Genomic DNA, 72,089 nt, shown 5'->3' with positions numbered 1-72,089 from the left:
ATCGTTTTGTTACATACTAAACATAAATGTCCATAACTCGTATTTATTTCCAAACAAATGTCGTTGTAATTAATACTAATGCCATCTTAGACAATAAAGGAAAACTTTAAACACACGCACTTTCCGTTCTGAATTTTATTCACCTGTGGCCGTATTCAATAACAAATTTAGATTTATCTTAGTTTGAAACTAAAGTATTAGTGTTTTAATTGGACTGTTCATCAATTCAAATTTAGACTAAATGAAATCATAGTGGTGTGTCTAAGGATAAGGATATACAAAAATTATGCTAAATTTGGAACTTGATCTTTCTTTCATCAAACGACGTTTAATAAAAGCTCAATGTATCTATTTTGATTAAACGTTTCTTCCAGCAATACAACTCGAGTTGAGGCAAGCAGCCTCCTCCAGAATGACACTTGGACACTACAAAGACAAAACATTTTAAGGCAAATAAAAAGGCACATTGATCAAGGCGAAACAAACATTAAAGTAGAGACATACAAAACCACAAGAAAACAAACCATTTCACAACTGTCAACCTATCATTAGAAAAGTAAATGATGGATTTAGTCAACACGTTTTCTTTTTCTGTGTAATTATCTATACTTATGTATTCCCTCGGTTCCCGACCAAGATGTATTTAAGATTCTTTGACTTGCTTTTAATTTCTTACTTACGTATTTACATAAAGTGGTACTTTAATTTGCCTTACTTTAAGCGACATAACATGCGTCCAATTTTCCAACTCCAACGCATTAGTTTTTTAACATGTCATAAAAAGGTAGATCTGGCGATATCGATATCGTATTTCGATATGCTTTACTAAAGTCTGTAGCCTAAAAACTCAAATAACTACTGCCTATTTCTCGTTATATTCAATAGATATGCACCGTAATGTTAGACATATGCAGTGAAAATTGAGCAATAGAACTATCACTATGTAATGATAACGGGGATTTTCAATAAAATTAAGATGTAAAACATAATGTTTCATCTCATCATAATTATAATCACAAGCACCTTTGTTGTAGTCGTCGATACCGCACTCATCATCGCAACAATGTATAAGTTACCTTTCTGCTGTACAATTAACGGGGAATTTATCATGAAAATTGAAGAATATTTGAAAGATAAAATAGTATGTGTTCGTCCCATCATCATCATCATCATCAATATCACCATCATATTCGTTATTATCGTCGTTATCACCATTTTAAAGGAGGTTGATAATGATGAAACTTTTACAATAACAATTATGCTAACAGTCAGTCCTAAAAGTGACTTCGATAATAATTCTCTGAAATTCTCACGTTATAGTACAGCCATTATTTGCGCACAGTTCTGCATAATTATTCAATTATTTCCCTCTGTTGTATCTAGACTTTCATCAATGTAATCTTACTCAATAACCGACACTTTAAGACAGGTTTGTTATCCAATTTCCTGTATTGGAATATTTATTTCTCGTGGTTGTATTTCACTGTTAGATCTAGGTAAAATTGTGCTTTGCCACAATCATAGGCAGTGAAAAAAGAGATCCGATGCTATTCTTAAAACCAAATCTATGCAATCGAGTAAATTAACATTACCTACATTAATAAAATACAAACTTCTGTGGCGATCGAAATTGATTTTAAATTGCAATTTAAAAGCTGATGTACAGGCGATGGAACTGTTTCCTAATTATAGCAAAGCAAAACCTTGATGTACCACTCAAAACTGATACCAAACATAGTTTCTGGAATTAGTGAAATGTGTCAAGTTTAATAGGTTATTTTGTTCCATTAGTTCAAATGATAACTGTGATTATCAAAGGTTTTTGTTTTTTTAAACAAAACGATTTAAAAAATACAAGACTGTGATTTAGAAAAGAAATTTCTCCCACCTCAGATAGGTAGATCCAATAATTTAACCATGCTAGATATTCTTATCTTGCCCACGGGCGAAGATAAAATGCCCGTATGGAACTCCTTTTACCACATTGTAATTACCTCCCTAATTGAAGACTGTCGTCAGTAACATCAAGAAATCTTGTCTTATGGTAATATTTAGAACGCTAATTAATTATTTCTCGCTTCAAATGTCACCATAAAACAGTCTTCAGGCACCATTCAAGAAATAATGCTACATTCTCCTTAGAACTATTTAAAAAGACCGATTTGACTAGTAACATTAACTTGATCACTGCGCGTATATCCATGACAACCACGTGCTATCGCATATCCATACGCAATTATTTTCACTAAGCAAAAAAGAGTTCCAGCAAAAAATACATTTTTACTTAATTTTGTTTAACTGAGGTGGGAGAAAAAGCATCTACCATAGCCGCTCGGTAAACCGCGTTTCCGCAAAACACCCTACGCTCGGGTCGGAAAGAACCTATCTTACACTCTCGACCATGGAAGATACTTATAATCTTTTAACAGTATTTCATTGTTATTGTTAAAACTGGAAATGACGTATTGCAAGTGTCAATAGCTGTACACATCTAGACTGTCATAGTATTTATTATCACCATAAAATCAGAGTCGAGTGGAAGTGCAGGAAGATGCAGAGTATATAAAAAAAATACCGATGTACATTGATAAAGGTTATTGCCTAGATGTAATAAAATTCAACTATTCTGTTGATTGTACTAACATTTGTGTGCAATAATAGGCATATTGGTCACTTTTGCATCGTAAAGACATTAAATCAAACTAAGCCTGATCAAGCAAAGCATAGATAAATTTACATATTTATTTTAGCAACCAATAACCGGCTAAGTGTTCGGAAGTATATTTTGTCTCCTGGCTTAGTCTCATTGTTTTATTTATCCGATAAATCTGGTTTAAATTAATAACGGCTCACAGGTGATCAACCAAAATAAATGTACGGCATTACTGGAAAAAATAATACTAGCCAAATTAGAGAATGGGATACATCCTGACATGTTTAAAGACGCACAATAATGGTCAATGCAAAACAATATTTTATTTTATTTTAATGCAGTATCGTGATTAAGTTACTTGACTAAATTGAGCAAAACAAAATGCATATAATTTAGGTACGGATAAAAAGCGATGTTTTTGCATTTTTTTACTAAGGAATATTTAGCCACGTTACTATTATTTAAAAAGAAAAACGCAAATAAAGGCGTATATTTGTTATCCAAACCTAAATCGTATGCATTTGTTTTTATCACTGAAGTCATATAATTTAAAAGTAATAATGCATTCCAATCGAAAACATGTATCAACCGAAACTTTATTTAATTTTGTTTATAACAAAATTATTTTTCAGCAATGAAATTCATCGGCAAATCTAGTAATTTAAACATCTGTCAAAGATGTCCTGTCTTTAAGATACAAAACAACTGCAATAAACATAAACAATGAAAACATTTTCAGTACATAAATTAAAAGAACATACGAATATGCAAACACATAGAGTATTAATACCAACCAAGTACTTGACACTTAAAAGATAAGTCAACCCAGGCATCAATATCTACAGATATTTCATGAATAACAACTAAACACAAACAATAACAAAACAGATATAATGAGCTTAGCTTTCTCATGTTATGAGGAATAAATGATATTTCGAGACATTTGAGCGTGTACGAAAATCCCCTTTCTATCTGTAGTTTATAGATAGTGTGCACACACTTTCGATCCAAGAAATTATCCTTCGGGCTTTAGATTTAACCATATGTCTCCTGGATTAGAAAATTGTAATCATTTACGTCATTTTGTTGATAAGAAAAAAAACACATTTAATGAAGTAAATTGGACGTTCTGTGCAAAATATTCGATCTGTCATTTACAACACTTCACGCGTGCTAATATTTTCAAACATCTGACGTAGAGAATGAGATATTTACATATTTATTTGTTTTGTATTTTGTATGTTACAGTTTCCTAAACACTGTCCATATATATTTATATACATGTATTTATTTAATCAGAAATTGCATTGTGTTGTCTATACTTACTATATATTCTTTGTTAACTGTTACTAACGGATCGAGCTAGAACTGTTGTTGCCTTGACACTCTTTTTCTCATTTCTGGTTACCAATATGTATGTAGCCAAAACACTTTCACTTCATATATCAGCCTCAAACTCAATAACAACCTTACTATTTCGAGTTGAAATACTAATCATTTTTGTACCGTTATTCAGAAGAATTGTTAAGAAAACAATTGTAATTGTGGTTAATGGCGATAGATTTTTCCTCTTGGAGGCGTTATACAATGTCTGAAGGACAAAACTCGAACGTTGACAATATTCTCTGCAGATTCGGAAACCGTGGGAAGATGAAGTCGTTATATCCCGGCTTTTTCGATAATTATCCATAGCTATCACTTTCTCCCCTTATGCCGGCTTTTAAAGATTTTACCATTTTTCAACAAATTTTTATTTTTTCAGAAAGATTGTGTCCCTAATGCCGGCTATTTGTTAGTTTTCATTTTTCAACAAAAACTATTTTCTGGAAAGATTGTTTCCGAGTATCATGATCATTTTTTGTTTTGTCTAATCTATTTATAGCGCTCCTGTTGTTGTTTACGTGTTTTGTTGCAACAAAGTGCACACTGGATGCAAAACATGAGCACAGACATTCCCTATATGTTTTTTTATTAATGCGTTAAAGCCAATCCCAACTAGCGTACAGTTGAGAATGATTGATATCTTGATATTGTAAAATTAATATTTTTTGAAAACATTCACGTTATAATTTCTTTCAAATGTCAAACCGATTTAACACATAAGAAAGAAACAAATGACAAATAATAGAAAAAACAGACATGCACACTTTGGTACTTTGGTAGTTGAAGAACTTTTGATAATGGCCGCTTATTGACTTACTGTTGCGTCGTCGTCGGTGTCGTATTAGCCAAAACACAACAACATTCACAATCGCGGAAAAACCGTTCAAGATAAACAAATTAAACTTGCTACACATGTTGCCAGAGACAATACTTACATAAACAGCAAAGAACGTAGCTATGGCTGTAATAGATATTAAAGTACGCCCCTTGCTGGACTGAAAATAAAAAAAAATGGAAAAGCGCTTGTGTTCGCTCTGCGGCACCTGTGGCGCTCTTGTTTTGTAGTGTCTACATCAAGTTACCATGGTATACCAATTTCTTAGCTTATTTATTGTCTCAATTTTTACTTGATCTAATTAAATGGACCGCAGACGTTATATATGTTTTGTCTCTTTCAGTTCAAAGTTCCTTCATATTTTTTCACGAACAGAATTGAAGTTGTTTTTGCATGTTTATTAAGAATAAAAATGCTAAATTGATTAAGTGGTAGTCACATCTTGCTATTTGCGAACAAACATCAACTATTCACACCACTATCTAAGCACATTCTTATTTCAATTGTATGTTGTTGTATACTCTTTGATATATTGTTCATAAATACTTACTAAAGTTACTAAAGTCTTATAAAAAAAAGTATTTGATTACGTTTAAATACGAACTAAATACAATTATTCTAAAAAAAGACTTTCAGATGGTAGAATTCACTTTCCGATGTCTCTGCGTTGAGCCAATACAACTTGATTTTAACAATTTGCGTAATAAGGCGTAAGCAAAGTTTCATTGTTGTATCAATTCGAAATGACTATTATTGCAAAACTAACAGCGTCATATATACAATTAAGTCTGAAAAAAACAGACTCAGTGCCATGCTTTTGTACAAAGTCAAAACAAAAATGGGAAACTGGTGACATTTCATGATACTAACTAAAAAGTATATTTCACTTCTAATAATATGCAATACAAGTTAAAAAAAAGCAAAATTGGAACTGAAATGTTGTTATTTAATAGAAATAAAGCCCAAACGATTATATTTCCGAATTACATTTTTTTATCATTTTAATAAAAAAATGAATCAATACAGTGGCTGTGTTGTCTTTTTTTAATAAGATAACATTCCCTGTTTCGCTCTCCCCTCCGGTGGTAAATGCGGATGCACCCGTCTGACCCACGAAGCTTTAATCTGGTTTCATCCACAAAAATGATTTTAGCCCAGTCAGCTCTAGTAAACCGTAAATTCCGTGCTGCCCCGTGCCCTGCAGAAGGCCGGTTGCGGACGGTCTGTGGATTAATTGGCGGTTGTGCGTGCCAACGGTCCGCCTTGCCGTTGACGTTGCCGGAGTGAAACGGTGGGGTAGGTAAGAAAGAACCATATATGTATCTGGTTGCGAGCTGAAACACTGTGCTTGGGCCTTTGGTGTATGTCAGCAACACTCACGGTTTTCCCGCAGCTGACGGATACTCGAGTGTCGCCTATTGAACAGCCGCGCAACCTAAAACATTAATATTTTAATGCGTCATAAGTTAAGTAGAACGCTTTTAATAATATTTTCTACGTTATATCGTAAAGTATTTATTAATTTACAAAATTGGTCATACCTGCCGATTCAAGGTACCTGTTTCAATCATGCCGGCGACGTGGCTCGCTCTTTAATGGTCATTCTATACATTTGTTCTACTTTTCGAGTTGAAATTCAACATGTATTGCGTTCAGATGAAATTTAGCGATAAATTCAGATTCCTCGTTATTCTCGTGCCAAAAATCGGAAATCGCACTTATCGTCTCCCATGGCTAACCTCGACCCTTAGGTGTTAATTCTTAATAAAAATCGATAGAGTACTATGCATAACCTTGTAGTTTAAAATTTCAGATCGATACATTAAGTTGTCCTCATAAAAATGAATTTCATAAAGTTGACGTTTAGAAATTGTGTTCAGTGTACTTGAATGATTCGATCATAAGAAAATCAGTATAGTTTTATATGTTATGGTTGTTCATTGACCGAAATACCTGCATTTAGAACTTTGAAACAATGATGTTCTTTTTCTTCAGTTCATTTTATGCAAAACATAAAACATTCATTATCTTAAGCTTAAGTAAAATACATAAAAGAACACAATAAAGGTGTGCCAATAAGCGGGTTATTTTATTTTGTTTATACTGAACATTCAATAACATTCACACAGGCACTGCTTCACTGAATAACATGGTGAATGGCTCAATGTTCCTATACGCAGTGATGAATGCTTATGCATTGTAGTAATGACCGGAACCAATGCCACTCACTGCCCTCTACACGATTAAGCTCCCATTCATACGTCGGAAACACAAACAAAAATGAAAAATAAATATGCGTTAATAACACAGAAACAATCATTTTTGTATATTCTTTTTTTGTAATAATAATTTCAAAAAACAAAAACGTTATTAGTTTACAGTGAGACGATCTTCAATGTTCCCCCACTTCATAGCCGAATGAATTTCCAATTCGATACATAACCCAATAATTTGAATTTCCACGAGGAAAATGTTAAACTTATAAAAACTACAATGCCCTATAAAATCTGCCTATCGACCATATTTTACATATCAATTCTGATAATAAATACATTTACTGCGTAAAAGCATAATGAAATGAAATTAGAATCTTATAGTAAAAAACTGCCTTGAACAAAGTCGTGATTAATAGATAGATAAATAAAATAAACCTATAATATGCAACCTTATATCACAAACTTTGATAGTTTATGAAGCCGTGGGGAAATACCGAAATACCAGACATGAAAGCCTCACATATGATTTGCCTTTAAAATGTGTAAATGGTCAGCTGTAAATGAAATTGTGAATTAATTTGTCTTTGATATTTATCCCTTTTCACTTTGCCGTGCAACTAAAAACTAAATGTCGATGAATGTATTTTATTGATTGCTTTTAACTGAAGTACTTGCAAATGACATCATGCTGTTCAGTTTTAAGTTCCCTTCACCGTGAGGCATATTTCTTTTGCATTTATGTATAAACAGTCGAATACGCTGTACGTGTAATTTGGTTATCCATCCTAACCTGAACTATGTTGATAAGTGCTTAGAAACCTTAAATGTTACATAATGATAAAAATAACTACCTATTGTTATGCCGGTCTTCGTATTCTTCTTCGTATATTTCGTTATCTTCTTCTTCTTTGACTTCTTCTTCTTCTTTGACTTCTTCTTATTTTTATCTTTTATATACCTAATAAAATATATGAAAACAGATGCGCAGATGCAACAACAAATATCACATTTCTTCTCTGGACATAACTATAAAAAAGTTTCATCGAAGTAAATGTCAAATCTCCGATGGTTTTTTTTTAAATTTATGTACTACTTTTTAAAGTATAATATCTATGTAGACTATTAAAAATGCGCTGATACAACAATAAATATCGCGTTTTTTTCTACAGACAGACTTATCATAATCGATTCACGAAGTAAATGTCAGATGTCTTTCTATCGAATTTCAATTGAAAACACAATACCTTTCCTGTGCAAATGACTACAAACTTTATGAAAGATGATGCGAGAATTTAACAAACAAATGTCGTGTTTTTTTCTTTGGGAAATTGAAAGACGAGGTGTCGGAACGCGATGGACATTATAGGACACTGAATGTTTCTCTTATGGTCAATATAATAAGCGCAATGTTCTTTTATTGTGTAAGGATTTTGATTTTTTTCTTTATTGTTGTTGTATATGGAAAGATTTCGAGCATTGACTTGATAAGTCAGCAAAGAGTATGACGTTACACTTTCTTACAACAATATAAACTTACCTTTTCTCAGTAAGCCATCTTCAGTAATCTACAATAATTCAATAATTCATTATCAACACCACGATGGTCTGAAACTATAATTTCGTCTGTGTCTGAACATACAGGAGAATGAGGAAAGAGGATCTGTCAGTAGTGAGCATATAAATCAATTGTATTTAACAAGAACATGTGCCTTTGTAAATACAATTGGAATGCTTTTGATTATAGCTTTCTTTCAGAATGAATGTTTGAATGGAACGCATTTGGAATTCGTAACCCATCAGTATGCCGTAGCCTGTAAAACGAAACAATATATAACGTTAGGAAAACTTACATGTCTTTGTAAAGAAACAATTATTTATTACAATGTACTTAAAAGTAATGAAATGAATATTCACTTTGTAAGACGGCTGATAGGTGATTGTATCATTACTGGTTGCAAGCCTTAAGATGCATCGGACTTTACACAAGTTATACAACCCTAAAGATCACTTGTTTAAGATAATATTCTGAATATATCATTTTTAACATGCGTAACTATACAGTTAAAATTTAAAGAAAACAAAAAAATAACATATGAAATCATGACTTATTATAACGTTTACTTTCAATAGACAATTCGTACAGCAAATTCTTCAGATCAACAGGCATAGCGAATCGAACAAAATAACTAAACCAACACTTAAAAATATGGTTTCTTTGTCTAGGGCTTGACGCTGTAATAAATTAATTCTATATCATTTTCCCCACGATTTAACTGCTACATATTAAGTTAGTAATGTTCTGTACCCATATGGTATCAATGCTACGGGGCACATGTTTTAAATTGGCAAACCATTTGTGATTATTTAAACGATGATTATTTTTTTATTTATCCTTCAAGGAGCTAGAAATGTTTCATATTCAGTAAGCATGTCTCACATTGCGTTATTATATTTTCAAAAACAGGATCAGTACCAGGACATAAAATAGAATAGCAGCGCTAGTGACGACAATCTTGACATTTTAAGGGGGAAAAGACAATGACTACTTTACTAATATTTATATCGATATGAATAAAATGGCAATGTGGTGAAACACAAGGACTTTGTAGAAAAGTTAAAATATAAAAAAAAATCAGTTCTGTTCACTGTAATGACTGTGTTGATTTGAAATGCATTTTTTGTCGAGGAATAAATTGAATTAAATGTAGGCTAATATCCGAAAAAACTAAATGTGATAACATGTGCATGACTTAACCGATAAACAAAGCCCTCGGCCTTTCATATATCGACAACAAACTCAAACAATAACACCAAACTGATTTTGTAACGCGTGACCACTTGGCCGTAAAGGAAAGAGAGAGTGTATAATCTACGTTAAGAATTAAACAACACTAGTACTTGCACAGGTACTGTTACGTTTAGCCATAGTCTGATTTTGACACGAGAGCTGTGACCATTTGGACTAATCTATCGTAACATAAGTATCTATGTAGAGTACGTTATATTGCATTATTGCATAAAATGTGTCTTTTCGGTCCGATATCGTGGTGTATTAAAACGCAAAAACCCGGGCGTTATCGGAAGAAAACGTGCATTATTCAGTAAATTCAAGTGGCGTTAATGCCCGGTTTTTTGTTTTTCATATGCGCTATCAGGGCCCGCATCATAACAATGGAGGCTGAGCGACCTGGTTTCTGACCGAAAGTGGGTCAACGTTGCAAACTTTTGCACAACACATATTTCAGCATATATAGCTGCTTACAAACATCAAAGCATGATATAAACCACATGTAACTTACATATTTTCTGCTGAGTTGTCTTTTCCTGGCAAGCTGATGTGTTTACTAGTTCTTTCTGCAGTTGTTTTGACTATCTGTTTCCCTTAAAAGCACTAAATTATGTCTAAAACGACTAACTCCTCCGAACTTTAGTTATTTTTGTCGATTTTATTCAGAACATACGACTTATATGGACATGATTCCATTACGTCGTATGCAATGAACAAAGAAATTTCAAATATTTTTTTCTCTGATGCTGAAGATGCTGTACATTTTATCAAGAACATGTTTACAAAATTTTCAGGCCTAAATAAGTTATCAAAACAAATAATGGTTAAAGTAGGACTGTATCGGTAATTGATTACCCAATTAATTGTGTGTAAATAATCCCAGTAATCCAGTTAATTTTCGAAAAAACAACACTTTCCAAACGAACGAACAGTGAAAAAATGGCGTCGAAACAAAATGCAGCTGCCGAGTTATGTTGCCGTCCGAATCGAGCTTAATGTAAAAAATATTCAATGACATCACTCATGACGTCATACAGGCAACCGTTATAGAAGTTATTTTGAACTAACTGTTTTTGCATTTTCGTGAGTGCTACGCACTCGGGCTGTAAACCATTTTGTGGGCCTTTGCAGATTGTAACGACCTCAAAAAGGTGTATTAACCCTATATTATCTTGTTCAAGACTCACATGCCCTTTCGAACACAGTTATAATATAAACTAAGTGTATTACTTGTTTTGGTAGAAACTTACATGGCACAAGGGCCGAGCTATGAAGCTCAAGAAAGTGGCTTCAATCCCGTGTAGTATTTTGACCATATATGTTATTATGTGTTGATAGTTTCAAATATGATATACATATAAATATATATTTGTTTAATTTTCTACTTTTAAATCACTGTTTTTAAACCCGTTACGTTTTCAATTTATTGCAGAACATGTTTTAGTTTATATAATACAATTCCCCTTTGGACTTCATCCTATCAGACTGTGTCTGGCCTCGACTTATATCTTGTGTTCGAATAGGACCTGAGGTTACCATAAACGGGGTATTTCAACTTTGTCTATGTACCAGACCAGACTTAATATACAACCTCATTGACTCATTGTCGACGCAACATCCGACACAAAGTGCGTGTATCGGAAAAGTTTCAATAGGCGGACCTATAAACACCTTCGAAAGCTGAAATTATTAAATGATGATGATGTCTAGTACTAACTTATTGCCTATCTGCAATTTCATTGGCTGAAAACATAGGTTGCATTTTAAAATTATTTAAAAATAGTCGTTAACCAGATTACAATTTGATTCCTACGCCATAATGGTTTGATGGCATTACTGTAAGTTCGTAACCGATATTCACGCAGCACGCTGATATTTGCTATGTAATATAATTTAATCATACCTTTAGTAAAATACGGTATTAATTTACACAATAATCTATCGTATATATAATATACATAAAAATATTTCATTTTTTGATTTACCTTTATCCAATCATCTAGGAACACTAAAATACATTCATAGCAGAATGCATACAATCGACCAATACCAGTCATAATGTTGTTGTTGTTTTATTTGTGTTTGTGTCTAACTTTCAGTCAAAGTTTAGCCATCGGATGATAATGTATACTGTGTTATTGATTTACGAACGTCAGACGCTATACTTAACATTCGAAGGTGAATTAAATCTTTAATTTGAAGACTTACAGATTACTTTTTTGAATAACATTAAATTTTATGTAGATAGAAAATGTAGAATTATTACGTAATATAATAATGCACTAAAATGACATATAACATTTTAAGATGAGACAGTCAAAGCTTGCCCTGTTCGTGTGTGTGTATTTTTCTCATTATAGATTTCTCATTATATGCTTGTTTCAGACTTAGTCGTTTGATTGTACGATACCGTTAATGTAATGTTCTTTCCTGGAGAAGGACTATTTGTTTTATCACACTTGTTAGAACTAGGCTTTTAGCCATGATTGTGTGATTATGTCTTTATCACAAACTATTACCACTGTATCTGTTGTATTAAGTTATTCATCACCGGATGTACGTATAATGAAGTTACAAACACTGCAATTACTTTCAGGAGACGATTTTCGCTACAGATTGATACTAATGAGCAGTAACAGATGTACTCAACAGCGTCTTTTTTCTTCTAATTTCGAATAGTATAGTTGTTAAATGCATGGTTTAGAAAATGATTTAACTGAACATACATTCATTTATTAACTACATTAGAGAAATGTAAAATTTTCAAATACTTAATATATAGAAATGATTAAATTTCAAAGATAAAATATTGCTTAATAAAAACCATCATCTACTAAAAATAAACATATTAAACTGCGTAAATAACATCATCAACATTTCTTATACTAGTAATCGTATTGGGAATCAACAAATATTTTGATTTCTCATACTAACGCGATTCCCTAAATCATGGCAAAACATGATGATTTTTTTTCTCATCACGTACGGCAAATGCCGTGACGTATCAGTAAGTATCACATATATGGGGTGAAATCCATGATACATGATAAATAGCTGAACAAACATGTATTCGTTTAAAGCGAAGTTATTATATAGTTTGTAATCAAGTAAGAAAATGATTTATATTTATAACTAACCCCTGTATGACTTTGGAATGAGGGTTGTTAAAAGCTACGACCGCGATACCGCGACATAAACGTCGACATTAATTTTGACATCCGGGAGTGATTTTAATGCACTTATCCCATGTTAATTGTGAAGTACAGCTAATTTACGAGTAAACCTCTAAGTGATTGCATAATTATAACATACTTTTAGCTGAAATAAAATGTAAATTTCACAACCGTTATTTCATGATCTGGACTAAAAACTATTCTTTATTAGAGTTTGCAAATTTCCGTAAACGTCAACACTGCCAAACTAAAATATCAAATCCTATATCGCTTCGTTTACCGTGATTATGCTGTCTTTTCCGAAACACAAATGGATAACTCATTTTAATTTCAATTAAATAAATGCTAAACATTATTGGCATTTTTCTGAGTAATGTTATTTTGTAACATTTTGCATACATAAGCCATTCATGATTTGACAGAAATCAAATGTCGTACACAAAATAAATCGCCATATTGACATATCTATAAATATATATTAAAATATCCAAGACTCGGAAGTCAATATTTCAATATTCCTCGAACTATAAACGGAAAGCTAAATAAAACAAATTCCAGGGAACTCAATTTTAGACTGCATTTATCCGTATAAATATTTCTGACGCTTTTATTCACTTCATTTTCGGGCTTCCCCATCTACTTTGTTAAAAATAAAAATGAAATGAATGTTGTTGTTTTTTTTAATTTCAAATCGTTTTGTGTATAAGACATAATTATTCAAAAATAGTATCGTCCATTATTCATGTTCCTTAATTCATGTTGGCGCACCATGCAATGGCCGTCAAAACTTTCTAATATTAATTTCCCTTGATGCATACAAAATCACTTTCATTGATTTGAAGAGTTTCAATACGTCCAATGTCAAAGAGTGTCCCTTTCGTCCTACATTATTGTCTTTTTAAAGTATTGGAAATATTCTATCTATTTGAGAGCTGAAACTCAAAAGCTTGAGAAGAACATGTTTTTCGATTAAATAAATGCTGTGTTTTCAAGATAACATGCACTATGCAAAAGAAATTGTCTGGAAAACCTGCTCAAACCAGTCCGAACGGTAAACATACTTTCTTTCCAAAACAAATGCCAAAAGAAATTATATCATGTGAATTAAATATATCACTAATTACCTGAGTGGCTGTGAACTATGCTGCTCGGTTTGAACCTCGGCCAATATGTTCTCTTTTATCCATATAACATCATATGTCAAAGATTATATGTAAATATTTGTAAAATAATAATTCGTTAAAAAAATAAACGACAATATATGTATATATACTACGTTTTATAATATCGCCAGACTAGATTGCTATTTATCTGTTTTATCTGATGTACACTATTCTATACCTTTGTATAACAACTGGCTAGCAAAATCTCAAACATTTAACACAGGTTTGGTGCTTTTCTTTAAAGAAATTTTGGGGTAGGTAAATGTCAAAATGTTTTGAATCAATATGCCGTCTTGCCTGCTGATATAGGAAACATACGCTTCAAAGGAAGGCTTTGGACACACTGTTAGATTATTACCTTGGACATGTACTTTGCAGAGGTTAACATACTGAGGAATCTAAAATCTCTGATCCATAGTTTTTGCTGCTTCTCTTCAGGTAATGTTTAGACAGAAATCATTGAAGTTCGTCATTATCTGATTTCATACTTGATGGGACAGAACGATTGTAATGGTGTTAGCCAAGGTTTAAAACAACTGTTACTTTTACTAGCACAAAATGCAACTGCACTTATGCAAAGATATAATTTTAGTAAATTATTCGTCAGTTATCAACACTAAGCTACAGCTGAAGCGAATCATACTCTTCAGGAGTCTTATGCTTTATCATTTTTACATTTTGAATTACACTATTAGTCATTCCTAAAAGCGCCAATAATTTGTGTTTCTGTATTGGTTACGAGTTCCAAAGAATTTATTTAACTTCACCATTATTTTCGCCTATTGCGTCGAGGCTATCACCAATGCAATGTTAAAACAGAGCCGACGCTTTAAGACACGTTTCCAATCAAATTTTCCGTCTTGAGAAATAAATATGTCGTGGTCAAGGTCAGGGTTTTGTAAAATGGTGTTTAGTAGCAATCGCATTCAGCGGAAAAAGATATCCGATTTAATTTCCAAAAAACAACCCGAAAGCCGAGTGAAATTACATTGCTAAGCATTAATAATAAAGAACATACAGAGACGATCGATGCTTCTTGTTTTCTAAAGAAACGGATGGTTACCGAGTTTGGATCTAAATCAGGTTTAACACATAAGCAATTATACGGCCCGTTCTATTTATTTATTCTATGGATTTCATAGCATAGTTCTACAAGAAAGTTTTTTTTTCTCCAACAGTCATACATGCTATTTATGCATAGGAACTTAATAGGACTGTAATTCGGAAAGAAGTTATCTTAAATTTGTACTATACTATATATATTACCTTGAAACTGGAAGTCAGTAACTGGACATATCGATAGGCGATTAGCTTTTTTCATAATGACCTTATGACTAGTTTCGGTCTTTGTCCTTTATGTAAAAAATAGTATCATAATTGTGATGTCTTATTAAAAGTCATATTAAAGTACTAAGAAATGGAAAGCGTTGTAGTAAATCAACGTAGAAATAAGCTATCGCTAAAAAGTCACATTTGTATCATATATTCCTATATATCTTTCTGCGCTTACGCTCGATATTTTTCTGTATAATTTGTTTTTGTGTTTATAGCTAAGGTAAAAATGATTAGATTGTGCTGCCTACATCATATACATTTGAAACGCTGAATGTACAGGAACGGGTGAGTATTAAATACTTTGTGTACGCTGCGTCATCCAGATTTGCGTATATAATACATGTTCGAAATTGCATTAAAAAGAGTAGGAGGGAAAACGTTTATTGCAAGTTACAACATTCCGAAAATGACGTTTAAACACAAGTGCGTCGTTAACATCTACACGTTTGTAAACAATGTGTTCAGCAACCTTTCCAAGAATAAAAAAAAACAGTTTTTACTTGAACGGTTGTTGACTTTGTGACTTGACACTCATTGCTTTTGATATCTAGTAAATAATACGAAACATTGCCTTCAAACATAAATATGTATATATGCAATAAACAATCACTTCATATATCAAACTCAAACAAGATATCTAACTAATTACTGTGAGTAGTACTGTTGGACGTTTTTTATCATTAATCAGAAAAGCTGTCAGGAAAACAATTATTATTCTGATAAATGACAGATGTTTCCTCTTCAAAGGCGTTCCAAAATGTTAACTGAATAAAAAATTAGACGATGACATGATTTTTGTGCAGATTCGGAACCCGTTGGAAGATTGAGTGTTAATCACCGAGTTCTTTCGATAATATTTCGGAGTGCATACCGGAAGTAGATCATACGCGCAGGCATTTCCGTGCAGGCAGCTCCTGCATTTCCAGCGGTATGTGTAAAAATATGTTAAAAACAACTCCGAACTGAAGAAAATACATTTTAGAAGAATACGAAGTAGAATGATTCGTCATTTGTTTTAATCACGGAATGCTAATAAATAGTCGATTGTGGTGTTGGTGAAAGTAGTTTGAATAACAGAATTAGAATAGATTGGTCTGCGTTGCAATGATAACTAAGTCTGATATAAATCACAATGTTTCCCGTCAAAGTTTCGTGAAAAACATCAATCAATTCCACAATATACTACAAATTTTTTGATGACTGATCTAAGATAATTTACCTATTAAATATATCGTTTACATATTATCTCAATATATCATATATTAGCCAGATTCCAAACATTCATACAAATATACTGAGACAAACACATAGCGCATCAAAAAAAATATTGTTGGTATTGGTGATAAGAAACATTTGCTCAATGAGTACATACTGTTCATTATATGCCGTGTGCATTATGGTATAAAGTACAGTCTCGAGTATGACAACATCTAACTAGAGTTACAAGATTGTTCTGTTACTGTGCATTTTATCATTAACGTTTGGAATCTGAGTTTATAAAATGCATTTGATGAAAAATAATGGTAACAATTGCTGAATGTTGTTAATTTCAATAATTGATACTCGTTTTGGCAAAGATATGACTTTGAATTTAAGTTGATTTGCCTCTCTGAGTTTGACTTTATAACCTCAGACACAAGACGTATGCACATGATCCCTGTTATTCAATTATGTAAGTATTTACCGTTCTAGTTATTGATTTAGCAGTTGTTGGTCTTAAATTGATAAAATAATAATAAAGAAAGATAAAAAATAGAAATGAGAGATCGTACCATTACAATTAAACTCTTGAATAACAAATAAGTTAATATGCAAACAAAAAACAGAGCATATGTTTGCATTAATACCTCAGTGTACAATAATGAAAAATATACCATTAGTTGTTAATGAGTATTCAGTAAACGTAGAATGTTTACAACGCTTTTTATATACGTGCTTGCATTTGAACATATGCGTATGTGACAATCCATATTTCAAAACGAAGTGACAGTTGGATAATTAACAGTTAACCAAACATACATCCTCTTGTTTATTTATATTACCTATTAAGTCGACTCCGAAATCCATAACATTAAAGAAAACTAAAGAAGTTGTTGTCTAGTCATTATAAATAACTTCAGAATGACTCTGAAAACGACAGCAGGGAATATATAGACACATTCATCACTGGTCAAGATACTCTGAAATAATAGCGTTAAGAGCCGATATCAAAGTACATAGGTTGGGCAATAAGTTTATTTATCGTATCTTTAGTTTATAACATTCATATTTCAAGAAAGCATTTACGACATCAGCTCTCTTAAATTGTAGATCACATAGATCATGAAAATAGTTTTGTGTTATAGATGAAAATAATCACTTTCAGTGACACCCTTTGTGTGTTTATCGAATAACTTTATGTTACTGCCTATATTAAGCAAGTCTTTTTTACGAAAAAACGGTCGTGACACTTTCAAAGTGTTGGTGTCGTTATCGTCGTCGTCTTTGTGCAAGCACTCTTATCCTGACAATTACTTAAAAACCGTAATAAATTCAAATAGACCTTGCTACACGGTGTTGTCACAGAAACAAACACACATGTTTTACAAAGAGAATAACTTTGGCTTTTATGAATATTGAACTATTCCCTTTGTTGGACAGAACAAACCCACAATAAAGGACAACAAGAAAAACTGTGATACAAAGTATCACAGCGGGTCCACAAACAGATCTACCATGTATATATTTTGAAATTGGTGATAGCTGAAGTCAAGGCTATGAAGGAATTAAAATAGACCTATTTTGGTAAAACATTAGTCTTTGCACAACTACAGTTTATATTAAACACTTCTTCCAGGTTTCAGTACAACTATAAGTTTCAAAGGGGACAAAGTTTTGTGACAGACAGACAGCACTACATCAATATGTATCTTGCTTATCCGGGAAAAGACATAAATAAGGCAAACCAAAGTTACAGTTCTTGCACAAGCACAGCTGTATCAATACTTTTTTTCATTTTGGTACCCATTTTTATATTCAGTAACAATTCTCGGGACATTTAGTTACTTATATTGAAAATAAGTTTCAATTACATATTAGTTAAATCACTGTAAACTGACTGTAACTTTACAATGCATCAGAGTCAAGTTTTCATATATGTTACATTGGTCAGCTAAGGAATTGGTCAGTAACTTATCAATACGGCAGTATCGAGTTTCCCTAAAGCATACATTGGTCAGCTAAAAAATTGGTCATTAAATTCTGAATGAGACAGTAATTGGTCATCCATATGCACGGGACCATGAAATGTAATGACCATTCAACAATTCAACACCCCGAGGGGCTTTGTGCGAAATGTGACTACACGCCTTTGAGGTTTAATGGACTATACAAATTAATGGACAAATAATAAATAAAAATGAAAAGATTACACTTCTTTCGCCATTAATGATTCATGTTTTATTTTTTTACATCATATGAACATTTCATTAGCAACAGTTTGCCTTGTTTTCCACAAAACAATTTCGAAAATACAACAGATTAAAGAGAAATCTATTTCATTTAAAATGATCAATAATGGATTGGCAAACAACATTCTTTTGATCGTTCTTTGATGTAGTGCATATAATTTTCCACAAGTTGTGAGGCTAACATTTAAAGCTACATTTACAATTAAACAATTGGTCCAAACAATTGGAAATGAAACACCTAAAAATGTATTTATTCCGTGATATCGTCTCATCTTTTCACCAAACAAGCAAAAAAAATATCATTCTCAATTCATTTCAATGAACTGCCATTTTCAATAAAAATACACAAACACCCGTCTTTACGTACTCTTTAATGAGTATATAAAATAAATTAAACAAAATAAGTCTTAAAAAACTTTTAATTTCAAAACAAATTGTTCCTTCGTTGTCTATATGGTCAGCAATTGGTCAGCAACTCTTTTCTATTTCTTTATCGTCAGCTAACTCGTCAGCACTTTAGTACGTGCCCAGAAACGTTCCGAAAACAAAGGTACGAAAGACAACTCTGTAAAAAATAGACTGTGTCTACATTATTAATGTCAAAGTAACACCGTTTATTTAATGACGAGATAATCATTATTGTAAGAACGACAACTCATGTATTTAAGGGAAAAATTGACTGTGTCTACATTTTCAGCTCAAAAGTACTTGAATTTTTTAGGAAAAAGAGACGCATATTTTCAACCAAGTTCTTAAGTCTCCATAAACCTTTTACTCACCACGTATTAAATATAGCGGGCCGCTTTGCCGCCCTTAAGGCGCTCTTGTTTCGTGCAGTCAATGTATTTACAATGATATATAGATTTGGTTATGCTCATTTAAAGTCTCATATTTTACCTCTTGTTAATGGCAATGTCTAAAATGCATCACTGTGTAAATACCGTTTTGTCTCAGAAAGAATATTCATTATGCAATATTATCAATACTGCACGAATATAATATAAACTGTATGTTCCTTGCTCTTAAACATTACAGGATCGTGGCATATCTTGACACTTCCATATTTTATGATATTTGCGCGCCAAAATAATCCATTTTCCTGGATTCGGTTAGATATTATGTTTATTGAAAGTGACTTCTGCTTTAATGGGTTTTATAACGTTAGAGAGGCTAACACAGCTGTACCGCAGGTCTTAAAATTAGGGAATATTATTGCTGCATTCGATTATTAAAGACTGGCGACAGGGTGTAAATGCAAAAGGACCTCAGTTCCCGGAAACCGTGTTATATTTTTGGTCCTGAGAATGAGTGGGGGTTGGCATTGTTGGACCAAAGGTTTGCAGATAAGTAGGATAATATTGCTCTGTGTATTATATGTACTTTCTGAACATGTGCCGTTTATCCATCGGTGTAGTTGAAAGGCGTTTAACATAACCAAATACTTCACGGAATCACTTGACTTTAGTTGTTTAGTATTTCAATTAGACTTCAACTAGATCTAATTGAGAAAATGTAAATGTTCTAAAAGCGTTAACCAAATGATGTTATTATTTAACGTTGTTTTTTAAGCATGAGGCAACTTTGGACTATGAGATTCTTTTCGGGATTAACCTTTGCAGCACGCAATTTGAATCAAGATGACATGCATAGCAGCTGTTCAGCCTTCACGAGACAAACCCTGCATTTTTCTTCGTTGTTGTGTTGGGTGTCTTTAATATGAGAAATTTACCCATGGATAAACGCTTACAAACATCAAATATGAACACTAATGTGATCCTTTTTAAACCTTATGTTATCATTGTATGAGGATGTATGATCTAAGATATATGTTTAAAGAAAGGATTACTCAAAGTTTATTGAATAAATCTATTCGACAACGTAAACAAATGGGAGTTAATATTATTCTTGATAAGCGCTTGAAATCTTCTGATATACGTATATATTCACAAACAGTGGCAAATTCACATTCCCGTGTACCTGTTCGGCACAAATTCGCGTATCCGTTCAAAAATACAGCTTTGTTAATAACAGAAAACCTGTAACGATACAATATGTGGGGCTCGAACCAACGACCTTTAACTAGGTTCGCTACATAACAAATACATTTAATAAGCCATACCTTGCCAATAAATGGGAATAAACGTCATAATTATATTTCGCCATGATTTGTTAAACCATACACATAACCGCGAGTTATACAATAACGAAAGCTACTTGCAAATACTGATCCACACCTTGTATTGAAACTTATCGTTTATAAAACACTGCATTTCGTTAGGAAATGCTGAATAGATATCCTGATAATTAAACCAATAAATATTTATCATAACAATTCAATTGATTTGACATTATCTTTTAGAAAATTTTAATACCATATTTATGTTTTATTCATTACTATGAATTTTCTATAAAACCTGTTGCAGAAGAATATGAACACAAAATGAAATATGATTCTTGCAGTCTTGAAATATCAACTGAGTATGGCTTTAATAATAAATATACAACGTCATATATTAAAATACGCTTGAACCCCGCCCCCCCCCCCAGACCCGGTGGCATGTTTTTCCTTACACAGCCAAAGCATAAATAGGGAAACTGATGACAATTCATGATCTGGACTAAAAGCTATATTTTACTTGAGTAACTATGCAAATGTGCGTATACGTAAACATTTTCAAACTGAAATGTCAATTCCTTTATCGCTTCGTTTACTGTTATTATGCTGCCTTTTCCCAAACACAAATGGATTGATTTTTATTTTAGTTAAATTAATACTTCACATTATGACATTGTTTAAGTAAGTTATTTTATGCCATCAAAAATGTCAAAGAATGATTAAACAAACTATTTTAAAAAGTGTTTTCCAGGTTTAACATTAGAGAATAGAATAACAAAATAACAGTTTTGTTATGATGAACAGATGTGAACCAATTATCAGAAGAGTTATGACAGCATTACATCAAAGTACAGCTTTACACCTATGATCAGATTGTTTTGCCAGTGCTGGCAAAACAACAATGTACAAAACAACCAATAATGCCAGTGCCAGCATTTTTATAATGAATTTCAAGTACAAAAATGGATACCATCCAATACATAGGTCAAACGTTGTTTTTTCCAAAAAATGTGCAATAGCGAATCCAACAAAGAAAGTATGATATTGTTAAAATAGCAAAACCAGATGTCCGAAATTTCCTTGATAATTAAGACAGCGTGAGTTTAAAAGCAAAGTTCTTGATGAATCCAAGTTTAAGAAGGACAGCATTGTCAAAATGAAGAGAGGTATTGAATAAATAAGGATAATGTATGTATTTAAAACAACGCACATACAAACTGGAACAAACAAAAAATCTTCACATAAAATTTAGCGACATATCCTCTGCAAAATCCGGCGTTCTTGAACCCGAAGTAATATTTGAGGTTTCATGAAACCAATCTAAGAATTATAATAAAGGAGAAATTTGCCAAAATGTTGGGTTATCTTGGAATAAAATAATCGTAGAGATATATACTTGACACTGTTTGTAACTGAGAATGTATGGGAAACAACCCTCAGTGTCTCCATTCTCCAACCAATTTGGTAAAACAATAGTGACAGCAATGAGTTATATTGTCGTGCAAGCATGTAAAACTCTCGTTATTATTATGTTTCCCATTGTTAGCACAAACGTTTATACTAAGCAGTAGATTGCCGATCTTAGCGTTAAGTTCGAAGGTTGTTGAAAGTTGCTACATACATACTAGACTTAAATATCTGGCTTCTTCTGTGTCTTCTTCTTCGTGTTTTCGCTATTGCACGAATGATGAAAACTGCACTGTCGGTATCCCGTTTAGTTTGATGTGCAAGTCGATACAATTACCGAGTGTAACACATTACTTTAATAACTTAATGCATTCCTAAATCAAATTGTTCTGCAATCGCAGCTGCATTATTTTAATATTGTACCCACTTAAGTAATCTTAAGGGTATAGCGTATGACAAAAAAGACTATTGAACAACGATGAAATAGTGCCATTTTTTATAGATTCGTCGAACTTCACATTCAGGAAATGACACCAATTTGAAAAAAGTTGTTATTTTCTAGATAAGATATGGTGTTTTGGAAATGCATACTTGGATATTCTTTGGTTTCATATTATTTTTGTTTTCAAATGTTCCGTTGCTTGTTTGTTTTGCAGTCATTACATAATACGCCATTGTTTATTTCATCAAATTCTTATTTTTTAGAAGTAATGTAATACAAGTCAGAAGGCTGTTTGAAAATGATTCCAAACCACAAAACACCACGATTATCTTTCATTTAATCCTTAAATTTGAAAACTTTGATCCCTACAAAGAGGTGTAATAATGTTGATCGATATAATATGTAAACTGTGAACCACCTATTTGCCAGATTAAAAGAGTGCTTAAATGTAGTTATATAGTTTACTCGCAAATATGCACGCAGTTTTGTTTTAGTTGGATAGACAAAATGCAAAATGAGTTCTGTATTATAAGTAAGATTTTTTTTTTAAAAATAAACACAAATTCAATGTGTATCCTTATGCTAACTTTAAAGTAAACAAATATATTTTCCGTCATAAAACTGATTTTATATGATATGCAGTAGTTTTCAGTTTCCATAAAAAACAAACCTAGTGAAGTAGTAGCAAACATCCGTATATACTATTTTATCCATCCATGTCACCTTATAAATAACCTATCCACGCCCTATGACATATCCAAATATTGCATCAAATTCCAAACAAATATTGAATTAAAGTTCGTAATATCGGTTATTTATCATCCGGAAAGTGTCATTCTCGCTGATTATTAATTAATGATATACAAAAATATAACAGGTATTCGAATTCTATGGGTTTGTCATACTCAAAACATAAACATCCATCCATATATATTGACATATATGCCTTTCTGATTAAGAAAATGAATACTGTTAACAACTACTCCGTTGTGTTCTTTGATCAGAATTTAACTTATATTCATCTTAAACTAAAGAGTACTTTCATATTGTTTTGGACTGTGTCATTTATAAACCAAAAGTCCTAATGGAGGCGGTTTGCGACCATCGAGAGTGTTATCAATCGACTAATGTAACACTTATTCTATATCATTCAATACTTATGTGAAAAAATAATACTTAATAAGATGAAATTAACTTTATATTTAAAGCATTGAATTCGACCAATACCATCATGCTGTAAAGCATGGTAAAGCCAAAGTAGTTTTGCACATGTTCACTTCTCTGCTGAACGCTACGAAATACGGAGATTCTGTCCGGATGCCGCTTTTGTAAATTATTATTATATATAATTGTTAAATTATGCAAATCGTTATACAGAACATTTACAGGCATAAACTATTACCAAAATATATAATGTCAAATAAGAATCTGAATAAATTGTTTGTTTTATCAACTTTATCTAAACATAATCATTTATGTAGTGTTTTATCTTATTTCGGTTTTGTTAAAACTGTTCATCAACATCAATGAAACATGCAACAGCTACAACACCCCTTGTATTAGCTTAAGTGGCATTCTATTTTAAAGAGTCTTTAACGCATACTCAATTATCACATAGGACCAAAACATGAATAACTCCTGTAAAAAGGAGACACTTAATACGGCCGCCACAAAACTCTTCACACCAGATATATATATATATTTTCTGTAAGAAGAATCCTTCAAATCAAAGTGTGTCTAAAATAGGATGTTTTATTTAAACTGTGACTGGGGATATAAATTGTTCAAATTATGTTTGTGTAAGATTGAACTTCATGGCTGCATTTAATGGGGAAGGAAGCCAACGAACATAAATTTTACTTTCACATTAAATATATGGTGTAGTCTGTTGATGGATAATCATTTCTATTTAAACGATAAACACCTTCATTAAATACCTTCAGCAATAAATATTAAATCAATATGCCGTCAAGTCAGCTTGCATATATTATACAGAACATGAACTTCAAAATGTTTTGACATACTGTTAGATTGTCACCATGGACATTTACAAGGCCGAGGTTTACATCTTGAGGTACTAGTATCTGAAGCATGTTCAACTCTAAACTGGTATATTTTGAGAGCATTTGCGCCCTTAGAGGTAGTGTTCAAACATGAATATTTGCAGTTTTTCTTTCACTGATTTATAACGAATGGGCAACATGTTTGTTAGTGCGTAGGTCAAGGTTTACGAATATGGATCTTTCCATAGCACAAACTACAACCCAATGGCAAATTCAAGTCTAGGCAATACTAGGTCCGTTGTAATCGACAGTATGATACGGCTGAAGTGCACTCATATCATCATAAGTCTTATGTTAATTTTCCTTTTAATTAACTTTTACATTTAAAATCACACTATAAGTCAGTCCTGAAAGCAACTTTGAGCATACTTCTCTAATATTCTCTTATTATTATATAGCTAGATTCTGGGCACATTTATGTGTGTTTCTGCATGTGCCTACGAGTTCCCAATAATTTAATTATACACATCATCATATTGGCCTATTTATCGAGAAACGTCTCAAATCCAATTTCCTGTCCTTGGTAATAAATATTTCGTGGTCACGAATTATAGGGTTTTGTAAAATGGTGCCACAATCTTAAACATATTCCGCATTCAGAGTAAAAAGAGGTCCGATTACTTTTCCAAAAAAATAGCCCTTACGCATGTAAAATTACATTGCTTACCATAAATATACCATAGATCTTTAGAGGCGACATGGTGTACGGGAAATAAACAAATATTCAATTGGTTGGAAATCAACAACTAGATGAATGCAATTTACTTGATGATTTTTTTGACTTTTTTTTAAAAAATGTGTGCGTGAATATATTCATGATATAAAAGTAAACATTTCGATACAAAATGTGCTTCCAATTATTCAGAAATGACTTTTACTATCAAATAATCCATCATCATTTCAAATGATAACAAGATGGAAAATTAGAAAACATGTGTCAGCGCACCGTATAAAACTTGAATCTGGAATGTCATATTGACAAATCTATTAATATATATTGTGATTTCCAAGACTCAGAAGTCAATGCTTAAATATTTCCCGAACTATAAACGGAAAGATAAATAAAACAAATTGCGGGGAACTCAATTTTAGACTGCATATATCCTGAGCAATATTTCTGACTGATTTATTCAGTTTATTTTCGCCCTACCCCATCTACTTTGTTATTCAATTTATTATAGGAACATGAAACACAGTTTGTTTTGTTTTTTTAAAATTCATATCGTTTTGTGTATGAGACATAACAATTCCAAAATATATCGTCCATTATTCATGTTCCGTCATCCACGATGGCGCATCATGCAATGGCCGTCAATAATTTCTGATATTAATTTCCCTTGATGCATACAAACTCACTTTGATTTTAAGAGTTTCAATACGTCTAATGTCAAAAGATATCCCTTTCGTCTTAACAGTATTGAAAATCGATTTAAATTTATTTGAGAGGTGAATTTTAAAAACTTAAGAACAAGATTTTAGATCAAAGAAACGCTGTGTTTGCAAGATAACATATCACTATAAAAAACAAACTTTTCTGGAAAACCTGCTCCCGCCAGTGCAAACTGTAAACATACTTTCTCTTTAAAGTAATGTCAAAAGAAAGTATATCTTGTAAATTAACAAAACACTAATTAACCGAGTGGCTGTGATATATGGTGCTCGTTTAATCGCACAATCATAAAATCCCTGTTAACTTAAGATGTTGATGAAAAGTAGGCTTATTGTAAAAATAACACAATTGGAAAGGTCATCCGAATATGAAAACAACATATAATAGTTAGTTTGCTTTTTTGTGACTGATACTTAAATTTTTCAGCATATACTTTCATTTGATGAGTCGGTTTGGTAATGCCCATTTGATTTGTATTTTTACATGTACTTTGTTACCAGGTTCCTAGACCGTGTCCGTATATGTATTACCTATATGCATATATGCATTAAGCTTGGGCTGACTTAACTAAGTTCATTGTAGCATTTTAAGTATTAGAATATTACGTTATTTGACAATTAAATATAGTGTTATCATATATTTATATATGTCTCTCAAGCTTGCTATTTTTCTGTATGAATTTGTTTGTATTTAAAGCTACACTAACATTGATTACTTGTGCTTCCTAAATTTCAAACACTGCATATATGGGAACGTGTGAGTGCTTTTTGTGCGCTACGTCATACAGAATCGCTTATGAAATACACGTTCGAAATTGCATGAACAAAAGTAGGAGGGGAGAACGTTTAAAACAAGTATCAGCATTCCACAGACGACGTTTAAACACAAATGCATTGTTCACATGTACATGCTCGTACATATTGTGTTAAGCCAATTCTCTTAGAATTATAAAACAGTTTTAACTTGAACTGTTGTTGACTTGTTGATGCATTGTTTCTGATCTCTGGTAAATAATACGAATTATTGGCATTAACCATACATATGCGTATATGCAATATACAATCACTTCATATTTCCAACTCAAACTTGATATCTAACTAATGATTGTGAGCAGTAATGTTGGACATTTTTTATCATTAATCAGAAAAATGTCAGGAAAACAATTATTATTCTGATAAATGACGACATATGTTTCCTCTTCAAAGGAGTTCCACAATGTTTACTGAATAAAAATTAGACGATGACATGATTTTTGTGCAGATTCGGAACCCGTTGGAAGATTAAGTGTTAATCACCGAGTTCTTTCGATAATTTTGCCGAGAGCATACCGGAAGTAGATCATAATCGCAAGCATTTCCGTGCAGGTAGCTCCTGCATTTCCAGCGGTATGTGTACAAATATGTTTAAGAACTCCGAACTGAAGAAATACATTTTAGAAGAATACGAAGTAGAATGACTTGTGATTTGTTTTAATCACGGAATGTGAATAAATAGGCGATTGGGGTGTTGGTGAAAGTAGTTTAAATAAAAGAATTAGCATAGATTGGTCTGCGGTGCAATGATTACTAAGTCTGATAGAAATCACAATGTTTCCCGTCAAAGTTTCGTGAAAAACATCAATCAATTTTACAGTATACTACAAATGTTTTGATGACTGATCTAAGCTGATATACCTATTAAAGATATCGTTTATATATTATCTCAATAGATCATATATTAGCCAGATTCCAAACATTCATACAAATAACTGAGACAAACACATAGCGCATTAAAAAAAAATGGTATTGGTGATAAGAAAAATTTGTTCAACGGGTACATACTGTTCATTAGGTATGCCGTTTGCATTATGGTATAAAGTACAGCCTCGATCATGACAACATATCTAACTAGAGTTACAAGATTGTTCTGTTATTGTGCCTTTTTGTCACTACCGTTTTAAATCTGAGTTTATAAAATGCATTTGATGAAAAATAATGGCAACAATTGCTGAATGTTGTTAAATTCAAGAATTGATACTTGTTTTGGCAAAAATATGATTTTAAATTTAAGTTGTATTATTTCATAATTTGCCTCTCTGAGTTTGACTTTATAACCTCAGACACAAGACGTATATAAACATGATCCCTGTTATTCAATTATGTAAGTATTTACCGTTCTAGTTATTGTTTAAGCAGTTGTTGGTCTAAAATTGATAAAAAATAATATAAAAAGATAAAAAAATAAATAATGAGAGATCGTACCATTACAATAAAACTCTTGAATAACAAATAAGTTAATATGCAAACGAAATACTGAGCATATGTTTGCATTAATATCTCAGTGTACAATAATGAAAAATATACCATTAGTTGTTAATGAGTATCCACTAAACGTATAATGTTAACAACGCTTTTCGTGTTTGCATTTAAACGTATGCATATGTGACAATCCATATTTCAAAACAAAGCGACTGTTGGATATTCAACAGTTAACCAAACATACATCCTCTTGTTTATTTATATTACCTATTAAGTCGACTCCGAAATCCATAACATTAAAGTAAACTAAAGATGTTGTTGTCTAGTCATTATAATAACTTCAGCATGACTCTGAAAACGACAGCAGGGAATATTTAGACACATTTATCACTGGTCTTAGTGAAATAAATGAAAATGTGGAGTCAAGATACTCTGAAATAATAGCGTTAAGAGCCGGTACCAAAGTACAGAGGTTGGGCAATAAGTTTGTTTATCGTATCTTGAGTTTATAACATTGGTATTTCAAGAAAGCATTTACGACACCAGCTCTCTTAAATTGTAAATCGCAAAGATCATGAAAATACTTTTGTGTTAAATAGATAATAAAAATCACATACAGTGACATCCTTTGTGTGTTTATCGAATAACATTATGTAACTGCCTATATTTATCAAGCCTTTTTTACGATACAACGGTCGTGATACTTTCAAAGCATTGGTGTCGTTGTTGTCTTCGTCTTTGTGCAAGCACTCTTATCCTGACCATTACTTAAAAACCGTAATAAATTCAAATACAACTTGCTACACATCTTCTCACAGAAACAAACACTCATGTTTTACAAAGAGAATAACTTTGGCTTTTATGAATATTGAACTATTCCCTTTGTTGGTCAGAACAAGCCCACAATAAAGACAATAATAATAAAATTTGCTTTGCCGCCCTTGAGGCGCTCTTGTTTCGTGCAGTCAATGCATTTACAATGATATATAGATTCGGTTATGCTCATTTAATGTCTCATAGTTTACTTCTTGTTAATGGCAATGTCTAAAATGCATCACGGTGTAAATACCGTTTTGTCTCATAAGTATATTCAATATGTAACAATACTTCACGAACATAATATAAACTGTATGTTATTTGCATTTAAAGATTACAGGATCTTGGAATATCTTGACATATATTTTATGATATTTGCGCGCCAAAATAATCAATTTTTCTGGATTTGGTTACATATAATGTTTATTGAAAGTGACTTCAGCTTTAATGGGTTTCAGAACGGTGGAGGGGCTAACACAGCTATACCACAGGTCTGAAAATTAGGGAATATTATGGCTGCATTCGATTATTAAAGATTGGCGATATGGGGTAAATGCAAAAGGACCTTAGTTCTCGGAAACCGTGTTATATTTTTGGTCCTGAGAATGAGTGGGAGTTGGCATTGTTGGACCAAAGGTTTGTAGAAAAGTAGGATAATATTGCTCTATGTATTATATGTACTTTCTGAACATGTGCCGCTTATCCATCGGTGTAGTGAAAGACGTTTAACATAACAAAATACTTCACGGAATCACTTGACTTCAGTTGTTTAGTATTTAAATTAGACTTCAACTAGATCAAATTGAGAAAATGTAAATGTTCTTAAAGAGCTAACTGAATGATGTTGTTATTTAACGTTGTTATTTAAGCATAAGGCAACTTTTGATTATGAGATTCCTTTCGGGATTAACCTTTGCAGCACGCAATCTGAATCAAGGTGACGTGCATAGCAGCTGTTCGGCCTCCACGAGACAAACCCTGCATTTTTATTCGTTGTTGTGTTGGGTGTCTTTAATATGAGAAATGTACCCATGGATATACGCTTGCAAGCATCAAATATGAACACTAATGTGGTACTGTTTAAACCTTATATGTTCATTGTATGTGGATGTATCATCTAAGATACATGTTTAAAGAAAGGATTACTCACAGTTTATTAAAGAAACCTATTCGACAACGTAAATATAGGAAAGTTAATATAATTCTAGATAAGTGCTTTCAAAACTCATAAACGTACATATTTACAACAAGTGGCAAATACACTTTCTTGTGTACCTGCACGATACCAATTTGCGTAACCGTTCAAAAATACAGCTTGGTTAATAACAGAAAACCTGTAACGATACAATATGTGGGGCTCAAGACAACGACCTTCACCTAGGTTCGCTACATAAAAAATATAATTGATAAGCCATACCTTGCCAATGAAAGGGAACAAATGAATCATAATTATATTTCGCCATTATTTGTTAAAGCATACACATAACCGCGAGTTTTATAATAACGACTACTACTTGCAATTACTGAGTTGCACCTTGTCTTCAAACTTGTCTTTTTTGAAACATTGCATTTCGTTAGGAGATGCTGAGTAGATGTCCGGATAATAAAATCATTAAATATTTATAATGACAATTCAATTGATTTGACATTATCTTTTAGAAAGTTTTACCGTATGTTTTATTCATTACTATGAATTTTCTATAAAACCTGTTGCAAAGGAAATTGAACACAAATTGAAATATGGTTCATATTTTTGTTTAAATAATGAATAATGTGTGTGAAGCGAATGACCGCGCAATGTTTCCTGACACTCGCCTAAAGACATGGTAAAATCTCGAAAACAACAGATTCAAGAAAATACCAAAAGCACTCTGTAATCGTTAGCCTTCTTTACGTGTCTGTTTTCAGCGTTATAAATAACCTACGTATTAAAGCGACTGAAAGATTCATGAATAATTACAATATTAACTCGATATGGCTTTAATAATATTATTAGTTTACAACGTCATATATTCAAATACGCTTGAGAAAAAACCATACCCGGCGATATGTGTTTTCTTACATATCATACGTTATGCAAGTTTTATGAACATACACGTTTTAACTGTTTAAGGTAAATGATTTTATTTTTACAAATAACTTTAGCAATAGTTCCTATCCGATTGAAAATGCAGAGCTTATCAGGTGGTCGTTTTCCAGCGGTGAGGGCAAACATGTGGTCAGTTAATGTATGTAGAAACTATTTTTAGAAAATCAGTCAGTTAATGTAGTTGAAACTTTTTCTAGATTATCGGAAATTGTCTGTTCTACGAATGGGCATATGATTGTGCCTTTTCAAGTATTATTGATAAATAAATGTTATTTATGTTTTATGTAAGTATCTGTGTAGAAATAATACTAGTGCTGTTATGAATGCTTCACAATCTTTGGGTGTTTTACAGATTAAATCCGAACTACTTTGCTTCATCAAAAGTATGCATAACTCAATGTCGTATCAGGGAATGTGTGTTAGAATAAATTGAAAGGGTAATGTCCAAAACTATGCCAAGAATACACCGGAACGAAGCTTTTACGCAAAATATGAACATCTAATTAGAAAAGTATACGCCTACAAATCATAGAATGAATAGTATTTTGTTTTTGTATAGCAGGCAAATCATAGTATTTGAAGCAATAGCAATTTAACGCGAAACCTGGGATACAACTATTTTGACTTTCAGACAATCATTTTTGTTTCTTATCTCATAAAAGGTATATTAGAAATATGCCCTTACAATTAAGCGTGCTTCATGGTCACACAAGGTTATAATAACAAACCCTTCAGGCGATGGTACACTTGCGGTCGGTAATAATTTCTAAAACATCTAGGTCTGAACTCAGAGTGAATATCAGTATGTTACCTTCCTACCAGAGCATCTATTATTTTGACCCACACTAATATGATAAATTAAAACGATCTATAAATAGTTATATTCTGCTAAAAATAAAACGCCGGAACACAGAAATACAGCGCGGAAATAGCCGAACAAGCAAGAACTCATACTCGGATAATCTATTTTTATGGTTTCAACATCATTCTGCTACTAAACATAGAGCGCATTGAGACAAAAAATGGGTTTAAACGACATGAATAGAAGTAGTTCTTTTGAGTTTGCGGTCTTAAGACTACCTGCGCGCATGCATACGTTATATCTCACAAAATGCGTTTCGTACCCGTGACACACGTGTCATACCCGTGACGCACTTTTTTGGACCCGTGACACACGTTTCATACCAATGACTTACGTTTGATGTCCGTGGCGTACGTTTTGTCCCATGAAATGCGTCTCGTACCCGTGACACACGTGTCATACCCGTAATGCGCGTTTGATACAACTGACGCACGTTTTGTACCCGTGACACGCGTTTCGATGGCTCGAAATATTGGTTGTTTATCAACCGGTAGAACAATCATAGCTACCATCGAACACTATTAGTAGTGTCGGTGTCACTTACAATTAAATATATACAAACGTATGACAGGTAGTCGAATGCTAGGGTTTAAAATTTTCAAAACATAAACATCCATTCATATCTAGCCTTTGTGATTACAAAGAGATTACTGTAAACATATACTCCGAGGTTTTTCTTCGGTCTTTGTTCATTGGGCCGTTTCCAATAACTACCTTAGCTTTAACTCAAACTAATAAGTACTCTCTGAATGTTTTTAATTGTACCATTTATCAACCAAAACACTTGCCTGTCTAAGGATAACGATATTATTTATATTAAAAACAAACACTGATTATTCTACTAAATTTTAAATATTTACTTTAACTGTCTATTAAACCCTTTAAATCTGATTTATCCGTGTGTGTTTGACAATGAAAGCCAAAAGCAACAATTTTAAGAAGAACAATTAAAATTACAGGAGGTATCACAATAGCTTTAAATTAACCTGGTAACATACAAAGTCTCAAGATCAATAACGTATTACAAAATTTTCAAACTGGGTCAAGGTCAAACACACACAAACACACACACACATATTAAACTGAGACATACAAATTTACAAGACAACTAACGTATTACACAATAATTAAACTTGGTCAAGGTCAAACACGCATACCCACAAAAAACTTGAGGCATACACTATAACAAGACAAATAACGTATTACACAATTATGTGACCTGGTCAAAGTCACACACTAACACACAAAGAAACAATACAACTTACACATTTCACATAAGCTAAACTCTCCATCTCTCTAATCTAGTTATTGAGAGCTCGACCTAACACCAGCCCGAACATTCATCGATACACGCAGTATTAAACATTAACGCCTCATCGGAGCAAGTCTAAGTAGTATCATTGGGAACTGAGACGATATTGACCACAAAAAACTCCGGGACATTGCAAAGAGCTCATACACATGGATAACTAAAGATACTCAATTCCAGCATCAGTCCGCATATTTTCGTATTTACGTCTCGAAGTATATTAGTTAGCATTTATTGAGTTTGTTATTGTTTTATCATATTTTTAATGTGTTTTCCTCCTAGATTGCACAATGATTCTTTCATTAAACGACTTAATGAAGACATAATTTTGAACCTTATTAAAACGGGATATGTCTAATATTCGTCTTTGAATGACGTTTCGTACCTATTAAGATCTACCACTGTTGCTCCGGCTTGATTCCTTCGTGCACAGGTGATGTTTGGTAGCTGGTGGTTGATGAGTTTAAAATAATGTATCAGTTGATATGTTATTTTTTTGCGTTTTTCTTCATTTTGTTCAAGTTGATGCGTGCCCTGATGAGGCGTTTATATTTCAATTAGGTACTTATAGAAAAATGATGGGACAAGTGTGAGGTTATGCCATGCTAACCTGTTTAAGCCCAATGTATGCTCGAGTTTCAATGAACACTTGTTTCACTGACCGCTTCAAGGCAGTAGTCCAATCATTTAAAGGTAAAGACATTTTGATGAGGGTATGGTAAGTTTGTGGTGTATGTAAATGTGTAGGTGCTGTATGTTCGTTTTTGATGTTTGTATTTGTGTATGTGATGTTAATATGATAGTGTCAATTGATCATGATCCTTTGGGCCCTCGTGCCCACTGAAGGGTTATTTTATTTTATTTGACTCTTCGGATTGTCCCTGCATTTTTATTGTATTATTAACGCGATTCTCTTGATGTATAGATAAATGTAGTTCATCCCTCGATGGAGCCTCGAAGGAGATAAGAAGGGTGGTTCTAAAGAGAGCATTCTTTCTATTGTCCTTTGTCAAATGTAAGCGGTATAAGGCCATCGAAAATATATGTCGCATTGCATAGCTAGTTCCATACTCTTTTTGCGACATACTACTTCCATGACATAATCCCTATCGTTTTTGGTAAATTCCGACTTTCAAATCGAAAATTAGACTGGGAGATGTAATGAACTCATGTCATAATGCAGACATTTTGATACAGACAGACCGTCATAACTTCAAAAGAAGATAATAAACCTGATGGAATATGTTTTAACTAGTTGGTTAATGTGTTTAGATGTCAAACTTGTTGTTGCGCAAAGTCTTTTTCGCGCGAGACCCTATCCATTAACACATGGCAACACTTCATATCAAATGAATAATGTTAGAAATATTTGATTTAATTCCTATATTTATTTGGATGAAATTGACATAATTCAATAAGAAAAGTTTTGAATTCGACCAGAACCCGTATGTTGTTAAGCATGGTTATGTCAAAATTGTTTTACATATGTACACTGTGCTATTGTACGCTTAGGAAAAAGAAAGACGGAGAATATGTTTTTGTCCATAAATCAGTGTAACATTATGCCATATTTTATACAGAAAAATTGACAGGGAAAACATACAGTAAAACAAAAAACATACAATGTCAAATAAGTACCTGACTTAATTGCTTTTTTTTAACAACTTTATCTCATTTATGTAGTGTTTTATCTTATTTCGGTTTTGTTGAAACGTTTTATCAACATCAATGAAATATGCAACAACACCCCTTTCAAAAGCTTAAATGGCATTCTTCTTTCAAGAGGCTTTAACACATACTCAATTTTCCCATAGGACCAGACCATTAATAACTCATGTAAAAAAGATCCACTTTATAAGACAGCCACAAAACACTTCACGCCTTCTGTAGAAATATATATATATATATTTAAATACCGGAAGATTGGTCCTCAAATTGTGTCTAAAATATGATGCTTCTTAAAACTTTGACTCGGGATAAATATTTACAATTTTTTTAGTGTAAGACTGAACTTTATGGCTGCATTTAATGTGGAAGGGAGACAACAAAGATAAAATCAAATAAAATCAAAAACATTTGAATTTCGTATTGAATATATAGTGTAGTCTGTTACTGGATGAAATTTTCTATTCAAACGATAAACACCTTAATATAATACCTTTCAGCAATGTGTTCGAAACAAATATGCCGTCATGTCAGCTGACATATATTATAGAGAACATGAATCTCAAAACAATTGGCTTTGAAATACCGTAAGATTGTCACCCTGGACATTCACTTAGCCGAGGTTTTCATCTTGAGGTATCTGAAGTCAGACTCGACTCTGAACTGATATATTTTAAGAGTATTCGCTTACCTTGATATAGTTTTTAAAAGGAATATTGGCAGTTCTTCTTTCACTGATTTAAACTCAAAAGGCCAATTGTTTGTAAGTGCATAGGTTTAGGTTTCAGAATAGGGATCCTTCTATAGCATGAACTTCAACCCAAGGTCAAATACATGTCTAGGGAATGCTTAATGATTCATTGTAATCGACATTAGGATACGGCTGACGTACACTCATGACGTTAGAAATATTATGTTAGTAAGCCTTTTAATTGACTTTTGCATTTAAAATCACACTAATAGGCAGTCTTAACGCGAATTCGAAAAAAGTTCTCTAATATTCTCTTAGCATTATATAGCTAGATTTTGTACCCATAAGTGTGTGTTTCTGCATATGCCTACGAGTTCCCAATAAATAAAATAACTTTACCATCGTTTTCGCCTATTGTATCGAGACTATCAGCAATAAATCTTAGCCCAGAGCCGACGCTTTAAGAACCGTCTCTAATCAAATTTCCTGTCTTTGGTTATAAACATGTCGTGGTCAAGAATTAACGGGTTTGTAGAATGGTGCCGCATATTTCGTATTTAGCGCAAAAATAGATCCGATTTAATAAAAAAAACAATAGCTCTTAGGCAAGTAGAACTAGATTGATTACTATAAATATACCATAGATCTACAAAGGCGATCGACATTTTTGTAAATTCCAATGAAACAGATGGTGTACAAAAATAAAATCGGTTGGAAATCAACAACTAGATGAATGCAATTAACTTAATGTTTCCTTTGGAAAAAAATGTGAGCGTGAATATATCTGTGATATAAAAATAAACATTTCGTTACTAAATGTGCTTCCAATTATTTAGAGAATACTTTAACTATCAAATATCCCAACATTATTGTAAGCAACATGATTTTCAAATAAAATACCTAGATGGAAATTTAGAAAGCATCTGCCGGCGCACTGTAGAAAACTTGAACATGGAATGCACGTATAGTGTCAGTCGAATGTCCTAAGAGTATTTTGACGCGTGTTATCAGAAAAACTTTCATTTCAGCCCCTCTCCTTGCGGATACTTGGAAAGTAAGGTACAGAAAATAAAAGATTTTGACAAATCATACGTGTACACTTTACGAATCGTTGTTGTTTGTCTACAGTTAAGAAAAGGGAAAGCAATACATTACAATACCAAAATCAACTCACATTCACTATACTTTTGATAATCAATTACGAAAAATCGAACACATTGTATGCATTTTTCGTTCATCTTCTGCACATTTTGATGTATAATCGAATCTATTTTGTAACATTTTGTATAAAAAAAATAATTTATGATTTGACAATATCAAATGTCGTACAAAAAATAAAACGCCATATTGACATATTTATAAATATATATTAAGATTTCCAAGACTCGGAAGTCAATATTTCAATACTCCCCGAACTGTAAACGAAAAGGTTAATAAACAAATATCAAGGAACTCAATTTTAGACTGCATATATCCGGAGCAATATTTCTGACTTTTTTATTCACTTCATTTTCGGGCCTCCTCATCCACTTTGTTAATCAATAGGAAAATGAAATGAATGTTTTTGTTTTTTTTTAATTTCAAATCGTTGTGTGTATAAGACATATTAATTCCAAAATATTATCGTCCATTACTCATGTTCCTGTATCCACGCTGGTGCATCATGCAATCGTCATTAATAATTTCTGATATTAATATCCCTTGATGCATACAAAATCACTTTCATTGATTTCAAGAGTTTTAATACGTCTAATGTCAAAGAATATCCCTTTTGTCCTACATTATTGTCTTTTAAAGTATTGGAAATTTAAATTTATTTATGAGCTGAAACTCAAACATTTGAAAAGAACATTACTTTCGATGAAATAAATGCTATGTTTGCAAGATAACATATACCTATGCAAAATAAATTGTCTGGAAAACCGGCTCCTACCAGTCTGAACGGTAAACACGCTTTCTTTCCAAAACAAATGCCAAAAGAACTTGTATCATTTGGATCTTTTATCCATAGAACATCATATGACAAAGCTTATATGTAAATATTTGTAAAATAATAATTCGTTAAAAAAATATACGACAATATGTGTTTATATACATCGTGTTATAATATCGCCAAACTAGATTGATTTTTCCCTTTTAGTTTAAGATGTTGATAAAAAGTAGGCTAATTGTACAAATTACACAATTCGAATGGCCATTCAAATATGACCACAACATATATTATTCATACACGTAAAGTACAAGTAACTACTATTAATCTCTAGCGATGTGTCTCTAGTTCTGAATCGATTCAAACAGTCATTAAAGTAAGCAACCAAACTATGGTATTGATTCACCCCATGCACTAGACACTATGAAATAGGAAAAACATCTCTTACGATGTGTAATTCTTGTTCAATTCGAAAGGTCATATCAATACGGAAACAATCTAAATTATTTATACTAGTCTGGTACAAGAGACAACTATTCTTCCAGATGTGTAACTGTAGTTTTAGTTCTATTCGAATTAACAATCTAGTATGCATGCATTAGTCAATAGTAAACAGGTATAAATAAACAAATGAATGTCAAAATAAATCTAGATCTATTGTTTATTTGATGAGCTGAATCTGCAACATAGAGACTTATGAAGTGTTTTATTTTGTTTTGATTGAATTTAAACTGTTCATCGACAACAATGAAAAGCGCAGCAATCACAACACCACTTGCACCAACTAAAGTGGTATTTTATTTTCAGTGGTCATAGGGACACTTTATACGATTTCAAATGACCAGGAGGTAAATAGCACAGCTGCGGACGAAGAAAATAACCACTTTTTACAGCCGCAGATCCTTAATTCAAGCATCGATTGGTGAAAAATATGTGAAGATTCAACTGATTTCTCTGTAAGACTGTTGTTAATGGCTGTTATATATCGGTATTCGAGTAAACAAAAATAAATTCAAAAGTGTCAGATAAATTGGCAAATTTCCTATTAAATATACGGTGTAGTCTATTGCTGTATGCTCAACCGAAAAACATAATCACCGCAAGCCTATTGCTTGTTACATTTAAACGATAAAAATTTTAATATATGACATTTCCGGTATACAATCAACAATGTCTTCGAAAACAGTACGGTAATTGTCTCAAGAAAATACATTTATTTTTGAAAAACTGATTATTTTGTATCCGTCTCATCCATACTATTATCATCACCATCTTTAAATGAGTTTCAAAATTAAAATTGGTTGACTAATGTATTGTTATCTTTTATGGTATGATAAACTGTGTTACAAATATAAACACTTTATACCGGATTTTGGTTGCATGTACACTATTCTATATCTTTGCATATCAACTGGTTAGCAAAGACTCATACATTTAACACAGGTTTGGTGCTAGCTTTAAAGAAATTGTGGGGTAGGTAAATGTCAAAACGGATTGAATCAATGTGCCGTCTTGCCAGCTGATATAGGAAACATACCCTTTAAAGGAAGGCTTTGCACACGCTGATTATCAATCTGGACATTCACTTCGCCGAGGATTACATACTGAGGTATCTAAATCCTGTGCAATCTCTGATCCTATATGTTTCATTGCTTCTCTTCAGTTAATGATTGGACAGAAATCAATGCAGTTGTTCGTCTTAATATATACTTATAGTATATTTATACTCGATGGGACAGAACGACTGCAATGGCGATTGCCAAGGTTAAAGACAATTGTTACTTCCCGAGCACAAACAACAACTTATCAATTGCTAAGCTATATCTATTGGTCATTTATCATCACACTGAAGCGTATCGTTATCTTCATGAGTTTTATTCTTTATCTTTTTTACCTCCTCATTTTGAATCACATTATTATTCATTCCTAAAAGGGACTACGAAAAGAATTATCTCAGCATTATTGAGTTGCATTTTCCGCACACTTATATGTGTTCCTGTAGTGAACGTGTTCCAACGAATTGATTGAATTTCACTATTATGTGAGCCTATCGCGTCGAGACTATCACAAATGCAATCTCAGCACACAGCCGACGCTTTAAGACACGTTTCCAATCAAATTCCCTGTCTTGAGAAATAATAATGTCGTGGTCAAGGTCAAGATTTTGTAAAATGTTGTTTTGTAGACACCTCATTCAGTGGGAAAGGAGATCCGATTTAATTTCCGAAAACCAACCAAGCCGAGTGAAAATACATTGGTAAGCATTAATAAACCAGAACATACAGAGACTATCGTTGTTATTTTTTTCCCAAAAAATCCCGAATGGTTACCGAAATTTGAACTACATCGATTTAATGTCTCAGGTTTAACACATTAGAAATTATTGACAATTACATATACTGTAATTATATATTCCTATATGTCTTTCAAGCTCGCTATTTTTCTGTATTTTTTGTTGTTTTTAAAGCTAATATAAAATTGATTACTGTGCTTCCTCCATTCAAACACTGCATAAATGGGAACGTGTGAGTGTGGAGTGCTTTTTGCGCGCTACGTCACCTAGAATCGCTTATGAAATACACGTTCACCTTACATAAGAAACGTGTTTTCTAAAGAGTAGGAGAACAAGAGTAGTAGGGGAGAACGTTTATTACAAGTATCAGCATTCCACAAACGACGGGACAACATAAGTGTGTTTTTTTTCAAATATAACTGTTCGACCGCATTGTGATAAGCAAACTCTCCCAGAATTATAAAACAGTTTTAACTTGAACTGTTGTTTACTGACTTGACATTCATTGTTTCTGATATCTAGTAAATAATACGAAACATTTGCATTAAGCATAAATATGTGTATATGCAATAAACAATCACTTCATATATCAAACTCAAACAAGATATCTAACTTATTACTATGAGCTGTACTGTTGGACGATTTTTATCATTAATCAAAAAAACTGTCAGTAAAACAATTATTAATGTGATAAATGACGACAGATTTTTCCTCTTCAAAGGCGTTCCACAATGTTTACTGAATAAAAATTAGACGATGACATGATTTTGTGCAGATACGGAACCCTCGGGAAGATGGAGTGCTAATCACCGAGTTCTTTCGATAAAAGTGCGGAGCAAACCTCTTTAAATTATTTTATTTTTTGTGGAGCAAACCAGTGCATACCGGAAGTAGATCATACGCGCAGGCGTTTCCCTGCACACAGCTTCTCCATTTCACGCGGTATGTGTTAAAATGTGTTAAAACAACTCCCAAATGAAGTAAAATATAAAAAATATATAAGAAGAATACGAAGTAGAATTATTCGTGATTTATTTTAATCACGCACTGTGATTAATTGTTTAAACAGTTGTAGGTTTATAATTGATATAAAATATTAATAGTAATAGAAAATTAAAAATATTAAATAGATCATGAATGATCGTACAAAGTCACTTGAATAACAAATAAGTTAATATGCAACCGAAAAACTGAGCATATGTTCGTATTAATTCCTGTGTGTATTTATAAGAAAAATATACCATTAGTTATAAATGATTATTAGTTGCATATTGATCCACTTAACGAAGATTGTTTACAGTTGGAGATTCAACAGTTTACCAAACATACATCCTCTGGTTTAATAATATAACCAATTAAGTCGACTACTTAATCCATGACATTAAAGTAACCTTAGGAAATTGTTGTCTACTCATTAAAAATAACTTTTGTTGAATCAGAATAACTCTGGAAAAGGCAACAAGGTAATGTATAGACAAATCTGTCACTGGTGTTAGTAAAATAATTTATAATGCAGTGAAAACATAATCCGAAATATAAGCGTTAAGAGCCGGTACCGAAGTACAACAGTTAGGCAATACGTTAAAGCATTTATTGTATCTGAGTTGATAACTTTGATATTTTATGCAATAATTTACGACATCACATCGCTTAAATCTTATAGCGCATAAATCATGAAAATAATTTCTTGTTATAGATTAATAATGACATAGCGAAACAAACTTTGTGTGTCAGTCGAAGAACGTTTTGCCTATATTTAGCAAGCCTTTTTTACGAAAAAGAAAACGGTCGTGACACTTTCAAGGTATTGGTGTCGTTTTAGTCGTCTTCTTTGGGCAAGCACTCTTCTCTTGAACATTACTTAAAAACCATAACAAATTCAAATAACACTTGCTACACATGTTTTCAGACACACACACACACACACACACACACACACACACACACACACACACACACACACACACACACACATGTTTAACAAAGAGAATAACTTTGGCTTTTATGAATACTGAGCTTTCTCATTTGTTGGAAAACAACAACAACACAATGATAGAAAATAAAATATGGTGTTACTGCACGAACATAATAGAAACTGTATGTGGCTTGTTTTTTAACATTACGGGATCTTGGCATGTCGTGACACTTAAATATTTTATGATATTTGGGCGCCAAAATAATCCATTTTCCTTGATTCGGTTAGATATTATGTTTATTGAAAGTGATTTCGTCGTTAATGGGTTTTAAAATGGTGGAGAGGCTAACAGAGCTGTACCGCAGGTCTTGAAATTAGGGAATATTTTTTTTACATTTGGGCATTAAAGATTGACACTATGGGGGTTCTGCAAAAGAACCTTAGTTTTATGAAACCGTGTTATATTTCCAATCTTGAGAATGAGTTTAGGGGGGCATTGTTGGATCTAAGGTTTGTAGGATAGTAGGATAATATTGCTCTATGTATAATATGTATTTTCTGAACATGTGCTGTTCATCCGTCGAAGTAGTTAAAAGGCGTTTAACACAACCAAATATTTCACGGAATCACTTTCACTTTATTTAAGTTGTTTAGTATTTCAATTAGTCGTCAACTAGACCTTATTGAGAACATTTAAATGTTTTGAAAAAGCTAACTGAATGATGTTGTAATTTAACGTTGTTATTGCTGACATGAGTATTTGTGTCATTGTCGTCTTTGTCTTTTTGCAAGCACTCTTATCCTGACCATTACTGAAACACCGAAATAAATAAAATTAAAGCTTGCTACTCATAATATCAGAGAAACAAGCACACATGTTTAACACAAAGACAAACTTTTGCTTTTATGAATATTGAGCTATTCCCTTTGTTGGACAGAATAAACCCACACTCATAGACAATAATAGATGGTGTTTGCTCTGTCGCCCTTGAGGCGCCCTTGTTTCGTGCAGTCAATGCATATACAAAGATATATAGATGGTGTTATGCTCATATAATGTCTCATATTTTACCTCTTGTTAATGGCAATGTCTAAAATGCATCACGCTGTAAATACCGTTTTGTCTCTTACCGTATATTCATTATACAATATTACCAATAATGCACGAACATAATAGAAACTGTATGTGGCTTACTTTTTTACTTGACGGGATCTTGGCATATCTTGACACGTACATATTTTATGATATTTGCGCGCCAAAATAGTCCTTTTTCGTGGATTTGGTTAGATATTATGTTTATTGAAAGTAACTACAGCTTTAATGGGTTTTAGAATGGTGGAACTATTATTGCTGCATTCCGGTATTAACGATTGGTGATGTGTTGGATATGCAAATTGAGAGAACCTCAGTCCTAGGAAACCGTGTCTTGAGAATGGATGAGGCATGGGATATGGGACTCAAGGTTAGTTGGATAGTAGGATAATATTGCTTTATGTATTTTATGTATTTTTTAAACATGTGCTGTTTGTCCATCGGTGTAGTTGAAAGGCGTTTAACACAACCAATATTTTACGGAATCACTTTTACTTTATGTAAATGTTTTGAAAGAGCTAACTGAATGACGTTGTTATTTAACTTTGCTTTTGCTGACATAAGGCAAGTTCGGACTATAAGATTCGTTTGAGGATGAATCTTTGAAGTACGCAGTCTGAATGACGGTGACGTGCATAGCAACTGTTCGGCAAACCCTGCATTTTGTGTTACACACTCATATTTTCAGCTTTTAGCTATTAGTGTTTCGTTGCTGTACTTCATCCACTGATGAGGCTAAATGACCCTTCAGCCTCCCAACTTCCACTTGTAAATCAACAAAGGAAAATTTATAATTTAGCCAAGCTTAAGACAGCTTATCAGTGCTGACCATGCAAGTAAGCTTTATACACACAACATTACATAATGTAAACGTTTCACAAATTTATCTCAACGGATTTTCTGGCTACCCAAATTTACTCTATTATAGGTTATTTTCAAGACATTCGTGTTTTTTGAGATAAACACTTAAAGGTGAAACAGATTTGTATACGTTTAAGCGTATATAAATTTGGACAAAAATAATTACTTTATACAATACTTTTATATTTAAGACCTTAAAAAGCATTATTGGGAAGAGAGTTTATGTTGGGATGTATTTGAAACAATATACCCTCAAACTATCTATTAAACAAAACTCTTTTTCTTAAATTATGCTTTACCATGTGTTGATTAAAACGATATGTGAACGAATGGTTGCTTGCTTAAAATCCAAGCTTAATTATAATATCATATAGTGTATGTCTATGTCATAACTTGATTTACCGATGGCTTTATAATGTGGGGAGAAACGTTCGGGTTTGACAGAAAGATATACGCTTACAAACATTAAATATGAACACTTATGTGGTTCTGTTTTTCCACGTTATATGATCGTTGTATGCGGATGTATCCTCTAAGATATATTTCCGAAGAAAGGATTACTCCAAGTTTATTTGATACAAAAACAATTCGTCTACTTAAACAAAGGATAATTAATATTATTATAGATAAGCGCTTGCAAACTTTTAATAAACGAATATTTTTACAAAGTGGCGAATTTAGTTTCCCGTGTGCCTGTTAGATACCAAATCGCGTTACCGTTCTAGAAAAAAAGCTTAGGTAATAACAGAAGCATGTAACGATACAATATGTGGGCCCGAACCAACAACCTTTAACTGGGTTCGCTAAATAAAGAGATATCCATATAGAATTGATAAGCCATATTTTCCCAATAAATTGGAACAAACGAACCATAATTATATTTTGCCTTGATTTGTTAAAGCATATACATAACCGCGAGTTTTACCACAACGAAACCTACTTGCAATTGCTGAGCCGCAATTGTCTTCATACATGTCTTTTAAAAATATTGCATTTCGTTAGGAGATGCTGAATAGATTGCCGGATACTAAAATCATCAAATATTTATAATGACAATTCAATTGAGTTGTCATTATCTTTGAGAAAGTTTTAATACAATATCTATTTTTTATTCATTACAATGAACTTTCTGTAAATCTGTTGCAGAAGAATATGAACACAAAATGAAATATGGTCTTTGCAATCAATTAATATTTTAGTTTAAATAATGAATTCTGCGTGTGAAGCGTATGACCGCGCAATATTTCCTGACACTCGCAATAAGACATAGTATAATCTTGAAAACAGCAGATTCAAGAAAATATCAAAAGCACTTTGTAATCGTTAGCCTTCTTTACGTGTCTGTTTTCAGCGTCTTTTGGCCGATTACGATTATCGATGAAGGCGAGCCGGGTACTACGTCATTTTGACAGAACAATGTCTGGCTAGCGTTTGTGATAATTCGCATTTTCGTCGGAGACTGTTTTTCTCGACAAAGAAACCGGTGTTAATGTGTACATACCGGGCCACTGCATCTATGAGCCAGGTATTTGGTTTGTAGCCTACCAAGAAGTTATAATTTTCAACGAGGATTAGTCATTGTTTACATTTTCGCCGGGCGAACATTCTTCACTTGTTTCATATTACAATAAAGGGTACTTTTCAATTTTATCAAATCTCATTTTATGTTTAAGGAAATGAATAATAATTATATTGATGATATACATGTTCAAGTGTGTGTAAAATATAATTTTGGCTAGTTGAACTGATTTATAATGACTTTAATGGGCCATTGTGCATATAACACACGCACTATATCAGAATTGTTGAAGGATTATTATTCTTCATTTTACTTTTCTGTTGCAAATTGAACACTTTTGAGTATCAATTTATACTTTTCTGATCTGCTTCCTCCGTTCACCTAGACTTTGGCGTCACAAAATTGGAATCTCTTTGTTTGTGCCCAATTCTAAACATCGTATAAACGTATAATTTCTAAAACCGGCATCGTGAATTATCTTACAAAAAAGTTAATTATCGAATTCCTTCAATTGTTTGAAAATATATTTTAGCCTGTGTCTGAATATAGTGTAGAATGTCGTATATAGAGGATCGCTCAGGAACCATCATATAAAGCATTAGTACTCAAAGAGTTTATGTGCTCTTGTACAAACGACTGTGATGCATTTGACTGAATCGCAATTCCATGATGAACTCTAATGACGCACTTTTATCACCCGTTACACGCGTATAATACCCTTAAGGTGCATTTCGTACCCGCGACACGCATTACTCTCAACAAAAGAGAACTTGATTTGTGGAATGAGACTAACATTGCTATTACAATAGTTGGTCATGTTGGCTTATCAGCTGTGTTTACATCTGACCCATCTACCATCTAAGCCGTTCTGAGTTGGCTCACACATTATTCATGAGAGCTTATTAAGAAGGCTCTATGGTATAAGGTATATGGTATAAGCCTCGATTTTGACAACATCACACTAGAGTTACGAGATTGTTCTGTTAATGTGCCTTTTATAACTAGTCTAACGTTTTGAATCTGAGTTTGTAAAATGCATTTGATGGAAATTAATGATAAAAATTACTGCAGGTGTTCACTCAAATAATTGAAACTCTTTTTTGGAAAACAATATGATTTAAATTTAAGTTGTATTATTTAAACTGTTAACCTCAGACACAAGACGTAAATGAATATGATCCCTGTTTTTCAATTAAGTAAGTAGTTACCGTTCTAGTTATTGTTAAAGCAGTTGTTGGTCTAAAATTGATAACAAATAATATAGAAAGATGAAAATACATAATGAGAGATCGTAGCATTACAATAAAACACTTGAATAATAAAAAAGTTAATATGCAAACGAAACACTTAGCCTATGATTTGATTAATACCTGAGTGTACAATAAGGAAAAATATACCATTATTTTTTAATGAGTATCAGTTGCATATTGATCCACTTAACGTAGAATGTTTACAATGCTAACCATATCCTTGTTTGCATTTAAACATATGCAAATGTGACTATCCATATTTCAAAACAAGTGACAGTTGGATATTCAACAGATTACCAAACATACATCCTCTGGTTTAATTATATTACCTTTTACGTCGACTCCTAAATCCATTACTTTAAAGTGAACTATTGTCTAGTCATTATAGATAACTTTCATTGATTCAGCAGGAAACGACAGCAGGGAATATATAGACAAATTAATCACTGGTCTTAGTTCAATAAATGAAAATATGGAGTCAAGATAATATGAAATAATAGCGTTAAGAGCCGGTACCAAAGTACAGAAGTTGGGCAATAAGTTTATTTATCGTATTTTGATTTTATAACATTGGTATTTTATGCAAGCATTTACGAGATCAGCTCTCGTAAATGATAAATCACAGAAATAATGAAAATACTTTTGTGTTATAGAATAAAAAAAATCACTTCCAGTGACATCCTTTGTCTGTTAATCGAATAACATTACGTAACTGTCTATATTTTTTTACGAAAAATCGGTTGTGACACTTTAAAGCATTGGTGTCGTTGTCGTTGTCGTCTTTGTGCAAGCACTCTAATCCTGACCATTAATCAAAAACCTTAATAAATTCAAATAAAACATGCTACACGTGTTGTCACAGAAACAAACACACATGTTTTACAAAGAGAATAACTTTGCTTTTGTGAATATTGAACTATTCTCTTTGTTGGTCAGAACAAGCCCACAATAAAGACAATAATAGATGGTGTTTGCTTTGCCGCCCTTACGGCGCTCTTGTTTCGTACAGTCAATGCATTTACAATGATATATAGATTCGGTTATGCTCATTTAATGTCTCATTGTTTACTTCTTGTTAATGGCAATGTCTAAAATGCATCACGGTGTAAATACCGTTTTGTCTCATAAGCATATTCATTATGCAACAATACTGCACGAACATAATATAAACTGTATGTTGCTTGCATTTAAACATTACAGGATCTTGGAATATTTCGACACTTACATATTTTATGATCCTTGCACGCAAAAATAATCCAATTTCCTCGAGTCGGTTAGATGTCATGTTTATTGAAAGTGATTTCAGCTTTAATGGGTTTTCGACCGTTGGAGGGGCTAACACAGCTGTACCGCAGGTCTTAAAATTAGGGAATATTCTTGCTGCATTCGGTTATTAAAGACTGGCGATATGGGGTAAATGCAAAAGGACCTCAGTTCTCGGAAACCGCGTTATATATATATATGGTTCTGAGAATGAGTGGCGGTTGGCATTGTTGGACCAAAGATTTGTAGAAAAGTAGGATAATATTGCTTTATGTATTATATGTATTTTCTGAACATGTACTGTAAATCCATCGGTGTGGTTGAAAGGCGTTTAACATTATAAGTATCTATCATGTGTTTCCGGTACGGATAGAAAAATCCGACCTGAGGGCACGCGCGTTAGCCGGTAACGAGGCTTGCCGAGTAACCGGTCACGCAGCGTGCCCGAGGGTCGGATTTTTCGATCCGGACCGGAAAAACATGATTGATATTTTTTCTTGCATACCTAAAATTATGAATTTATGGAAAAAAATGACGTAGAAAACGAACTTTCGTACATTTACACCAACAAGCGCGTGCGACGTTGTTTACTGACGTTATAGAGCGCAGTAATTTTAAACAACTAAAAATAGCGTTTTTTATGATGAATTATCTACAGTTTTAATTAAAAGACTTGCAAACATATATATTTGATTGCGCTTTTTTGAAAATGGCATTCTATATCTTTCATAAACCATACAATAAATGAAATAAGAAGTGGCGCGTTTTTGCGCGTGACTCATCTTACATGGGGTATGTAAGATGGTTTTTCCAGCACTGGTCACATGACCGGAAACACACGTCCGGTATGCAAGAAAACCAAGTACTTAACGGAATCACTTGACTTTAGTTGTTTAGTATTTCAGTTAGACTTCAACTAGATCAAATTGAGAAAATGTAAATGTTCTAAAAGAGCTAACTGAATGATGTTGTTATCTAACGCTGTTATTTAGGAATGAGGCAACTTTGGACTATAAGATTCCTTTACCGATTAATCTTTGCAGCATGTAATATGAATGAAGGTGACGTGCATAGCAGCTGTTCGGCCTCCACGAGACAAACCCTGCAAACTGTTTAAAACACTTAATTTATAATCGTTCTTGAAGGTAAATCCTCATCACATTTGCATATTTCTTGTTGCATCAAAGCGTCTCTTCTGAATTTAATTTTAACCTTTTTTCGACAGCTACGTCATTTGTTGTGCTTGTAAACCGTTTTTAGTCGCCATTTTGTAACCAATGACACATGTAAACAGTCGGTTACAATCAACAGAATGGTTGAATAAAATGGATATTCAATAACGTGCATGAGTTACCTCGCCTACAGTGAAAAGATAAGCCGAGAGAGAAGTTACAAATTATTCGGCCGCCATTTGTTACGTCTTCTGCGGAGTATGAGAGTTAAAGGGGTGGTATGAAACATACTGGAAATTACAGGGGTTGTATGGATTATACACGTCGTGCACGTGAACCATCTAGGCCAATCGGATAGCGTCATTCATGTAGGAGGTGAGATATATTTCAATACAAGGTGTATCACCCAAGATAAGACGCATTTCATACATGTGACGCGCGTTTCATATCCGTATATATCAATGCAAGTTGTAACACTATTCTCGCGTGTTTCATACCCATTGACGAGCGTTTCATTCCGTTGACCGGACCGTTATACCCTTAAATATCAATGTGTAAGGTATAATTTCACTGACAGGCGTTTCGTATCCTTGACGCGCATTTCGCACCCATGGCGCGCGTTTCATACCATTGACCGGAGTTTAAAACCCGTTTATTTCAATGTGTAAGGTGTAATACCCGTGACGCGCGTTTCATACCCGTAAATATCGATGTGTAAGGTGTAATACTCTTGAAGAGCGTTTCGTATCTGTGATGTGCGTTTCATATCAGTATTTTTTCAAGCCGATCATTTTCCTTTTTCGTATTCAACAGTGAAATTACAGCACACCGTTTTGAAAAATCCGTATCACCATACTGTCGTCTTCTGATTCCGTATCATGTTGGTACGGTGAATAGGCTATGAACTACTTTCGCGTACCTAAAAAGCCTGAAAAAATAACTGCTAAACCCTGTCCAAAATTATATACATAAACTTTCCATTAGTTTGGTTACGCCATCAGTAGCATATACATATTCAGGAACGTATTTAAAAAATCATGAGGATAAGCACGAAACAGAGAACACTTCCAATCTATCTAGTTGTTTTCCAATACGAAATGATAAATTGTAACAATTTCCTAAACATGAGCAGCTCGCCAATACAAAAGCAAATCGATAGTAAGAGCGATTGACTCACGAACTTTCTTCAGTTCTGCATATAAAGATCGTCAAGAAGTCCTTCGAACATTCCCATTTGTTAAAATGACCGCGTTACGCATTGAAAGAAATGACGATTTATCTATACTTGTACAACAAGTACCGGTTATGCTTGTTATATTTTGTGACATTTTATAATTGTTTTCATATTGCTGAAATATAAAAGATTTTCTTTTTATTTTGCTCAATAAAGCCAATTCTGTAACTCCAGACTTGTTTCGCTGGAGTCTTCAATGCGTAACATATTCATCCTAGCAAGCCATTACATATTTGGACATTTGTAAGTCGTAATACCCGTTTTCCGCGTTTCGTATCCGTGACGCTAGTGTCAAACCCGTATATGAATAAATAAATTGTAACACCCGTGTAGTGCGTTCATGCCAGTAACAAGCATTTTATACCGATATATATCATATGTAATAACTCTGTTTTAAACCACGTTGTCGAGAAGAACAAATCGTTTGTATTTATCTGCAGACAACTTAATGCATTAAAAACAATATGCCTACTGGTAACTGTTTTGATAATTTATTATGATAATTAATGAACGACAATATTATTCTTCGCTTTTCGATAGGTACAATGTATATGATATACACACAGTTTTGTTATAGTCGACCTCGAACATGAACATAAAACAATTGTTTGGATGTGTTTCACCATCCTTAATGTATTTCAGATTGAAGTTGAATACAGTATGTAAGTATAAATCAAGAATTATCATTATAAATTTATTATTTCACTACAAAGCATTTACGTTATCAAAATATGTGCACTATATAATAATTGAACTAAATAATAAAACGCCAAAGAATAAGTTATATTCAGGTCAAACGGCATTCAACAACATCCTTTAAATCACGTCTAAATGCCTTGTTCATAAAGGCATATATAATCGGATTGGCAACATTGTAAAAGAAGTACATATAAAAGATCAACATATTATACGGAACGACTTGATGGGCCATTAGCCAGGCTGGTAGAAATACAATAATAAACACTGCGGTTACAACAAACAACATCCCAGCAGTCCGTATATTAGCAACTAGACCTTTCTCTCTAATTGTCATTTGACGGTTAATTTCCGTTTTTTCGGACCTTGGTCTTTCCTCTAGCACACTATCCGGTTCAAGTTCAGTTTTGACACAGCCATTTGTAAGTGAGGTACGTGTGTTGACATAGGATAAAGCGGTGTCCTTACATGATGAATATCCGGTTCGTTGGTAGTGCATGCGTCGTCGACGTGCGCGACGTAGCGAGACAAATCTGTATATCATTATGTACAAAATAACAACAACTACTATCACAATAACGAAGAAACTGGAATATATTTTCTGGTATGTTTCAGTGAAGGAATGGTTGAATATTAGCCCATTTGGCTTGCAAATGCCGTCGTACATCAGAACAGAGTTGGATTGGTTGTCGCGTGCTGGTTGTATGGTTCTATTAAGAGAATATTCTATTTTTGAGTAGTTCCAACCGCCTTTTGGCACGAACATAATTCCATCACTAGCTTCTTGCGGTGACACTTTCAGCCGATTTTCTGGTACAACTAGCACTGTATTATTGGTATACGGTTTTGCAATTCTAAAATATACGCCGTAGTTCAGAGCTGTTATAATTCCAAGCATAAAGGCAAAGCTTGCCAGGAGCGATATAATGAGTTTTGCTCTTTGTGTATTCAAAATATGTGTGAATGGATGACAGATACAGAAATACCTGTCTACAGCTATAGCCATCATAATAAAAGCAGAGAACGGCACATTTGAAGTAATAAGAAACATATAACACTTGCACAAATAATCATACTTTATGAAGTAGTCCATGTATTCTAAGACAATCGTATATGGGATGATTAAAACACAAGTTACTAAATCTGTACAAGCTAGAGTGATGATAAAAACTGTAGACGCCAATTTGTTTCTTTTTCGGACGTATACATACAACACAAGTGAATTACCAACGGTTCCAAGAACACAAAAGAAGGATAATATTCCAATGACGGCCATTAATAGTTCATGACTTTGTCCACTCGGTAGCGGGATAAGGTCAATCTTAGCCGTGGTGTTCACTAGGGTGTCCGCAGTCATCATTATGCCGTAGTCTGAAAAAAAGAAACAATAACAAAACATCATATAAGTGTGAGAGAGTGTGTAATTGATTTTATGTCATGCCTGTTAAATTTTTGTCTAAATTATTACAATATTTGAGTATTGAAACTAAAAATAAAAATCCGATTATCTTATTTTCATATCATACATTAACCTAATGCGCATGCTCAACTGTACTTACGTAAAACTTTAGGAAAATATTAAACGGTGTGCAATTGTATTGAAACTCTTTTTTTAAAGAAAACTATCATTATATTTTATGTTACAATATACTTTTATGGTGTTAAATTTTAAATTATTATAGGAGTTGGCTTTTCAGTGAGATCTTAACAGTTTTCGTAGATTGCTTTAAGATGCACAGTGTTTATGTGAAACACTATAGAAAGAAGCTCAGTAGCAAAATGTTTAAACTCCAAAGACATAAAACACAAAAACAAACAATCACTAACAAGAAACATGAAACAACAGTACAAAACTCCACAAACAACACAGTGCATATATATTATAAAACAAAACTAGATATGTTTATCAAGGATTGTTAGGTACCGCCTTGGAACGGTCAGAAAAATGTAAACTTACTGGGGGGTTTAAACCAGTTTACGTGAACAAACCTCTCTCTTAGTCCAACAATCATGAGTAAAGTAAAAAGAAAAAGGTAAATATTGTCAAAGTATGCAGAGCCTTCTACCTAAACAACTCAAAGTGATTCCAAAGATCAACCAAATTGCCTAAAACAACGTACATGTCATTTCATACATAGGCAATGATCCAGAAATTCATTGTTAAGAACGTAAGCATGAGCAAATGTTACGATGAAGTTAAAGTCACACGCCATTGTGATCTTAATATGTATATAATTAAAATGACAATGTGCCAAACTCAAGGAATTTGTAGAATTATAACTATATGAAGGAACTCAGTGCTGCTCCCATTTATAAGTGAATGAATTACAAACGCACTGTTGTTAAAGGTTCCATGGAATTAAATCCGTGTTTTAAGCCAAAGAGGTAATTTTGATTTCATTTGTATGCCTTAAAAACAACACTTATTTTGTCATGCTTGACCACTTTGTCGAAAAGTTTTATAGAGTCATTAACCTTCGCTAAGAATGAAACAAAAGTTGTACTTGCACTGAAATCTATAGCTATAGTAAGATTTTGAAACATGAGCTGTGACACGTATCGCCATTTGCCGTAACACATCGTGACGAACATCGTACATACTTGTCCTATACCTGATATTTTGATAAACAATATTTACCAAAAAACGTCTTTATACGTGATGGGAAAGTTTTGATAGACCACTATCATACGAATACATTGCATTGCAATGCCAGGGGTTGTATGAAAAAGCAAGTATAATGCCGACAGGCACATTTATCTGCCGGGACAAGTAAATTAAAGTGGGTGGAGAATTGGAAGGAGAATCGTAGAAGTTAGTTTTTTACATATTGCCACCAGCCTGTCCAGCTGAGCATTCGATAATGTTGTTGGCGAACTGAAGAAAAGATTGGGAGGCGTAAGTTGTCAAAATCATGACTGTCTTGCCATCAACCGTGTTCCTTACTGAAAATCACACACATTAAAGCAAAGGGGAATGCCATGCTTTGCTGCAATTGCAAAACTTGAAACAGGTAGGTATTTAATGTGTATTCAGTTGTAATTTAAAGTGCAATAATGTTAAAAATATTATGTATAGAAAAATATAACCAATCATCAATGTCAAAATTATTAATGTATATGACTATAATTATAAAAACTCAGGCCATCGTACACCATACAGTAAACTTTGTTTATTTGATGTGTTTTAACTGTTAAATGTAATATGTTTTTTTTAATAAAAACATGTGCACAGCTGCAATGCAATATCGATATGAATGCTTTAGAAGCTTTTCCATCTTGTGAAGCTTTCCGTTTCTTCAAATATTTTTAGGAATGATTAATGATTTGGGTGGATCCGGAAAGGTCAACATTATCTTGTCAGCTTTAAATTAAGCCGGTCCAAAGGAATAACCTGCAGGCAATTGAAAGGCGAGCAGTATTATTTTGTTGAAAGAAGCAAATGAGGTTTTTGTGCCTGAGATGAAATAAGTTCTTAAGAAGTATTTACAAAAATATCCATTTCATTTTGCTTCGAAGTTGTTATCAATGATTTAAAAGAGACTCTATACTAGATCTGTTTTTCCAGAAGCAGAATTTCATTAAAACTTATCTTTAAAATTGTAAAAAGGTGGGGGTTTTATTCTTGCTTTGCAGTATGATTTGTTAGTACTCGTATTGAATTTTTTGTGTAAATCATTTTCTGTTCCTGCAGGCATTGACACGAGGAGGATGTGGAAACAGAGGAGCTGCAAGATCATGTTCCACGGAGGTTGTTCAAGCCTGTGACAGTGCTATTAAGGTCCCCTTCCTATATCATATTTGACCTAGACATTACTGATCCCAGTATGTTTATATAATGTTCTTACATCGAGCCAACAATGACATAGCCTTGTGTCTACATATCTTTATTTTGTATTTCATTATTCCTTGTGTGCACATGTTCAAAAACAGTTATTTTAAGAAACAAAGCCTTTATCTAATGAGTAATGATAATTTAAAAATGTATAAACTTATATGTCAGTACGCGCGGGACAAACGCCTCACATAACTGTTACATTTGGCCGAAAATTTCCTTCTCAGACAATGCTAAGCAGGTGATAGGAGTAACCATGGTCAGTGATAAGGAAATGATAGTGGATGGTAAACATTTGCACTAAAACCAATGAAGATCAGCCTCCACATACTTCTTAAACCATCTCAAGAGGCATGAAAATGCATTTCTTGCTGCCTACAAAGGGAGGCGATTTGAATTTCTTTTCAGCATATACTAGTGTTCATCTGTGTGCTTCTTTGCTGGAAAACACACAGGGAATGACTGAAAATTATAAGTGATCATCATATAACCAAGAGGATAAAGTCCGGTATGTTCTTGGTATTGCCCTTTTAAATCATTAAAATATTACTTTAGGTTAGCTAACTGATTCAGAATACTATCTCATTGGCTGACACATTGTCAACACACCATCAAGAGCAGGGTGTGCGTATCGGATGAGTTGCAGTAAACAGATCTTTAAATATCTGCAAAATGTAAATTCTTACTGATTTAACCTAGTAACTAGTGATTACCTATTTGCAATTTCATTGGCTAAAGATATAGGTTGTATTCTGAAGTTAAGTTAATAGTCGCTCACCAGAATGCAATTTGACTCCGTTATCGCCGAAATGGTCTGATGGCCCCGTTTTTCACCGATTTTCATGCAAATATTTACGATGAAATATAATTCTGTTTCAGTTTTATAGAAAGACCGAAATTAATGTATTTTTACATATACAGTAGAAGCCCGTTGGCTCGATATCCAAGGGACCGACCAAAATACTTCCAGCCTCGCGAATATCGAGCCAAACGGAAATGCTTGCAAAGAGGTAAAAACAAAATCGGTCCTTAACATCAAGTTCGAGCCAACGAGGAAATCGAGCCCAGCGATATCGAACCAACGGGTTTCTATATATATTATGTATTCCAACTATTTCTATATATATTATTTCTATATATTTATTATGTATTCCAACTCTTAACTTGAGGCTTTTCGACGCTCTACCGCCACGACCATCCTACCTTCAGTAAAATACCGAATTAATTTACACAATAATATATCTTATCTAATAACTAATTTACCTAAACTATGGATTTATCCAAAACTGTTTTTATTGTGTTTGTGACCACCGTATAGTCAAAACTTAGCCATTGGATGATAATGGTTACTGTGTTATTGATTAACGAAAGACAATCACGACCCTTAACATATTAAAATGTACATTGAAGCTTAAGCTTAACTTGCAGTTTGAAAAAAATACAAACAGTGTAATTACATCCAGGAGAAGACTCATTCATAAAAAAGGAAAGAAAAATATCGTTGTTGAGTTCATGCCACTTTTCATTCATGGTAATCTGAAGCGATCATCTTCTCCTGGATGTAATTACACTGGTTGTATCTTCGTTGTGCATCCGGTGAAAAATAACTTTTTTCAGTAATAGAACTGATACTTCTTGGAGATAAAGTAATGATCACCCAATCATGGCAATGCAAACCGTGTTAAACATTGAGATAACAACCGAGTCCTTTTCCAGGAAAGAACATTGCATTGTCATTATCGTACAATCGAATGACACAGTCCGAAACAAATATAAAATGAGAAATCTGTAATGGGAGAAGTACAAAAATAAGTCTGGGGTAAACTTTGACTGTTTCATTATACAATGGGTTATGCTATTTGAGTGCATTGAAATACATAATAATGCAATTCTACCTCTAGGAACAATTTTGAAACATTTTATAATGAAAGTGTTTTTGTTTTTTTCAGCTATCCGTATTGCGTTAAATTTTATCGCCATAATTCAGCAGTCATGTTTTGATACCAAAACCAGTCGTGAAATACAACAATACGATCTATATAAAAGGTAATATGCACGGCAGTTGTACAACAACGTGAGATACAGTTGCATTATATCTGTTCGAATATACATTGAAATTCGAGAATGTTTAAAATAAATCGTATATACTTATGATGAGAGCTGTAGACTTATCGACTTGTTTTTTTATCGATCTCAAAATATATTACAGGACATGTTATCAACAATATGTTGAATTGTTTACCTTATTTTGGATATGTTTACATAAGATTTTCGACAAATCATCTTAAACACACCATGAGGACTTCACACAATTAAAATCGACAACTGGAGTTGTGGATTAAAAATATTCTACTCATCCAGTATATAAGTGAACATGTCGACATGACTGCATCAACATGTTGTATAAAAACTGGTCAACTTAACATAAAACAAGGCGAAAACACTTGATCAAAGCGTAAGTATATATGATATACGCTTCAATATACCATATATGTAAGGTATCTTTGAATTGTTAGAAATGAACATGTCTTTGCTGATACTTTTTCAATATAAAATCTGGATAAGAAAACAAAATCAAAGCTCGCCTACCTCAAGGCTCGTCTACATACTTGTATATTTATGCTGGACGGAGAAGATAAACAACAACGTAGTTGGCAAAAGCTTCTTCAAAAAAGCTTGCGGAATACTGCAGAAATGTAACTGTCAGCATATATCAATGTTTACACAACAAGGAACATAATCATTTTTCAGAATTATTCATGCTATTTATATAATGCTAACTCTTTTTCGGCTCATGTACAAAATATAGGTATGTGTGGTCATAATGTAAGAAAATGTCCTTTACCCAGCAGATGTTACCACAAATATGGAGCGTACTGTTGATAACGGAGTAAAAAGACTTTAAAATCAAGTTTAATTTGCTATGAAATCTATATCAATGAAATGATGAAATTTTAATGAGAGCTTTCATCAGCTACAACATCAACACTGCGGCACTACCGTCAACATTATATTCGGAATCCGGTGTTGATTTTATACAATGATCGTAGCGTAAATACCTCACGGGTAAACGTTTGTTAGTTACTTATTACATTTTGTTCGCGGAAATGTAATACTAATTTAACTACCGTTACTTTCCCTGCATGTTTTTAAAGCTTATGTACATGTTTTCCCCGTGTTGAGTCATGTATTAGAATCGTTGCATTTGCAAAGCTAGTTAACATTTCTTTGACATGCGGTAACTGTTGTTTCTTTACAAATTCGGCGAAAGATAAAAATCTATGTATTATTCTGATAACTCGTTGCTGGATCAATGGTGTATATGATGCTTTCTGTGATTACTCGGTGGAAACCATTTCAATTTTACACCAAATAGAATGAATTATAACTTAATACTTTGAATTAATATCGAACGTGATACTGCTGAGACAATGTTGTTGGCGCTAACACTTTGTATAAGACCATAGTGTCTAGTATAACTATTCTTATCTTCATGGCTTTTTTTATCTGTTTCTCTGCATGAGAATAACACGCTAATTGTTTTACAGAAAGTGTCATATTAAATGGAGAAAGCATTTTGGACAGACATTACGCAAGGTCAGATAATTAACGGACATCTTGTATCTACTGTTAAAGGTCCCGGTTATATGAAAATATTGTGATGTGTGAAGTTTATATAATTTATGCATAATGTGATGTAAAGTGAACAGTCTTGATTCCTATAGTGTGTATAGTTTTGTGTCTAATTAGAAACCCTTAAATTTAATTTAAAGCCGTTGGTTAAACCATTAAACCGGGACATTTAACAGTAGATACAAGATGTCCGTCAATTATCTGAACTTGCATGATGTCTGTCGATAATGGTTTCTGTAAATACTCGGTTTAAACGTGTTCAAACTTACACCAAATAAAATGAATTATAACTTAATACATTGAATTAATATCGAACGTGATACTGCTGTGATGTTGTTGGCGCTAACACTTTGTATAAGACCATAGTGTCGTAATTATTCGCATCGTCATGGCTTTTATCTGTTTTTCTGCATGAGAATAACTGTAAAGGTAATTTTTAAATGTCATATTTGATGGATGTTGCAATTTGCTTGCATTGAAATTACAGTTGTATGACATCTCTCCTAAAACAATCGCGATGGGATAATACTTGTAGAATTTCATTCTTGTTTGGGATAAACAAAATATAACTATTTGTTCCCGATTGATATTAATACTGCACGAAAAGTGAAATGTTAAGAGTAGGACAGTCACCTTTTTCTGTTTTCACGAAACAGTGATTTCATAGTTTCAAAACATTGTTTTCATATTTGATTTTGACATGAGAATTTCAGGCCGGGTAGATGGCTTATAAAAATGACCAGTAATGTATACATCTTACAATCTTAAAAAAGTGAAATCAATTTGATATCGATCGCTGTCTTTAAACCTTTTTCTATCAGTATTATCTGCAGTTTACACACGGTCAATACAAGACACCAGTAACTTCAACGCCTAACTGACGTGACGTGATATTTTGACGCAATATCTTTTCAAATTTACACAATAAAAGCTTTTTTCTATGAGTCTTATGCAATAACTCGATTCTTTAGTGACATTTTGTATATCATGATCACCGAAAGGCTGACATCGCTATATAAACGTTGTGACATCTAACAGTGAAGTATGTATTAATATGTTTAACAACATAACGGACCAAAGCTTGAAAGCAGTGATTCGGTAATGTGTGTTAGTGTTATGAAATAGTTGATAAGACATTAAGCAATGCAATGAATTGCTATAAATAACTGAGAATGAGTAATCGAGCTATATGAAATATATCATAGAACAAAATAATAATTTATCTTCGTTGTCTTTATAAAGGAACACACTTTCAAAGTCTCAGCAAAATCCATTTAGTTCCACGAAGGATTATGTCTGTCAGTTGCCAGAGTTTATCCAGACTTTCAAGTTACTGTTTTTAATCATGATCCGCAAGAAGATTTACCCAAGAAATATCGCGACACAACATTAGTTTTAGTAGCATTCAAAACCTCATGAGTGAATTGAGAAAATTTATATTGTATTTGCTTTTTGTTCACTTTTACACATACAAAGTTTGTAAGGCAACCTACACTTAAATATGCAAAGATTATTACCTCTGATAACGTAGTCAATTTCCATCATAATACAGTCAATCCATTTACCCAAGTTTTCGTCTATACATGGTAACCCCGTGTTTCTTGTCTGAATATGGTAACCCAGTGTTTCGTCTGTAAATGTTAAACCAGTGTTTAACTGTATATGTTAAACCAGTGTTTCGTCTGTATGTGTTAAACCAGTGTTTCGTCTGTTTATGTTAAACCAGTGTTTTGTCTGTATATGTTAAACCAGTGTTTCGTCTGAATATGTTAAACCAGTGTTTCGTCTGTGAATGTTAAACCAGTGTTTCGTCTGTAAATGTTAAACCAGTGTTTCGTCTGTGAATGTTAAACCAGTGTTTCGTCTGTGTATGTTAAACCAGTGTTTCGTCTGTATATGTTAAACCAGTGTTTCGTCTGTGAATGTTAAACCAGTGTTTCGTCTGTAAATGTTAAACCAGTGTTTCGTCTGAATATGTTAAACCAGTGTTTTGTCTGTTAATGTTAAACCAGTGTTTCGTCTGTATATGTTAAACCAGTGTTTTGTCTGTAAATGTTAAACCAGTGTTTTGTCTGTAAATGTTAAACCAGTGTTTCGTCTGTAAATGTCAAACCAGTGTTTCGTCTATATATGTTAAACCAGTGTTTCGTCTGTATATGTTAAACCAGTGTTTCGTCTTTATATCTTAAACCAGTGTTTCGTCTGTATATGTTAAACCAGTGTTTCGTCTGTAAATGTTAAACCAGTGTTTCGTCTGTATATGTTAAACCAGTGTTTTGTCTGTATATGTTAAGCCAGTGTTTTGTGTGAATGTTAAACCAGTGTTTTGTCTGTAAATGTTACACCAGTGTTTCGTCTGTATATGTTAAACCAGTGTTTTGTGTGAATGTTAAACCAGTGTTTTGTCTGCAAATGTTACACCATTGTTTCGTCTGTATATGTTAAACCAGTGTTTTGTCTGTGAATGTTAAACCAGTGTTTCGTCTATATATGTTAACCAGTGTTTTGTCTGTAAATGTTACACCAGTGTTTCGTCTGTATATGTTAAACCAGTGTTTTGTCTGTGTGTGTTAAACCAGTGTTTCGTCTATATATGTTAAACCAGTGTTTCGTCTATATATGTTAAACCAGTGTTTTGTCTGTAAATGTTACACCAGTGTTTCGTCTGTAAATGTTACACCAGTGTTTCGTCTGTAAATGTTACACCAGTGTTTCGTCTGTATATGTTAAACCAGTGTTTCGTCTATATATGTTATACCAGTGTTTTGTCTGTAAATGTTACACCAGTGTTTTGTCTGTGTATGTTAAACCAGTGTTTCGTCTGTATATGTTACACCAGTGTTTCGTCTGTGAATGTTAAACCAGTGTTTCGTCTGTGTATGTTAAACCAGTGTTTTGTCTGTATATGTTAAACCAGTGTTTTGTCTGTAAATGTTACACCAGTGTTTTGTCTGTAAATGTTACACCAGTGTTTCGTCTGTAAATGTTACACCAGTGTTTCGTCTGTAAATGTTACACCAGTGTTTCGTCTATATATGTTAAACCAGTGTTTCGTCTCTATATGTTAAACCAGTGTTTTGTCTGTAAATGTTACACCAGTGTTTTGTCTGTTTATGTTAAACCAGTGTTTCGTCTGTATATGTTAAACCAGTGTTTCGTCTGTAAATGTTAAACCAGTGTTTCGTCTGAATATGTTAAACCAGTGTTTCGTCTGTGTATGTTAAACCAGTGTTTCGTCTGTGTATGTTAAACCAGTGTTTCGTCTGTGTATGTTAAACCGGTGTTTCGTCTGTATATGTTAAACCAGTGTTTTGTCTGTGTATGTTAAACCAGTGTTTCGTCTGTGTATGTTAAACCAGTGTTTCGTCTGTGAATGTTAAACCAGTGTTTTGTCGGTAAATGTTACACCAGTGTTTCGTCTGTATATGTTAAACCAGTGTTTCGTCTGTATATGTTAAACCAGTGTTTCGTCTGTGTATGTTAAACCAGTGTTTCGTCTGTAAATGTTAAACCAGTGTTTCGTCTGTATATGTTAAACCAGTGTTTCGTCTGTATATTTTAAACCAGTGTTTTGTCTGTAAATGTTTAACCAGTGTTTCGTCTGTAAATGTTAAACCAGTGTTTTGTCTGTAAATGTTACACCAGTGTTTTGTCTGTAAATGTTAAACCAGTGTTTTTTTTCTGTAAATCTTAAACCAGTGTTTCGTCTGTTTATGTTAACCAGTGTTCCGTCTGTACATGATAAACTATCTCGTTTGTTTTTGTTAACCAGTGTTTCGTCTGTATATGTTAACCAAGTGTTTCGTCTGTATATGTTAAACCAGTGTTTCGTCCGTATATGTTAACCAGTGTTTGGTTTGTATATGTTAACCAGTGTTTCGTATGTATATTGTAAAGGGGTGTTTCGTCTGTTAATGGTAAACTAGTGCTTCGTCTGCATATGATAAACTAGTGATTCGTCTGTATATGGTAAACGAGTGTTTCGTCTGCTTAGGGTAAACCAGTGTTTCGTCTGTATATGATAAACCAGTGTTTCGTTTGTATATAGTTACCAATTGTATGTTCTGTATATGGTAACCGTAACCTAGTTTTTTTCCCCTGTAAATGGTAAGCTAGGGGTTATTCAACTGTTTCATTCAACTGGCATGATCCCACATCACCTACATTAATAATTCCGTTCACAGTATAGGCTGGGTAAATCACCACGGAGCTCAGAAAAAACCATACACGTATAATAACATGTACTCTTCACTTTTTTGAATGATCGGGTCTATTATGTGTGCCAAAAAAGGAAATATATCCTTTTTTTATCCTAATATGGATTCCATTTATGTTAAACGTTTAAACGTTTAAACGTTTTATAAGATGTGCTCGTCAAAATGAAACTTGAACAAAATGTTATTCTATAATGATATTTTACACACCGCAAAGTTATCGAAAATATAACGTGGTGTTACGGGTGAAATATAATTATACTTCATATCATGATACAATATATTTCAAAAGAAAAACAACAACACTTAAGCATACCGCATACTCGTTGTCTTGAACTGCATTTATAGTGTCATTTACGAAATAATACCTCAATATTTATTTAAGATTGTTTCATCGTAAATGGTACAGTAGATAATTAGATGTAGATAATTATACATGCAAAGCGAAGCGTTTTAAAACGTAGTGTATTTTTTTTCAAAAACATTCGTTTCGGACTTTTTTGCTGATACAGCTAAGATAGACACTATATCAAATAAGTCGAATGTTTTTTTTTAATAATTAAAATAGCCCAGCTATATTAAACCTTCATCCGCTGTATACTGATATGGTTATTTTCATTCGATCGTCAATAAGTTTTCATTAAGTTTTTAATAAAAAATGGATAAACTTATAATAAAATTTTATCAACATGAACTAAAATATTAAGAAACATACAAACACCTGACAAAATTAAAATACCGAATGCCTATGGTACTTTTTCAAAAATCCGAGTTATAAAGATTAAACAACAACAAGAGATTTACTTATACACGCACATTTTTGGGGGTAAGTCAAATTTCAAGAAAATATCATTAAAATTAAGAATAACAAATTTAACAATTAACACAATGTCTTAAGATATACACTTTATAACTATAAATTATAAAAATCAGTCATAAATACTGATTATTTATGTTTCAATACCTATCAATATATTTTAAAAATACTACCTGACAAAGAAGTAGCAAATCTCCTTGTATAATATGTTTTATCCAACCATGTCAACTTATTTATAACCTGCCAGCTTCCTTTGACAGATCCAATGACTTCAACACATTCCAAACAAATATGGAGTAAGAGGTTCGTTATATCGAATATTCATCATCGAAGCTCTACCATTGCATGCTATATACTGCCTTAGTCAAGATACATTTCAACAAAGTCACTATGCCGCTGGCACTGCAAGGAAGCCAATATCGGAGAAATGTTCACTGTAGAAGAAAGTAATGCCAGTCTCACTCACAATTAATACTGTACCAAAATAACAAATATATAACAGGTATTCGTATACTATTTTGTCATACTTTAAAAATTTATTTCATATTTATTGACAAGAATTATGCCTTTAAAAGTAAAGAAAATATAAACAAATACTCTATTTCATTCTCCATTTTTTGCTCGTGGGGCGATGTTCAATACTTTACATCGAATTCGATTTAAATTAAAGTGTACATTTGAGTGTTTTGGGCTGTATCATTAATTAAACAAAATACTTAATGGAATCACTGATGCGTGTCTAGGGATAATGATATTTTTTTATATTGAATACTAACCCTGGTCAGTCTAATTCATTGGAATTCGATTTTAATTTTAAAAATGTACGATCTATTTATTCAATCCTTTTAATCTCAGTCTGATAAAACAAGCATACTAAGGCTTGTTTAAAGGCATATAGACAAAGGCCAACCTCCACCCCCCCCCAAGTCACAAGACAACACACACACACACTACATAATGATAAAACCATCGCCATATGTCATTCTCTGGTAACTGCATGGGCATGGTCATAACAGACTAAGCAAGAACACATTTGGGCTTAAATCTGGTTGACGAGACCTCAGTCGCACACCTGCCCAAACAGTTATTAATACGTGCAAAATTAAACATGTACGCCTTATCGAAGCCAGCAAATGCGTGCTATGTGACTAATATAACAAACTCAACTCCAATATCAGTTCGAGCATTCGTCTAATTTATACAGCAGGTCCGAGTTGAAATATTGAGGACGAGTAGGGTGGCTGTAGAAAGAGCAGCATTTTATCATTCTCTTCTCCCCAAACCCGTTTGCTTCAAAACTACTTCCGTGACATATACGTCTATGGTATTGGTTGGCTTATGCCATTATGTAGATATATGAACGTTGGCAGCAAGACCATCATCAACACAAATAGAAACTGAATTATTTTGGGGAATATCATTTTACTAAAAGTTGCTTTGTTGAGTTAGGTCGATTTTCTTGAAACTGAACATTGACAGCCATGAATTATGCAGCAATCAGAACACCCCTTGCATTAGTTCAAGTGGTATTGTATGTGCAAAATACATTTATGATAATCACAACGTACAATAAAACAAATAACTAAGCTGGGGACGATGTAAGGAGACACTTTTTTCAGCCGCTAAAAACCAATTTACGCCATCTGTAGAAAAGACAAAAAAAACGTTCTAGAGGAAATAACATTATGGCTGCTTTGGGTATAGTAGTAAAAGAAGATAAGGTCAAAAATGCTGGATACAGTCAAAAATTTATAATGTTGGTTAAAGACAAATGAAATACCTTATTTACGTTAACCCATGATATTTTTTATAGTTTTTTTGTGTCGTCTTTTCGTGACCTCTATAGGCGGAGTTTTGCAAGAAACGCCAGGGTCATGCACAATGGTGAAAATAGAAATCTAAGGATATATTCTTATGTTTCGTGCATTCTTGCTTTATTGACAGTCGGTCGCGAATTTGCAAATTTTCAAAGAAGCGCAAGCGCGCTTGATGAATTTTCAAAATCGTCGACGAGCATTCATACTGCATGAATGCATGAAAAATTAGAATCAATCCTTGAATATAAATGCGAAAACCGCCTCAGTATAATACCTTTTCGATGTACTGACCATATTAAGTACGAAAACAGTAAGGGAATTCTCTCATTGACAAGATGATAAAAGTAGACCTCTTCATCACTTTTAGCAAAATCGTTGTTATTGTTGTTATCGTAATACGAGTTTTACCTGCAATGCAATGAAAATATACATGTCGCTTACGGTTATCAGTTGGATTACAATCTAATATTCACAAGCACGGACGGCCTTTATTATCTTCTCCTATTTTAAACATTTTATCGTATTTCTTGATATCTTTGGCCATGCTTTATAATGCGTGGCCAAAGCTAACACGAAATCACCGCCTAATGAATATATGTCATATGTACTGTACCCTTTCATGCCTTGTTAGCAAAACCTCATGCTTTTTGCTTAGACAGGTTTTAACCCTTAAAGGGCGTAACATTCAAGAGGTATGCAATCAATAACGTCCTGACAGCTGACAAATAATATAAGGAACATAAGCCTCTAAAGGAGGCTCAGGGCACGCTCTAAGATTATCACCCTGGATATTTATATATTTATATAGCCGAGGTTAACACATTGAGGTATCTCAAACCTGGATCGTCTCTGATCTTATACTGTTCAAAATCTTTGCTTCTTCAGAGGTAATTTTGAGGCAGAAACAACCTTCGTAGTTCGTCTTTATCTGATTTCATATTCGATTGGACAAAATATTAGTTAGTGTGTAAGTGAAGGCTTCAGAAATACCCAAATAAATCCTTCCGAGGCACAAACTACAAACCCAAACACACATACAATACTAGGCTATGGTTAATGACCCTTTCAAACTTAGCTATAGCTGAAGAGTAATGTTATATTCGGTTTATGCTTATCATCCTGTTTAACTTTTACATATTAAATTACAGTCATAGTCAGTTCTAAAAGCAACTTCAAATATTATTCTCTTACATTCTCCTAGCACTATATAGCTAGATTATGTGCACGTTTATGTGTGATTCAGCATATGCCTACGAGTTCCCAAGAATTTAATTAATTTCACCATTATTTCCGCCAATTGTATCTTGACTATCGCCAATGCAATCTTAGCACATAGCCGGCGCTTTATGACACGTTTCCAATCCAATTTCCTGTCTTGGGAAATTAATACTTCGTGGTCAAGAACGTTAGGGTTTTGTCGAAATGTGATTTGCCTCAATCTTAGACATATTCAGCGGGAAAAGAGATCCGATTGAATTTCCAAAAACAATAGCCCAAAGCCGAGTGAGATTACATCGTTTACCATAAATAAGCCATAACAATACAGAGGCAAATGGAATTGCATAACTAACCCTAAATAAACTATAAAATACAGAGACAATCGAACTATGCTTATAAAATCAGATGAAACAAAAGATGCACGAACAACAATATTTCATATGTTCTAAATCAACGATTGAATTAGTGCAAATTACTTTATGCCAAAGTAAATCTTCCGAATAAATAAGTGTGTTTGTGAATATAAATAATATTAAAATATTTTTTTACGTGGAGTGCTTCGATTACGTTTAAATTAGCCTACATAATAAGCAAACGTACCACATTGATTTTTGTTTTTTTAATATACTCATCTTTTCTACAATAATAATTAAATGAACAGCTGCTCTCACCATTAATGACAAATGGAAGATTAATCCGCCTCCACGTTCGGACTAGTTACATCTGCCTGCGAGCATAACTGTTATTGTAATTGGTCGCAAATTCTGCTTAACACATAACTCCTTAAAGAAATTAACTGTAATGTATATGAACTAGCTGTTGTTGATCTTACAAAACTCATTTTTGACACTCTAGAGACAAAACAGCATAACTTTATAATGCCTTTTGCCATTCCGAAAGGTCATAATAATGCATAAAATGCCTCTCAAATATCAATTTTTATTATTTATTTTCATAGTTTTGGTATACGAACACTGTTAGGTTTCACCAAAATCAACTTTTATTACAGTAAACTTTCACTTATTCTATTATGAATTTGCCACGCAGAAATAGGCAAAAGAGTACTTTGCCATATGATCTTCTTGTAAAAATGCACTTTTGAACCAGACCCATTATCCTAGGCTGTTCATTTCGTCTTTTCCTGTTTTATATCAAACCATATGTGTTCTTAATTAGAAAATTGCTACCATTCATTCAATACTGGTAAAAAATGAAAACAGTCAAAGAAGTAAATTGGATTTTTTGTGCAAAACATCAAACCAGTATTTTCCAGACATCATGCGTGTTTATATTGTAATCAGCTGACGGAGATATATGTCACGGTGTCTCGTGTCAATTATAAGAGTAAGCGATCTAATTCAACTAGTTAATATTTTCCTTTGTATGTTCTTGTTTTTTGCTGATCGATTAACCCATGCGATTTTGTGAATGCATTTATGATCATTTACTAAATGCAAAACATGTGTTGTGTCGGATACGTATCTGATTTATATTTGTACTTTCATGGTTTGACACTATTTCTGTGCGTATAATTATGCTTCTGCCTAAGGCCACTTAACGTCTTAAGACAATTAATATATCCTTTAAGTATAAGCATATTTTACATTTCAATATTTTATCATTTAATATACTGATCATGTATTCCTTCGTTTGTGTTACTTTCAAACTATGTATCTGTGTCGATAAGTGTATATTCATAGCTATTGTGAATATTTAAAAATGTGCTAACGGCATTGGAGAAGTTATTAAACATTATTTGTACCGGGATGTCAAGGCATGTATATAATAAACAAGCTTACAACCGACGATCAGCATGTCTTAACATATACTAAGCTTAAGGTAGAAAGGTATTTACAGGTTACATACTACTAATACAACTCCCACATCCGATCTATTTCATTTTAAGTAAAGAAAGTGTGCATAAGAAATACTCCCCTTTCGAGCGTTTCACGACCCTCGTCACAATATAAATCCAGAACATTTAAAACAAGTTACTTCAGTCAAAGACACACACTGTTTATTTCCATGGAGACTGCCGTTTTGTGGAAAAAAGTGGTCTTTCTATATTCTGAAATTTCAGGTCTTTTTTAAAATGACAAACCATCAGCTTCAAAGGGGGCAAAAATGGTAATCTCCAGTATGTCTAAAGTAAACAGAACAACTTTTTAAAAAAACTAATGGTCTCATGTTTTTATAAATAAGCCACTGACTAGGCAGTTCCGATTTGGTATTATTTTCTATACACGGATTTGAAACTTTAACATGTAGCGGCAAACATAGGTTTCTTACACGTTGTGTTTTACTAACTCGACATTAAAGAAGGTTTCATGTAGTTTTTTCTTTTGAAACATTGTAAATAATTCGGGAATAATCACCATACAGATTTATAGGGAATACGAAATGGTTTCATACATCAGACTCAACTAAAATATATACCTAATTACTGTGAGCAATAAAAATGGTCGTTGTTTCGGTCATTAATCAGAAAAAATGTCCAGAAAGCAATTATTATTGTTATAAATGACAACACATGTTTCCTCTTGAAAGGCGTTATACAATGTCTGCTGAATACGTCTTATATTGTGACTTGATTGTGTTAGTATTCGGAAACCTTGGGAAGATGAAGTAATAATTCCTCAGCCCACTAAATACGGCTGTATAAATATCTTAGTTCCTTCGCCAGATTTGTATCCCATATCTTACGACCTCTAGGTTGTTATGCATGCATCTATTTATAATTCTCCTGTTCCCTCAACACTACGTAAGAAGCTAGCGTGCACGTAAGTATGAATATTCCCGATCTGTTTTAATCACGCCATATGCTTATTTTTTACTTTTGGGCTTTAACTGTAGTTTTGATTGTATTGTATAAATGAATATCTTTCGAAACAATGAAACATATACTAGTTTTGTCATTACTTTGGCATATATATTATTATTTAAAACATCAATTAAACGATATGTATCATAATGAGTTCGATGACTTGTCTAGTTCTTTAAAACAATATTAAAGCAAAATATTAATATTATTTCCTAGTAAATCATATATGAATAATTGGAAAATGCCAAGCGGATCCAACGTAATTGGAAATAAGAATAAGAAAAAGTTTGTGTAATTGTTACAAATGGTTCCTGGTCCTTTAACTTAACTTACAAAATGGCTTTACTACTCGAAGAGCCTGAGCCAAATTTTATTATTTTCTTGGGTCTGAGTACTCAAACCCTGTAAATCTATAGTTTTTTTTATTTAAGAAAAATGCTATTTAAGGAGAAATAATGGTAACATCTGTTGGGTATGTGAACAATATAACTTTTCACAAACATTTACATTTTTCTGTTTCGGAGTCTCAAACTTATCTCAAGACACTTGTAATATTGTCACTGAAGTTCTATAGGATCAAGCTGCTTACCCAAAATATTAATGAATTTTGACTCTGTATTTTATCACAATCTCTTTAGTTTTGTGGCATACGCCTAGTGACTAAAGCGGTTTGTTAATATGGTTCCGATTGTTCTTTACAATCAGGCTTGTGACTCCAGGCGTTTGTTAATACGGTCACTGTAGCTCTATATGATTAGGCTTGTGTCTCAAGATGTGTGTGAATATTTTCACTGTAGCTATAAATTATATGGTTTGTTAATATGGCAACTGTAGTTCTTTTGGATCAAGCTTGAGACTAACAATATAAAGGGAGATATGGTTCCTGTAGTTCTTATAGGTTCAGGTGTCTCGAGACGCTTGCGAATATAGTCCCTGAGTTGAACGGGATCAGGCTGTGCACACGAGACGTTTGTGAATATAGTCCATGAGTTGAATTGGATCAGACTGTTGTCTCGAGTCGCTTGTTAATATAGTCCTTGAGTTGAATGGGATCAGTCAGTTACTTCATACGTTTGTGAATATAGTCCCTGAGTTCAATGGGATCATGCTGGTGACTCGAGACGTTTGTGAATATAGTCCTTGAGTTGAATGGGATCAGACTGGTGACTCGAGACGTTTGTGAATATAGTCCTTTAGTTGAATGGGATCAGGCTGGTGACTCGAGACGTTTGTGAATATAGTCCTTGAGTTGAATGGGATCAGGCTGGTGACTCGAGACGTTTGTGAATATAGTCCTTGAGTTGAATGGGATCAGGCTGGTGACTCGAGACGTTTGTGAATATAGTACTTGAGTAGAATGGGATCAGACTGGTGACTCGAGACGTTTGTGAATATAGTCCTTGAGTTGAATGGGATCAGACTGGTGACTCGAGACGTTTGTGAATATAGTCCTTGAGTTGAATGGGATCAGACTGGTGACTCGAGACGTTTGTGAATATAGTCCTTGAGTTGAATGGGATCAGACTGGTGACTCGAGACGTTTGTGAATATAGTCCTTGAGTTGAATGGGATCAGACTGGTGACTCGAGACGTTTGTGAATATAGTCCCTGAGTTGAATGGAATCAGGCTGGGGATAAGAGACATTTCTGAATTTAGTCCCTGAGTTGAATGGGATCAGACTGGTGACTCGAAACATTTGTGAATATAGTCCTTGAGTTGAATGGGATCAGGCTGTGGACTAAAGGCGTTTGTGAATATAGTCCCTGAGTTGAATGGGATCAGGCTGGTGACTCGAGACTTTTGTGAAGATAGTCCCTGAGTTGAATGGAATCAGGCTGTGGATAAGAGACGTTTGTGAATATAGTCCCTAAGTTCAATGGGATCAGGCTGGTGACTCGAGACGTTTGTGAATATAGTCCCTGAGTTGAATTGAATCAGGCTGTGGACTCAGGGCGTTTGTGAATACTGTCACTGAGTTAAATGGAATCGGGCTGGGGACACAAGACGTTTGTCAATATAGTCCCTGAGTTGGAAGGGACCAGGCTAGGGATACGAGACGTTTTTGAATATGGTCCTTGTCGTTGTTTTGGATTGGGATTTAGACCCCAGAGGTTTGTAAATATGGCCCCAGAAGTTCAGTTTTTGACACAAGTTTTGAAATAATATACTCAGTTGAATGTTTAAAATGTTTATTTTCTTTTTCATATACCTACGACTTTACGTTTTGCTGTGTCAATTTGCAATATTTTACCCACTATCACAAACAACATAACAGTAGGAGAATACACTGTATTGTAAATGTTTTCTCTGGTTTTATTACGCTATTGTATGTCCCTCCTAAACCCGTGACATTCGATTTCCTTAACAGAAAATAAATGACAAGCGTATCCAAAAAAATAAGCTGAGCAAAAGTGCTGTCTAGCTATTT

At 33.2% G+C, this 72,089-nt stretch overlaps 1 protein-coding gene across 1 annotated transcript; it reads right to left on the bottom strand.

Moving 5' to 3' along the window:
• Nucleotides 1-51,254: 51,254 nt before the first annotated feature.
• LOC128203677 (cholecystokinin receptor type A-like) lies at nt 51,255-64,245 on the bottom strand. The gene is made up of 2 exons (XM_052905198.1): nt 63,978-64,245; nt 51,255-52,679 (listed from the first exon to the last, which is right to left on the bottom strand). Exon 2 carries the CDS (start codon nt 52,666-52,668, stop codon nt 51,400-51,402), a length of 1,269 nt encoding a protein of 422 aa, XP_052761158.1. The 5' UTR covers nt 52,669-52,679; nt 63,978-64,245; the 3' UTR covers nt 51,255-51,399.
• Nucleotides 64,246-72,089: the final 7,844 nt, after the last annotated feature.

The sequence above is a fragment of the Mya arenaria genome, chromosome 9 (assembly GCF_026914265.1).
Source record: "Mya arenaria isolate MELC-2E11 chromosome 9, ASM2691426v1".
NCBI classification, from domain to species: Eukaryota; Metazoa; Mollusca; class Bivalvia; order Myida; family Myidae; genus Mya; species Mya arenaria.
The sequence above is the reverse complement of the archived record's forward strand: the minus strand, read 5'-3'. Positions and strand labels throughout refer to the sequence as shown.

Bases quoted from the DNA above. Each gene is read 5' to 3' on its own strand.
- LOC128203677 (XM_052905198.1), bottom strand. From the start codon at position 52,668: ATGATGACTGCGGACACCCTAGTGAACACCACGGCTAAGATTGACCTT.